The sequence below is a fragment of the Aethalodelphis obliquidens genome, unplaced genomic scaffold, assembly GCF_003676395.1.
Source record: "Aethalodelphis obliquidens isolate GAN/ISIS:26980383/991018 unplaced genomic scaffold, ASM367639v1 scaffold9, whole genome shotgun sequence".
In the NCBI taxonomy this organism is placed as follows: domain Eukaryota; kingdom Metazoa; phylum Chordata; class Mammalia; order Artiodactyla; family Delphinidae; genus Aethalodelphis; species Aethalodelphis obliquidens.
The window spans coordinates 17,802,414-17,874,502 of NW_020837953.1; the positions used below are offsets into that span (position 1 = coordinate 17,802,414).

At 39.1% G+C, this 72,089-nt stretch overlaps 1 protein-coding gene across 2 annotated transcripts; it reads left to right on the plus strand.

The window, feature by feature from the left end:
- The first annotated feature begins 30,036 nt into the window (after positions 1-30,036).
- Positions 30,037-37,724, plus strand: LOC113621713 (L-amino-acid oxidase-like). Of its 2 annotated transcripts, XM_027108869.1 has the most exons (7): positions 30,037-30,115; positions 31,768-31,982; positions 32,439-32,551; positions 33,626-33,827; positions 34,356-34,424; positions 34,654-34,787; positions 35,352-37,724. In XM_027108869.1, exons 1-7 carry the CDS (start codon positions 30,100-30,102, stop codon positions 36,175-36,177), a joined length of 1,575 nt encoding a protein of 524 aa, XP_026964670.1. In that variant the 5' UTR covers positions 30,037-30,099; the 3' UTR covers positions 36,178-37,724. The 2 variants fall into 2 exon arrangements, with proteins under 2 accessions (XP_026964670.1, XP_026964671.1); XM_027108870.1 differs by lacking the exon at positions 34,356-34,424.
- The last annotated feature ends 34,365 nt before the right edge of the window (positions 37,725-72,089 follow it).

The window sequence follows — 72,089 nt, forward strand, 5'->3', positions numbered from 1 at the left end:
AATAGTGTAAATATGATAATTCTCAATTCTCTCTGATCCAATAAATAGATTTAGTGCAATAGCAAGTAAAATACTAGCAAGTTTAGTTTTTAAAAACAAAATTGGTAGGTGGATGAAATTGACATCCTGACTCTAGAATTTATATAGAAGCACAAAGAATGAAGAAAGACCAAGACAATTTTGAAGAATAATACAGTTGGAACACTTTTTAAAGTAGATATGTAGCTTTGTTATAAAGCTACCATAATTAAGAGAGCATGGTGCAGTACTTAAGACAGCAAGGTTAGATAAAAATAGACCAATGAAAAAGAATAGTGTCCAGAAACAGATCTATGCATATATGGACATTTGATTTATGATGGGGATGCCACTCTGCAGAGCAGTGGGGAAATTATATTCTGTTCAATAAATGGTGATCAGGCAATTGGATATACATATGGGAGAAAATGAAATGGGATCCCTACCTCACACCAGACATAAAAACTAATTCCAGGTAAATTGTTGATCCAAATGTGAAAGGGAAAATGAAACAGAAGAAAAATCCAAGAAATAATAGAAAAAAAATATTTTTAAGATGTGGGAATAGGGAAAGATTCTTAAAAGAACCCATATTCATTAAGCATAGAGGAAAAGATTGAAAAATTGGACAATCTTAAAATCAAGAACTTCTGGTTATTAAAAGACATCTGAGTGAATAAAAACAAAATACAGAGTGGAAGAAGATATTTTAGGCATTATAATAGACAAATGGCTCCTATCCATAATATATAAAGAACTACAAATTAGTGAAACAGATAGACAATTCAATGGAAAAATGGTAAAAGACTTGAGGAGGCACTTCACCAAGGAGAAGGTCAAAATGCCCAATAAAAATAAAAATATAAAAAGATGCACAATTTTATTGACATTCAGGGAACTATACATTAAAATAACAATGAATTAACACTACAGACTCATTACAATGGCTAAGACTAAAGATTGTCAATACCAAATGCTAGCGAGGATGTGAAGCAATTGGAACTCTTGTATACTGGTGCCAAATATGTAAATTCATATAACCACTTTGGACAATGTTTAACATTATCTACTGAAGTTGAATATACACATATTTTATGATCCAGCAATTTCAAGTCTATCTATAATTTATAAGAGAAATGGTTGCACATGTATATCAGAAAAGCATGAAAAGAGGTTCATAGCAGCCTTATTTGTAATGCACCCAGACTGAAAACAACTCAATATCCATTAACAGTGTAATAGATAAATAAATGTATATTCATACACTGTAATATTCTACAATAATGAAAAGCACATGAATAATACAGCTACACAGAATAATATTGATAAATCTGTCATATATAATGTACAGTGGATGAAGACAGACACAAGAATGCATGCTGTGATTCCATTTATAAAATGTTCAAAAAGAAGGTGAAACCAATCTATGGTATTTTAGATCAGGATAAGGTTTTCCTTTGGGGATGATGGAGGGATTAGAGATTTGGAGGAGGTATTGGGTAGGGGGGTTTGCTAGTATTGGGTAGGGGGGGTTTGCTAGTAATGTTAAAGATGCCCAAAATATTTTTTGTTTGTTTGTTTTATTGAGGCATAGTTGATTTACAATATCATGTAAGTTTCAGGTGCACAACATAGTGATCCACAATTATTAAAAGTTATAATCTGTTTATAGTTATTGTAAAATATTGAATATATTCCCTGCACTGTACAATATATCCTGTAACTTATTTGTTTATTTATTTAATATTTATGTATTTTATTTATTTATTTGGTTGCACCAGGTCTTAGTTGTGGCAGGGGGCCTCCCTAGCTGCAGCTCCAGGGCTCCTTTAGTTGCAGCTCACTAACTCCTTAGTTGCGGCATGTGGGTTCCTTAGTTGTGGCATGCGAACTCTTAGTTGCAGCATATGTGGGATCTGGTTGCCTGACCAGGGATTGAACCCAGACCCCCTGCATTGGGAGTGCGGAGTCTTATCCACTGCCCCACTGTTGGATTTCCCTCCTTCCCTCTCCCCACTGTTTGATCTCTATACATGTGAATCTGTTTCATTTTGTTGGATTCACTACTTTGTTTTATTTTTTAGATTCCACACATAAGTGATATCATACAGTATTTGTTTTTCTCTGTCTCACTTATTTTGTTAAGCACAATATCCTCCAAGTTCATCCATGTTGTTGCAAATGGCAAAATTTCATTTTTTATGGCTGTGTAGTATTTCATTGTCTATATACACCACATCTTCTTTATCCACTCATCTGTTGATGGACACTTAGGTTGCTTCCATATCTTGGCTATTGTAAATAATGCTGGTATGAACATTAGGGTGCATATATCTTTTCAAATTGGTGTTTTCACTCTCTTTGCATATATACCCAGGAGTGGAATTGCTGGGTCACATGGTAGTTCCATTTTTAGTTTTTCAAGAAACCTTTATACTGGTTTCCACAATGGTTGCACCAATTTATATTCCCATCAACAGTGTGCAAGCATTCCCTTTTCTTTTCTCCATATCCTCACCAACATTTGTTATTTGTGGTCTTTTTGAGGACAGCCATTTTGTCAGGTGTGAGATGATATCTCACTGTGGTTTTGATTTGCATTTCTCTGATGATTAATGATGTTGAGCTTCTATTCTTGTGCCTGTCTGCCACCTATATGTCTTTTTTGAAAAATGTCATTCATGTCTTCTGCACATTTTTTTTCACATCTTTATTGGCGTATAATTGCTTTACAATATTGTGTTAGTTTCTGCTGTACAACAAAGTGAATCAGCTATATGTATACATATATCCCCATATCCCCTCCCTCCCACCCTCCCTATACCACCCCTCTAGGTCGTCACAAAGCATCAAGTTGATCTCCCTGTGCTATGCAGCAGCTTCCCACTAGCCATCCATTTTACATTTGGTAGTGCATATATGTCAATGCTACTCTCTCACTTTGTCCCAGCTTCCCCTTTCCCCCTGTGTCTTCAAGTCTGTTCTCTATGTCAACGTCTTTATTCCTGCCCTGCCACTAGGTTCATCAGTATGATTTTTTTTAGATTCCATATATATGTATTAGCATATGGTATTTGTTTTTCTCTTTCTGACTTACTTCACTCTGTATGACAGACTCTATGTCCATCCACCTCACTACAAATAACTCAATTTTGTTCATTTTTATGGCTGAGTAATATTCCATTGTATATATGTTCTGCACATTTTTTAATTGAGCTGTTTGGTTTTTTTGATGTTGAGTTGTATGAGTTGTTTATATATTTTGGAGATTAACCCATTATTAGTCATATCATTTGCAAATTTTTCCCATTCAGTATGATGCCTTTTCATTTTGTCCATGGTTTCCTTTGCTGTGCAAAAGCTTTTAAGTTTCATTAAGACTCATTTGTTTATTTTTGCTTTTGTTTCCTTTGCCTTAGGAGGCAGATCCAAAAAAAAAAAAATTTATGTCAAAGAGTCTTCTGCCTATGTTTTCTTCTAAGAGTTTAATGGTTTCTGGTCTTACATTTAGGTCTTTAATCCAATTTGAATTTATTTTTGTATATGGTGTAAGAAAATGTTCTAATTTCATTCTTTTACATGTAGCTGTCCATTTTTCCCAGCACCACTTAGTGAAGAGACTGTCTTTTCTCCATTGTATATTGTTGCATCTTTTGTCGTCATGGGTTAATTGACCATAGGTGCATGGGTTTACCTCTGAGCTTTCTGTTCTGTTCCATTAATCTATGTGTCTGTTTCTGTGCCAGTACTACACTGTTTTGATGACTATAGCTTTGTAATGTAGTCTGAAGTCAAAGAGCATGGTATCTCCAGCTCTGCTTTCCTTTTTCAAGATTGTTTTGGCTAGTCAGGGTCTTTTGTGTTTACATACAAAATTTAAATTATTTTTTCTAGTTCTGTGAAGAATGCCATTGGTATTTTCATAGGGATTGCATTAAATTTGTAGATTCATTTGGATAGATATGGTAATTTTAACAATATTAATCCTTCCAATCTATGAATACGATATATCTTTCCATCTGTGTCATCTTCCATTTCTTTCATCTGTGTCTTATAGTTTTTCAAGTACAGGCCTTTTACCTCCTTAGGTAGGTTTATTCCTAGGTATTTTATTCTTTTTGATGCAATTGTAAGTGGGATTTTTGTCTTAATTTCTCATTCTGATAGTTCTTTGTTAGTGTATAGAAATGCAATAGATTTCTGTATATTAATTTTGTATCCTGAGGCCCAAATTATTTTGAAGACAAATTAATCATTCCTGATTAAACACCTAGAAACTTATGAATAAAATTATATTTTCTTAACATAATGATTAATATCTATCTCAAATGGCCCATAGCATTACCATTAAAGTTTTAGCAAAAGAAGTCCAAAGGCATAGCAGATTGTCTATACCAGCAGAGTAGAGGTCAAATTGTTTTTACTTATTAAACTGGTACAGACATTGATTAAACCATTTAGAATGTCTCCATGTTATCTCAAATGAATTAATGTAATTTTAAATTGGTCCAAGCTGTCTGTTTACATAATTAATATCTGATTTTTAAAGTGGAGACTAGTATCCTACATTATATAGATGAAGAGGCAGGCTGATAGAGACCATATAGAAAAGAAAAAAAAAGAGAATAGTGAAGGCTTTGGAGTCGGCCTAGTTCTATTACTTACTGTGAACCTAGGCATAGGTTACTTAACTTCTCTAAACCTCATTTCTAAAGGGAATAAAATAATAATACCTATCCAGCAGAATTATTCTGAGGACTAAGGAAATAGGTCATTATGCCTCCCCACCTGGGGAGGAGTTTGCTCCTGCTCTGTCCCCAAGGTCCTCTTCCTTTTGGGGTTCTTGTTGACAAAATTCAGAGAATTCCATCTTGGCAGCCCCATCAGGGACAGGGAGAGTGCTGGCAGGAGGAAGGGGGCTGCCCCCGCTCCTCTCTCCCAGGAAAGCCTGGTAAGGAGGCAGGACCATCAAGCCTCAGCAGCTTGACCCACTGGGAAGAGCTTGGGTTGGCTGAGGCTCCCTCCATCTGCACCTGAGGACCTGACAGGCAAGGCCTTCAGGAGCCAGGGCTGGGCTGGCCAAGTGCAAAGAGCTGCACAATGGAGAGAAGGCAGGGGGCTCAGCCTTCCACCTCTCAGAAACCTAGCACTTTTCTGGAGACTGGGTGCCCTAGAATCCTGGCTCACTGGACTCAGTTGCCCTGGGCACTTCCTGTTCAGTCTTTTTCCCTTAAGAACAAGTGACAGTCTCTCCGTGACTTGTTTCTGTGGATACCAGAGGGGTGAGATGGTCACTTGGCTTGGGGCTCTGGGCGGCATCCAGGCATCTGTGGGGGCTGGAGGTCAGAGGTAGCCAGGTCACCCAGTCATGGGTCCTCTCTGTGCTTATGTCCCAGCATCCCTCGTTTCCCACTCTTCTTTCCTCACCACCTCACATATCAATCCTCTCCCATTCTTTCATCCTAGACCTCCTTCCTTCTTCCATTTATTCATTTAGTAAATATATATGGATAGTTCCTCTCTGCCAAGCCATGTTCCAGGAGCTAGAAATAGGATATGAATAATATAATTTCCTGAGCTTGAGATCTCCAAGTCCAGCTAAGAGACAACATGAAAGGACAATGATGGTTATGCTGGGAGAAACCTTCATCAATGACATCAGTTACTACAATGATTAGGACTCACCCCCCTGCTCTCTTGCAAATTAAGACAGATTGCTGAGCTAATGGAATCTTAGGAGACGTTTTTTTCCCCCACCAAATCCCATATCCAAGTGATGGGAGAAAATGGAGGAAATTTTATCATGAGAGATAGTCTGTAGCTGCAACTCTAGCCCTTTGTCCTAGGAGGGGTCTGATACTGTCTTATCTGGTGTCTGTACCTCATAGGCCACGATTCTATAGCAATTCGTGCCAAACCTCAAGAAGTTCAACTTGAGGAGCAGATGAGGGAAGTTTGCATTCTTTACCCCTCAGGGTAACTTACAGCCTGTTCACCTGAAGCAGGAGATGATAATGGTTAAGAGTTGTCTGTGAGCCAAAGTGCCTTGGTTCAAGTCCCAGGTCCATCACACAAATCGTATAATTTGGTGTGAATCACTTACTTTCTCTGTGACTTAGTTTTCTTTTCTATCTGTAAAAATGGAGGTAATACTTACTTCAACGAGTTGTTGTGAGGTTGAGATAAAGTTTGTGTAGCAATGCCTGGCACACAGAAATTGTTCATTAAACATTAGCTATTATTAGTATATCTGAAAGGGAGGTTATAAGTGCTCTTGGATTTTGTTTGCTAGTATTTTGTTCAGGATTTTTGCATCTATGATTATCAGTGATATTGGCCTGTAGTTTTCTTTTTTGGTGACATCTTTGTCTGGTTTTGGTATCAGGGTGATGGTGGCCTCATATGATGAGTTTGGGAGTGTTCCTCCCTCTGCTATATTTTGCAAGAGATTGAGAATGATAGGTGTTAGCTCTTCTGTAAATGTTTGATAGAATTCACCTGTGAAGTCATCTGGTCCTGGGCTTATTTGTTGGAAATTTTTTAATCACAGCTTCAATTTCTGTGCTTGTGATTGGTCTGTTATATTTTCGATTTCTTCCTGGTTTAGTCTCAGAAGTTGTGCTTTCTAAGAATTTGTCCATTTCTTCCAGGTTGTCCATTTTATTGGCATAGAGTTGCTTATAGTCATTCCTCATTATCCTTGGTATTTCTGGAGGGTCAGCTGTTACTTCTCATTTTTCATTTCTAATTCTGTTGACTTGAGTCCACTCCTTTTTCTTGATGACTCTGGCTAATGATTTATCAATTTTGTTTATCTTCTCAAAGAACCAGCTTTTAGTTTTATTGACCTTTGCTATTGTTTCCTTCATTTCTTTTTCATTTATTTCTGATCTGATCTTTATGATTTATTTCCTTCTGCTAACTTTGGGGGTTTTTTTTATTGTTCTTCTTTCTCTAATTCCTTTAGGTGTAAGGTTAGGTTGTTTGAGATTTTTCTTGCATTTTAAGGTAGGATTGCATTGCTATAAACTTCCCCGTTAGAACTGCTTTTGTTGCATCCCATAAATTTTGGATCATCGTGTTTTCGTTGTCATTTTTTTCTGGGTATTTTTTGATTTCCTCTTTGATTTCTTGGTTATTTAGCAGTGTATTGTTTAGCTTCCATGTGTTGCATTTTCTACAGTTTTTTTTTGGTAATTGATATCTAGCCTCATAGTGTTCTGGTTGCAAAAGACACTTGATACCATTTCAATATTCTTAAATTTACCAAGGCTTGATTTGTGACTCAAGAAGTTATCTATCCTGGAGAATGTTCCATGAGCACTTGAGAAGAAAGTGCATTCTGTTGTTTTTGGATGGAATGTCCTACAAATATCAATTAAGTCCACCTTGTCTAATGTGTCATTTAAAGCTTGTGTTTGCTATTTATTTTCATTTTGAGTGATCTGTCCATTGGTGAAAGTGGGGTGTTAAAGTCCCCTACTATGATTGTGTTACTGTCAATTTCCCATTTTATGGCTGTTAGCATTTGCCTTAGGTATTGAGGTGTTCCTATATTGGGGGCATAAATTTTTATAATGGTTATGTCTTCTTTTTGGATTCATCCCTTGATCATTATGTGGTGACCTTCTTTGTCTCTTGGAATAGTCTTTATTTTAAAGTCTATTTTGTGTGATATGAGAATTGTCGCTCCAGCTTTCTTTTGATTTCCATTTGCATGGAATATCTTTTTCCATCCCTTCACTTTCAGTCTGTATGTGTCCCTAGGTCTGAAGTGGGTCTCTTGTAGACAGCATATATATGGGTCTTGTTTTGTATCCATTCAGCCAGTCTATGTGATGTGGTTGGAGCATTTAATCCATTTACTTAAGGTACTTATCGATATGTATGTTCCTGTTACCATTTTCTTAATTGTTTTCAGTTTGTTTTTGTAGGTTTTTTCCTTCTCTTGTGTTTCCTGCCTAGAGAATTTCCTTTAGCATTTGTTGTAAAGCTGGTTTGGTGGTGCTGAATTCTCTTAACTTTTGCTTGTCTGTAAAGATTTTAATCTCTCCATCGAATCTGAATGAGATCCTTGCTGGGTAGAGTAATCTTGGTTGTAGGTTTTTCCCTTTTATCACTTTAATAAGTTCTGGCCACTGCCTTGTGGCTTGCAGAGTTTTTGTTGAAAGGTCAGCTGTTAACCTTATGGGGATTCCCTTGTATGTTAGTTGTTGCTTTTCCCTTGCTGTTTTTAATATTTTTTCTTTGTATTTAATTTTTGATAGTTTGATTAATATATACCTTGGCATGTTTCTCCTTGCATTTACCCTGTATGGGACTCTCTGCACTTCCTGAACTTGATTGATTATTTCCTTTCCCATGTTAGGTATGTTTTCAACTATGATCTCTTCAAATATTTTCTCAGACCCTTTCTTTTTCTCTTCTTCCTCTGGGACCCCTATCATTTGAATGTTGGTGCATTTAATGTTGTCTCAGGTCTCTGAGACTGTCCTCAATTCTTTTCATTCTTTTTTCTTTATTCTGGTCTATGGCAGTTACTTCCACTATTTTATCTTCCAGGACACTTATCCGTTCTTCTGCCTCAGTTATTCTGCTATTGATTCCTTCTAGAGAATTTTTAATTTCATTTATTGTGCTGTTCATCATGGTTCTTCTAGGTCCTTGTTAAACGTTTCTTGTATTTTGTCCATTCTATTTCAAAGATTTTGGATCATTTTTAGTATCATTACTCTGAATTCTTTTTCAGGTAGACTGCCTATTTCCTCCTCATTTGTTTGGTCTGGTGGGTTTTTACCTTGTTACTTCATCTGCTATATATTTCTCTGTCTTCTCATTTTGCTTAACTTACTGTTTTTGGGGTGTCCTTTTTTCAGGCTGCATATTCGTAGTTCCTGTTGTTTTTCGTGCCTACCCAAAGTGGGTGAGGGTGGTTCAATGGCTTGTGCAGGCTTCCTCGTGTAGGGGACTGGTGCCTGTGTTCTGGTGGGTGGGGCTGGATCTTGTGTTTCTGTTGCGCAGGGCTGCGTCTTGTGGTGTTTTTTGGGGTGTCCATGAATTTAGTATGATTTTATGCAGCCTCTCTGCTAATGGATGGGTTTGGGTTCCTGTCTTCCTAGTTTTTTGGCATGGGGCATCCAGCACTGGAGATTGCTGGCCGTTGGGTGGAGCTGGCTCTTAGCGTTGAGACAGAGATCTCTGGGAGAGCTCTCACAGATTGATATTATGTGGTGCCGGGAGGTCTCTGGTGGTCCAGTGTCCTGAACTCAGCCTTCCCACCTCAGAAGCTCAGGCCTGACACCCAGCCAGAGCACCAAGACCATGTCAGCCACACGGCTCAGAAACAAAGGGATGAACAAAAGAAAGGGAAAAAAATAATAATGTTTTTAAATTATTAAAATAAAAGTAATAATTTAAAAAAGAAGAGAGCAATGAAACCAGTAAACAAATCCACCAATGATAACAAGCACTAAAAACTAAACTAAGGTAAACATAAAAATCAGAAACTAATCAGTCACAGACAGCAAGTCCCAAGTCTACAGTCGCTCCCAAGGTCCACCGCCTGAATTTTGGGACGATTCATTGTCTATTCAGGTATTCCACAGATGCAGGATACATCAAGTTGATTGTGGGGATTTAATCAGCTGCTCCTGAGGCTGCATGGATAAATTTCCCTTTCTCTCCTTTGTTCGCACAGTTTCTTGGGTTCAGCTTTGGTTTTGACCCCAACTCTGCATGTAGATCGTCCTCAGGCATCTGTTCCACTCCAGACAGGAGGGAGTTAAAGCAGCAGCTGATTAGGGGGCTCTGGCTCACTCAGACCTGGGGGAGGGAGGGGTACAGTAGTCATAATTGGAATGCGGGGCAAGCCTGCAGCGGCAGAGGCCAGCATGACGTTGTTACAGCCTGAGGTGTGCCGTGCGTTCTCCCAGGGAAATTGTCTCTGGATCACGGGACCCTGGCGGTGGTGGGCTGCACAGGCTCCCCAGGGCGGGCGGTGTGGATAGTGACCTGTGCTCGCACACAGGCTTCTTGGTGGCACCGGCAGCAGCCTTAATATTTCATGCCCATCTCTGGGGTCTGAGCTGACAGCCGTGGCTCATGCCCATCTCTGGAGCTCACTTAGGTGGAGCTCTGCCTACTGTGGGCACACGGGGAAGGAATCCCTTCTCCTCCCATACCCTGAGAAAATGGTCTCTTGCCTCATCGGCAGGTCCAGACATTTCCCCAGACACCCTCCCGGTTAGCTGTGCAGCACTAGACCCCTCAGGCTGTCTTCATGCAGCCAACCCCAGTCCTCTCCCTGGAATCTCACCTCCGAAGCCCGAGTCTCAGCTTCCAGGCCCCACCCGCCACAGCAGGTGAGCAGAAAAGCTTCTCAGGCTGGTGACTGCTGGTCGGCACTAATCCTCTGTGTGGGAATCTCTCCACTTTGCCCCCTGTACTCCTGCTACTGCACTCTCCTTCATGGCTTTGATGTTTCCCACCCGCCCACCCACCCCCCATCACTGCCAGTCAAGGGGTTCCCTAGTGCATGGAAACTTTTCCTCCTTCATGGCTCCCTCCTTGAGGTGCAGGACCTATTCCTTTGTCTCTGTTTATCCTTTTTCTTTTGCCCTACCCAGGTACGTGGGGAGTTTCTTGCCTTTTGGGAAGTCTGAGGTCTTCTGCCAGCGTTCAGTAGGTGTTCTGTAGGAGTTGTTCCACGTGTAGATATATTTCTGTTGTATCTGTGGGGAGGAAGGTGACCTCCACGTCTTACTGCTCAGCCATCTTGAAGGTATCCCCACAAAAATTACTTTTAAAACAACCATTTAAAATCTCTGAAATGGTCCTAAAGGCATACAGCAAATGAAGAAGCACCTATTCAAGAAAATCTACAAAACTTCAATAAGAAAAGCAAGTTTGTGGTATTTGAACCAAGACTATTCCCACCCATCCCTCTAACAGTGCAGCAAGACAGAAACTTCACTCTAGTCTGGTGTAGCCAAGAACACAGGCTTCCCCTTCCCCCAGCTCCTAGTCAGAGGGCTTTTGTCCTGAGAGGGGTAGGATGTCAGCACGTCTCATCCTGAGGCAGGATGTTACCAACTATCTGCTGCTGAGGCTATGCTCTGGGTGAATGCAGTCAAGACGTGGGGACTCCCTTTTTCCATCCAACCCTGATTCATGCAAATGAGACTCTACCATGGGTGCAGTACCACTGAGAAAACCAGGACCCAAATCACCCTTGTCCTGGCTCATAACGTGGTGGCTTCATACCAAGGAGGCAAGCTGAGAGAACCTCAAGCTATTGCACCCTCCCTTCACTAAATACGCAGCTCCTAAATTGGAGCTGTCATTCAGAGACACTCCAAGTTCCAGAGCACTGACTGAGAGATTTTGCCTGGGAGCAGAGGGAAGCAGGCAAATAGCTACTAATGTCTTCCGAAAGGAATTGACTTCATTTGCAACAGAGTATGGAGAAGTTAAAGGCTTCTTTCAAAGGAGCCCTGATTTGATTGAATTAGACCATAGAGCCATTTATGCACAGGGTATTGTTTAAAACAATAGATTAGCTGGCAAGAAGTGGAGTTTAGGGCTTCCCTGGTGGCACAGTGGTTAAGAATCCACCTGCCAATGCAGAGGACACAGGTTCAAGCCCTGGTCCAGGAATATCCCACATGCCACAAAGAAATTAAGCCCATGTGCCACCACCACTGAGCCTGCGCTCTAGAGCCCACGAGCCACAACTGCTGAGCCTGCACGCCAAAACTACTGAAGCCCACGTGCCTAGAGCCTGTGCTCTGCAACAAGAGAAGCCACTGCAGTGAGAAGCCCATGCACTGCAACAAAGAGTAGCCCCTGCTTGACACAACTAGAGAAAGTCCACAGGCAGCAACGAAGACCCCATGCAGCCAAAAATAAATAATAAAATTAATTAATTAAAAAAAAAAAGAAGTGAGTTTAACAGCTGAATGTGGTCAGAGAAAGGGATGAAAAGAGCCCTGCCAAAACCACTGTCATTTCAGACTGACTGTGGGCAGACCCAAAGCTGTGCCTCTCTGTGGACTAACATCACAGGTTTGAATTGCTGGGGGGTGGGGTGGGGCAGAGAGACTTCTTTAAAATAATCACTAAAATAATCCAGCTAGTTACTAAACAAAAAAGTAAATGATAATAACAAGCCATGGAGTGTGGAGATGAGAACCCAGAGTTGCAACAATATATTATCTAAAATGTCCAGTTTTCAAGAAAAAATTACGAAACATGCAGAGAAACAGGAAAGTATGAACCATACACTAAAATAATAGACAATAACTGCCTGTGAGGGTGATCAGGTGTCAGATTTAATAGAAAATTTCTTGAATGTGGCCATTATAAACATTTATAGACAATATCAATATCTTTTTGTAGAGATAGAAATTATAATAAAATAACCAAATGGAAATGGAGGTAAAAAATGCAATCACTGAAATGAAAATTTCGCTAAAGGTTTTCAACAGCAGAATTTATCAAGTAGAAGAGAGTTAGCAAACATGAAGATAGACTGATAGAGATTACTTAATCCAAAGAATAGAGAGAAAAACGAATGAAGAATAATGAACAGTCTCACAGAAAACGGGACACCATTAAACACACCAGCAAACACATAATAGAAATGCCATAAGGAGAGGAGAGGGAGAAAGAAGCAGAAAAAAAAAAAGAGTAGCTTTTACATATATACACTACCAAATGTAAAATAGATAGCAAGTGGCAAGCTACTGCAGAGCACAGGGAGATCAGCTCTGTGCTTTGTGACCACCTTGAGGGGTGGGATATGGAGCATGGGAGGGAGATGCTAGAGGGAGGAGGTATGGGGATATATGTATACGTATAGATGGTTCACTTTGTTATACAGCAGAAACTGATACAATGTTGCAAAGCAACTATACTCCAATAAAGATGTTAAAAAAAGAAGAGATCAAAGACATAATGAAAGAAATAAAGGGGAAAATAAAATATATAAATATAAAAGAAAAAATAGGAAAACAACTAGTTTTGACAAGGAAACCTCAATAAGATTAACAGCTGACTTCTCAGCAGAAATAATAGAGACCAGAAGGCAGTGAGATAACATATTCATAGTGCTCAAAGAAAAACAAATCTGTTAACCAATAATCCTATATTCAGCAAAGCTATCTTTCAAAACAATGAGGATGAAATAAAGCCATTCCCAGATAAACAAAAACTAACAGAATATATTGCTAGCAGACTCACCTTGCAAGAAATACTACAGAAAGTTTTTCAAGCTGAAAGCAAGTAACCCTAGACAGTAATTCATATCCACACTGATAAGATCACCATTAATGGTAATTATGTAATTATAAAAGATAGCATAAATACATTTTTTTCTTCTTTTTGCTGATTTAAAAATCTATTATACCTCTTCAACAAGTGATGTTGGGAAAGCTGGACAGCCACATGTAAATCAATGAAATTATTGTAGAACACTCTCTCACACCACATAGAAAAATAAACTCAAAATGGTTTAAAGATTTAAATATAAGAGATGACACCATAAAACTCCTAGAAGGGAACATAGGCAAAACATTCTCTGCAATAAATTGTAGCAACATTTTCTTAGATCAGTCTCCCAAGGCAAAAGACATAAAAACAAAAATAAACAAATGGGACCTAATTAAGCCTTTGCTCAGCAAAGGAAACCATAAACAAAATGAAAAGACATCCCACAGAGTGGGAGAAAATATTTGCAAATGATGCAACCAACAAGAGATTAATCTCCAATATATACAAACAGCTCAAGCAGCTCAGTATCAAAAAAACAAACAACCCAATCAAAAAATGGGCAAAAGGTCTAAATAGACGTTTCTCAAAAAAAGACATGCAGGTGGCAAAAAGCACATGAAAAGATGTTCAACATCACTAATTATTAGAGAAATGCAAATCAAAACTACGATGGGGTGTCACCTCACACCAATCAGATTGGCCATCATTAAAAAATCTACAAACAAATGCTGGAGAGGATATGGAGAAAAGGGAACCCTCCTACACTGCTGGTGGGAATGTAAATTGGTACAACCATTATGGAGAACAATGGAGATTCCTTAAAAAACTAAATATAGAACTACCATATGATCCAGCAATCCCACTCCTGGGCATATATCCAGAGAAAACCCTAATTCAAAAAGACACATGCATCTCAATGTTCATTGCAGCACTATTTCCAATAGCCAAGACATGGAAGCAACCTAGATGTCCATTGACAGAGGAATGGATAAAGAAGTGGTACACATATACAATGGAATATTACTCAGCCATAAAAAAGAACGAAATAATGCCATTTGCACAACATGGATGTATCTAGAGATTATCATAGTAAGTGAAGTCAGACAGAGAAAGACAAATGTCATACAATATCACTTATTTGTGGAATCTAAAAAAATGATACAAATAAACTTATTTACAAAACAGAAACAAACTCACAGACATAGAAAACAAACTTATGGTTACAAAGGGTAAGGAGGGGGTGATAAATTAAGATAATGGAATTAACAGTTACAAACTACTATACTTAAAATAGATAAGCAACAAGTATTTACTGTATAGCACAGGGAACTATATGCAATATCTTGTAATAATGTATAATGGAAAATAATCTGAAAACATATAACTGAATCACTTTGTTGTATACCTCAAACTAATGTAATATTGTAAATCAACTCTACTTCAATTTAAAAAAAAAGAACCATAGGCTTGCCTGAGGATAACAAAGTAATTTATTGCCAGACATCTTAAAACTTCACTCTGAGGAAACATAATCCTTATTTGGGACTATTCCACTGGTTTTCTGTTTTATGGTGTTAACTCACTGGTTCAAGTTATTTATCAGGCTCTTTTTCTAAAATATCGAAATATCTGTAATAGCTCAGTCCTTTGCATGAAGCCAATGCATACATACTGTTAGAGCAGGTAACAAATTGTCCTATTGCTGCAGTAAGCTCATTTTTGTGTTCACTATCACTTCTCTTTCTGTGCCTCTGGTTCTTGTCTTCTTGGATTCTCTCACTCTCTTGGCCCCATCTGTGCTCTAGCTTTTGCCACTCACTTCATTCCATCTCTGCATGAATGATCCATTTGCACCAATCCTCCAGCCTTTGGACCTCAGTCTTCCTGTTCATCTCTCAAATTTGTCCAGATTCTAGGTATTGTCTTTTCAACAAATCTTAATTCACTAGTAAATAATGCACAAATAATTTGTGGGTGACTCAAAGTTAAGCAAGAGGTGACCTTTGCCCTCAGTAGCAAACACTGTAACAAAATAAAAAGACCATCAAAACCTAGAAAACTATGTCTGAAACATATACAACAAATACAGGTCAAAATCATAGAGGAAGAAAGTAGAATGGTGGTTACCAGGGGCTAGAGATGGGACTGGATAGAAAGTTATTGTTTAATGGGTTCAGTTTCAGTTTGAGAAGATGAAAAAGTTTTGGAGATGAATAATGGTGATGGTTGCAAAACAATGTGAATGTACTTAATGCCACTGATCCTGTACATTTAAAAATGGTTAAAATGGTAAATTTTATGTTTGATGTATTTTACCACTATAAAAAATTAAGTATTTACCCAAAAAAAGCAATTCTATAAAATAGTATATATATATAATGTATGGTTGGGCCTATAAAATATAAAAACATATGTGCCAAAATAGCACAAAGGAGGTAAGTGGGAGCAGATTTGTATTGGGCTAAGAAAATGACTAAAGATAGTAAAGTAATAATTATCAAAATGTATTTGGGGTTTAAAAAATTAATATAAGTAATATGTATAACAATAATATCATAAAAGGGGGGGAATGGAATAAAGCTATATAGAAGTAACTCTTCTATATATCAGTGGAATTAAGCTAGTATAAATGTATGGCTGATACTGATGAAATATAAGTGGTAAGCACTAGAGAAATAGTTTTTAACTCAAAAAAAATTTTTTTAATTAAAAAAAATTTTTAATGTATCATCATAAAATAATCACTTAATGCAAAAGAAAGCAGTAAAGGAGAAACAGAGGAACAATAAAGACATAAGAAATATAGTAAACAAAAAGTACAATGGCAGATGTAAAGCTAACTATATTAATAAGATTAAATGTGAATGGATTAAATAATAAAATGTAAAGGTAAATATTGCCAGACTGGATTTTAAAAAGATCTAATTATATGCTATTTATAGGAGATATACTTTAGAGTCAAAGATACAAATATATTAAAAGGATAGAAAAAGATATGTCATGCAAACAGCAACCGCAAGAAAGCTGTAGTCACTATCCTAATATTGGATAAAAATAGACTGTAAAACAAAAAATGTTACTAGAGAGAAAGAAGGATATTTTATAATGATAAAAGAATCAATACATCAGGACAACATGACAATAATAAATATATGTGCATGTAATAACAGAACGTCAAAACACATAAAGCAAAAATTAAATAAATGGAGAAATAGACAACTCAATAATAGGTGAGGCTTCAATAGCTTACTTTCAATGATGGATAGGACAATTATGAAGAAGAACAACAAGGAAACAGAAGACTTGAACAACACTATAAGCCAACTAGACCTAATATGAATCTATAGAAAACTCTACCCAACAACAGCAGAATATACATTCTTCTCAAGTGTACATGGAACATTCTTCAGGATAAGCCATTTACTAGGCCATAAAAAAAGTTCAATAAATTTAAAAGGATAGAAATAAAACAAAGTATGTTCTCTAACCACAATGAGATAAAATTAGAAATGAAAGAAAAATATGGGAAACTCACAAACATGTAGAAATTTAGCAACACACTCTTAAATAATCAGTGAATCAGAGAAGAAATCACAAGGGAAATTAGAAAATACTTTGAGGCCAATGAAAATTAAGACAAAATATATCAAAACTTACAGATGCAGCTGATGCAGTGCTCAGAGGAAAATGTATAACTGCAAAGGCCTCCATTAAAAAAGAAGAAAGAGTTCAAGTCAATAACCTAAGTTTTCATATTAAGGAACTGAGGGTGAGGGTATAAAAAAGAGTAAACTCAACCCAAACCCAGCAAAGCCAAAGCCAGGAAGGAAATAGTAAAGATTAGAACAGAGTTAAATGGAATAGAGAATAGAAAAACAATAGAGAAAATCAACAAAAGCAGAAGTTGGTTCTCTGAGAAGTTCAACAAAATTGGCAAGACTTTAGCTAGATTGACTAAGAGAAAAATAGAGAAGACTTCAATTAATAAAATCAGAGATGAAAGTGGTGACATTACTAGAACCTTACAGAATTAAAAAGTATTGTAAAGAAATACCATGAACAATTACATGCCAATAAATTAGATAAACTAGAAGAAACAGACAATTTCCCAGAAACACACAAACTACCAAACTGACTCAAGAAGAAATAGAAAATCTTAAGAGACTCATAACAAGTAAAACGATTGAATCAGTAATTTAAAAAAACAAACAAACTCCCAACAAATGAAATCCCAGGACCAAATGGCTTCACTGATGAATTCTACCAGTTATTTTTGAAAGAATCAACACCACTCCTTCTTACACTCTTCCAAGAAAATAGAAGAGGAGGGAACAATTCCAAAGTCGTTCTGTGAAGTGAATATTACCCTGATACTACAGACAGACAAAGAGATCTGGAAAAGAAATCACATCCACAGATCAATATTCTTTGTTAATATAAATGCAAAAATCCTAAACAAACTATTAGCAAATAAAATCTAGCCACATATTAAAAAGATTGCAAGTGATATTTATCCCAGAAATTCAAGGACCCCTCATTATACAAAAATCAATCAAGAAAAAAATCAATCACATTAATAGAATGAAGGGAGAAAAACCACATGATCCTCTCACTTGATGCAGAAAAAGCATTTGACAAAATACAACACGCTTTCATGATAAAAAATACTTAAATTAAGAATAGAAGGGAACTTCCCCAAACTGATAAAGAGCATTTATGAAAAACTCACAGGTAACATCATACTCAATGGTAAAAGACTGAAGGCCTTCCCCCTAAGATGAGAAACAAGATAAAGATGTTCATTTTTGCCACTTCTATCCAGCATTGTACAGAAAGTACTAGATAGAGCAATTAGGCAAGAAAAAGAAATAAAAGGCATCCAAATTAAAAGGAAGAATAGGGATAAAACTATCCCCATTTGCAGATGGCATGATCTTATATTTAAAAAACCTAAAGAATCCACCCACCCCCAACAAAAAAACTCTTGGAACTAATAAATGAATTCATCAATGTTGCTGGATACAAAATTTGCACACAAAAGTCAGTTGTATTTCTATATAATAGCAATTTAAAATAAAAAAGAAAATTAAGAAATCAATACTATTTATTATAGTATCTGATAGTATACTATTCTTTACCAAGGAAGTAAAAGACTTGCACACTAAATTTAAAATTCAACCAAGGAGTGGAAAGACGTGTACACTGAAATCTACAAAACATTGCTGAAAGAAATTAAAGAAGACCTGAATAAATAGAAAGACATTCTGTGTTCGTGGATTGGAGTACTCAACATTGTTAAGATGGCAACGCTACCTAAAATGGCCTACAGATTTAGTGCAATTCCTATCAAAATCCCACAGCCTTTTTTACAGAAATGTAAAAGCAGATCCTCAAATTCACATGAAATTTCAAGGGGCCCTGAATATCCTAAACAATCTTGAAAAGAAAGACGAAGTAGGAGGCCCCACACTTCCCACTTTCAAAACTTACTACAAACCTACATAAACAAAATAGGTCGTTTGCAGGTATAAGGATAGATATATAGACCAATGGGATAGAATTGAGAATTCAGAATCAAGCTCCTACCTTTATGGCAAATAGATTTTTGACAAGGGTGCCAAGACTATTCAATGGGGAAGCAACAGACTCTTCAACAAATGGTGCTGGGACAACTGGACATCCAAATTCAAAAGAGTGAGGTTGGATCTATTCCTCACACCATGTACAAAAATTACTTTAAATGGACTAATGGGCAGGACAGGAATAAAGACGCAGACGTAGAGAATGCACTTAAGGACATGGGGAGGGGGAAGGGTAAACTGGGACGAAGTAAGAGAATGGCATGGACATATATACACTACCAAATGTAAAACAGATAGTTAATGGGAAGCAGCTGCATGGCACAGGGAGATCAGCTCGGTGCTTTGTGACCGAGGGGTGGGAGGGAGAGGCAAGAGGGAGGAGATATGGGGATATATGTATATGTATAGCTGATTCACTTTGTTATAAAGCAGAAACTAACACACTATTGTAAAGCAATTATACTCCAATAAAGATGTTAACAAAATAAATAAATAAACAAATAAAATGGACCAACGACTTAAATAAAAGAGTTAAGTCTATAAAACTCTTGGAAGAAAACATAGTGGTAAACCTTCATGACCTTGAATTTGGCAATATGGTCTTACATAAAACACCAAAAGTACAAGGAAAAAAAGAAAAAAAATAATTTAACTTCATCAAAATTTTAAACTTCTATGCATCAAAGGACATTATGAAGAAAGTGAAAAGTCAACCTACAGAATGGGAGAAAATACTTGCTAGTATCCAGAATATATAAATAATTCTTACAATTCAACAGCAAAAAGACAAACAACCCATTTTAAAAATGAACAAAGTCATTTGAACAGATATTTCTCCAAAGAATAAATACAAATGGCCTACAAACACATGAAAATATGGTCAACTCCATTAGTCATCAGGGAAAGGCAAATCAAAACCACAATGAGATACCACTTCATACCCAATAGAATGGCTGTAATTCTTAAAAAGGAAAATAACAGATGTTGACAAGTATATGGAGAAATTAGAACCCTCATACATTGCTTGTAGGAATGTAAAATGGTTCAGCCACTACAGAAAATAATTTGGTGGTCCTCAAAAAATTAAACATATATGACCCACAATTCAACTCCTGAATAGATATCCATAGTAGTTAGAATAGTGGTCCCCAAAGATTATGTCCAAGTCCTTACCCCTAGAACATGTTAATGTGCCCTTATTTGGAAAAAGGGTCTTTACAGATGTAATTAAGAATCTTAAGATGAGATCATCTTGGATTTAAGCTGTGCCCTAAGCCCAGTAACAGTTTTCCTTCTAAGAGAAAGGCAGAGGGAGATTTGAAACACTCAGACACATAGGAAAGAAGACCATGTGAAGACAGAGGCTGAGACTGAGATCAGGTAGCCCAAATCTAGAAATGCCTGTAGCCTCTAGAAGCTAGAAGGGGCAAGGAAGTGTTCTCTTTTAGAGTCTTTGGAGGGAGTGTACCCCAACTGACACCTTGATTTTAGCCTTCTGGCCTCCACAATTGTGAGAGAAATTTTTATGTTATTTTAAGTGACCCAGTTTGTGGCAATTTGTTTTGACGGCCCAAAGAAACTAATAAAGATTTTAGTACAGGAAAATGGTGCTCCTGTAACAAACACCTAAAAAAGTGGAAGTGCCCTTGGATTTGGCGAATGGGTAGATGCTGGAAGAATTTTGAGGTGCTTCATAGAAAATGCTTTGATTCCCTTGAAGAGATGTTTGATAGAAATCCAGGTGTTAAGCTTGTTCTTGAAAGGTCTCAGAAAGAAACGAGGAGCATGTTATTAGAAACTGGAGGAAAGGTAATCCTTGTTACAAATTGGCATTACATTTTTCTTGTGTTCTCCTGTTAGATGGAAAGAATTTGTGAGTGATGAACTTAATATTTAGCTGAGGAGATTGCCAAGCAAAGTGTCAAAAGCACAGCCTGGTATTTCCTGCTGCTTATAGTAAAATGTGAGAGGAAAAAGATAAATTGAGGAAGCAAGTGCTAAGCTAAAAGGAATCAGTCCTTGATGATTTGGGACGTTCTCAGGCAATCCTGATTGCAAAGGATACTCAGATTAGGAAACTCATTTTGGGGAAAGCATGCTCTGGAGAGAAGACCAAGGACATGGCTGGACAACATTTTGCTAAAAAGAGTAGGTATGTAACTCATGGATCCATCAATCATCTCAACAGAAACCAGGAATAGATATGGGATTATCTCGGAAAGCTCTGCAGAGAGACCTTATATATATGGCATGGACTGCACCCCCACCACAATGACATACACCGAAGATCTACAAGGTTTTGGAGAAGGTTATATCAGCAGAAACACTGCCAGCATGGACTGAAAGAAACAGAGACAGAAAAAAATGAGAAAAGACTGTTGGACTTCCAAATTCTAAAATTGGAAATGGGCTGATAATGCAACTTAGTTTCAAACATGTGCTACCCTTCAGGAAAAGAAAAGAATGACTCCAAGGGCAGAGGCAGAGGATGAAGCAGAAGTAGAGGGCAGAGCTGCAGGCCCAGAGGTTAGAGACACAGGTCCAGAGGGCAGAGCCATGGACCCGAAAGGTAGAGCTGTGAGTCAAGAGGGCAGGGCAGCAAGCTATAGGGCTTTATTCTCAAGCTTTGAAACCTAATGAAATTTGCCCTGCTGGATTTCAAACTTGCTTGGAACCCTTTATTTCTTCCAATTTCTCCCTTTTTGAATGAAAATGTCTACCCTATGCCTGTCCCACCTTTATATTTTGGAAGCATATAACTTATTTTCTAGGTTCAAAGGTCCACAGATGGAGAAGAATTTTGCCCTAGGATGGATCATACCCAGAGTCTTCCCCATACCTGATTTAGATGATATTTAGATAGAGATTTGAAACTTTTGAGCTGATAATACTTAGGTGAGATCTTGAATTAAGCTGACATTGTAATGGGTTAAGACCTTGGGGAACTTGGGGGTTAATATGTTTTGCACATGAGACAGACATGAATTTGGGGGAGGCAGAGGGTGGATTGTAGTGGATTGAATAGTGGTCCCCTCAAAAGATATGTTCAGGTCTTAATCTTTGGTACTTGTGAATGTGACCTTATTTGGGAAGATGGGCTGCTCAGATGCAATTAAATTAAATATCTTGAGACGTGATCATCCTGTTTTAGGGTGGGACTTAAATATAATGGTGTCCTGGGGGCTTCCCTGGTGGCGCAGTGGTTGGGAGTCCGTCTGCCGATGCAGGGGACACGGGTTCGTGCCCCGGTCCAGAAAGATCCCACATGCCGCGGAGCGGCTGGGCCCGTGAGCCATGGCCGCTGAGCCTGCGCGTCCGGAGCCTGTGCTCCGCAATGGGAGAGGCCACAACGGTGGGAGGTCCGCGTACCGGAAAAAAAAAAAAATAATAATAATGGTGTCCTTATAAAAGAAGACAGGGAGATTTGAGACACTCAGACAGAAAAGAAGAAGACCGTTTAAAGACAGAGGTAAAGATTGCAATCAGGTAGCCCCAAACATAGGAACACCTGGAGCCACCAAAACCTGGCAGAGGCAAGAAAGAATTCTCCCCTAGAGGCTTTGCAAAGAGCATGGCCCTGGTAACACTGTGATTTAGGCCTTCTAACTTCTATAACTCTGAGAGAATAAGTTTCAATTGTTGTGCTAATTTGTTATGACAGCCCTGGGAAACTAACAGAATACCCAAAATAATTGAAAACAAGTACTCAAATACTTGTAAACAAATGTGCATAGCAGCACTACTCACAATAATCCAATGGTGGAAACAACCTAAATGTCCATCAGTAGATGAATGGATAAACAAAATATGGTATATACATTCAATGGAATATTATTCAGCTATTAAAAAGAATGAAATACGAATACATGTTACAAAGTGGATGCGCCTCCAAAACATTATGCTAAGTGGAAGAAGACAAACACAGAAAATCACAGATTGTATGACTCCGTTTATATGAAATATCCAGATAAATCCATAGACAAAGAGAGAAGATTGATAGTGGCCAGGAAATGCAGGGAGGGAGGGATGGAGAGTGACAGCTTACTGGGTACAAGGTTTTCTTTTGTGGGGATTAAAATGTTTGGAACTTGATAACAGTGGTGGTTGCATAACATTGTGAATGTACTATGAATATATAGTGAATGTGCCACTGAATTGCACACTTTAAAATAGTTAATTTTATGCTATATGAACTTCACCTCATTCAGAAAAATATTCTTTAAAAACAAAAGTACAAAAATCATACTCTGAAAACTACAAAACATTTTTGAAATAACTAAAGAATATCTAAATAAATGGAAAAACAACCCACATTCATTGATCAGAAGATAATATTATTAAAATGACAATACTTCTCAAATGGATTTACAGATTAAATGCAATCCCTACCAGAATCATGGCTGACTTCTTTGTAGAAATTGACAACTTTATTCTAAAATTTATATGGAAATTTAAGGAACTTAGAATAGCCAAAACAATACAAGAATAACAAGGTAGGAATACTCAGGCTTCCCAATTTCAAAACTTACTACAAAACTGTAATCAGGGCTTCCCTGGTGGTGCACTGGTTGAGAGTCCGCCTGCCGATGTAGGGGACACGGGTTTGTGCCCTGGTCCGGGAAGATCCCACATGCCGTGGAGCGGCTGGGCCCGTGAGCTGTGGCCGCTGGGTCTGCGCGTCTGGAGCCTGTGCTCTGCAATGGGAGAGGCCACAACAGTGAGAGGCCTGTGTACTGCAAAAACAAACAAACTGTAATCAAGACAGTATAAGAGTCCAGACATAAAATCATATGTTCGTGGTCAAATCATGTCCATGATTTTTGATGAGTGTCAAAATTATGCAATGGAGAAATAACAGCCTTTCCAACAAATGGTGCTGGGACAACTGGATAGCCACAGGCAAAAGAATGAAGTTGGACCCTTATCTCAAACCATATACAAAAACTAACAAAAAATGAACCAATGACCAAAATATGTGTTAAAAATATAAAACTATTAGGAGAAAACAGAAGGGTAAACCTTCATGACCTCAGATTTGGCAATAGGTTTTTAGATATGATACCAAAAGCACAAGCAATAAAAGAAAAAATAGATAATGTGAAACTCATCAAAATTTTAAAATTCCATGCTTCAAAAAACAGCAAGAAAATGAAAACTTACACAATGGTAGAACATATTTGTAAATATATGTGCATCTATCTGATAAAAGACTTGTACCTACAATACATAATGAATGCTTACAACATAATAGAAAAGAGACAAATAACAGAATGAAAAAAAAATGGGCAAAGTAGCTTAATACACATCTCCAAAGAGGATATACAGATGGTCAATAAGCACGTGAAAAGATGCTCAACATCGTTAATCATTAAGAAAATGCAAATCAAAATCACAATGAGATACCATTTCATACCCACTAGGATGACTAGGATTAAAAAATCACATAATAACAAGTGCTGGCAAGGATGTGGAGAAATGAGAACACTCATACACTACTGGTGGGAATGTAAAATGGTGCAGACACTTTGAAAACAGTGTAACACTTCTTCAAACAGTTAAACATAGAGTTACTCCTATGATCCAGCAATTCTATGCCTAGGTATTTATCCAGGAAAATCAACTTGTACACAAATCAAGACTTGTACACAAATATTAATAGCAATTTTATTTATGACAGCCCAAAATTAGAAATAATCTAGATATCCATTAACAGGAAATGGATAAACAAATTGTGGTATATCTATAAAGTAGAATACTACTCAACAATAAAAATGAATTACTATGTGCAAAAACATGGACAAATCTCAAAAACATGTTGAGATGAAAAACACAACACAAAATAGCTTCATTATATGAAGTTTAAAAACAAGTTAAATCTATGGTAGAAAAAAATCAGAACACTGGTTGCAGGGAGAGGAGGTGTAGAGACAGTCTTGAAGGAGCACAAGGGAACTTTATGGGGTGATGAAACTGCTCTATAAACTAGTTGGAGTGGTGGATTACATGAGTGCATACAATTATTAAAACTCATCCAACTGTACACTTAAAATTGTACTTGAGCATGTCGGGGGGTCGGAGGATGTCAGGACTAGAAGGGCTCCCAAGGGTATTTTGATGAGCAGGTATCAAAGGAACTAACTGATGAGTTTTAATATTTATTTCAATATATTCTGTGTGTGTATGTGTGTGCATGCATGTGTGGTGTTCGTTTTAATGTGTTTAGGTAGGGCATGGACTCAATTCTAGATACAAGCCCTGCCACTCCATGTTGTATTACACCCAAACACCTCATGCATTTACTTTACTCGTCTGATCCCTAAATCGTTTTGAGTTTGTAATTCTTGATGTAATGCCGCGCTCCATCCCTGGATCCATATTATATATAAGGAGGCTGAGACCCAGAGGGGAAAGTACCTAAACAAGATCGCACAGTAAAACAGGTCAGAACTGGCATCCAGGTGTCCTGGTTCTGAGTCAAGGGTTTGTTCCCATTGCACCAGTCTCCCTCAGGACATACAACAGAAAAGAAGGAAACCCACATCTGTTGAGGCTCAGAAAAGTGATGTGACTTGCCCACCAACACAGCTCATGAGTAGCTGACACAAGAATTAAACACTGGTGGCCTGATCGCATTACTGCTGTGTTCCCATCTCACCAGGTTGTATGCCTGCAAAGCTCTGAGGAACTATCAGGAGCATACACAGGAGTGTTTTGAGACTCAAGATGTAGAACTAGGAGGGACAGGGGGACAAGAGCCCTCAGAAGTCGGTTGTGATGGGGTTTGAGAAAGAGTTCTAATGCTCAAACCTGTGCTGCCCAGAAAACCAGGAGGTGGAGTATATTAGTTTCCTGTTGCTGCTGTAACAAATTGTCACAAACGTAGTGGCCTGAAACAACACAAATGTATTCTTTTATACTTTAGAGGTGTCCAAAAAGAGTCTTAAGGAGCTAAAGTCAAGGTGTTGGCAGGCTTGGCTCCTCCTGGAGGCTCCAGGGGAGAATCTGTTTCTTCCATCTTCCATCTTTTAGAGGCTACTTTGGCATCCCTTGGGTTGTAGCCAAATCACTCCAACCTCTTCTTCCATGTTCACATCACCTTCTTCCCCTCTGACCTTCTTGCCTCCGTCTTATAAGGACCCTTATGATTATATTTAGAGCCCATCTGAATAATCCAGGATCATTTCCCCATCTCAAAATGCTTCACTTAATCACATCTGCACACTCCCTTTCACAAGGTTCCAGGACTTAGGACATAGACATCTTTGGGGAGCCATTGTTCAGTCTACCACACAGGGTCTCCAGACAAGCCCCTTCAGTCAGCTCACTCCCCAAGGCCTTTCCTGGTCTGCTGAGACCCCAGGAAACTTGTCAGCGTGAAGCTAATTCAGCAGGTGAACGTGCTCTCTAGAAAGTACCAAAAGTAGGTACATGAGACCCATGGTAACTTCAGGCTCCACCAGGATTTCCTGCCTGGACCCTACCAAACTGTGGGGCCTCCTCTTCTCTTTGTCAGTAACAGTAGCAACTGTAAGAGTTCCCAGCCTCCCAGGAATGCAAGATTAGTTTAACATTTGAAAATCAATTAATGTAGTACACCATATCAGTAGAATAAAGCACAGAAACCACTTAGTTCTTACTCTGTATTTCTATACAGTTGTAATAAACAATTTAAAAATGAAATTAAGTCCATTTACAATAGCATCAAAATAATAAAATACTTAGGAATACCTTTAACAAAAGAAGTATAAAGCTATACTCTGAAAACTACAAAACATTGCTTAAATAAAGATGATCTAAATAAATGGAAAGATATCTCATGTTCATGTATCAGAATACTAAATGCTGCTAACATGTGAATATTCCCTCAATTATCTACAGACTCAACATAATCCCTATCATAATCCCAGCTGGCATTTTGCAGAAATTGGCAAGCTGATCCTAAAATTCATATGGAAGTTCAAACCACCCAGAATAGGCAAAACAGTCTTTAAGGAGAACAAAGTAGGAGGACTCAAACTTACCAATTTAAAACTTAGGGAGGGGCAGGGTAAGCTGGGACGAAGTGAGAGAGTGTCATTGACATATATACACCAACAAATATAAAATAGCTAGCTAGTGAGAAGCAGCCGCATAGCACAGGGAGATCAGCTTGGTGCTTTGTGACCACCTAGACGGTAGGGATAGGGAGGAGGGGAGGGAGACGCAAGAGGGAGGGGATATACGTATAGCTGATTCACTTTGTTATACAGCAGAAACTAACACAACATTGTAAAGCAATTATACTCCAACAAAGACGTAGAAAAAAACAAAAAAACTTACTACAAAACTATAGTAACCAGTAAGCAAGACAGTGTGGTAGAGTCGTAAGGATTTGCATGTAAATCAATGGAATAGAATTGATAGTCCAAAAATAAATGCTCACATTTATGGTCAATTGATTTTTTTTTTTTTTTTTTTGCAGTACGCGGGCCTCTCACTGTTGTGGCCTCTCCCATTGCGGAGCACAGGCTCCAGACACGCAGGCTCAGCGGCCATGGCTCACGGGCCTAGCCGCTCAGCGGCATGTGTCCCCTGCATTGGCAGGCGGACTCTCAACCACTGCCCCACCAGGGAAGCCCTGGTCAATTGATTTTTGACAAGGATCAAATTTTCCAAGACAATTTAATGAGAAAAGAATAGTCTTTTTAATAAAATATGCTGAGACAACTGAATAACCATATGCAAAAGGAGGAAGTTGGATCTCTACTTCACATCATATACAAATATTGCTTCAAAATGGACCAAAGACCTCAATATAAGAGCTAAGAATATAAAACTTTTAGAAGAAAGCAAAGGGTAAGTCTTCATGACCTGGGAGTAGGCAATGACTCCAAACGCATAAGCAACAAAAGAAAAAAATAAGGATTCTTCAAAATTGAAAACATTTCTGCTTCAAAGGACACCAAGAAAGTAAAAAGGCAACCCACAGATTGGGGCTGTCAGAAACATTTGCAAATCACATATGTGATAAGGGACTTTTATCTACACTGTATAAAGGGCCCTAACAATTCAGTAATAAAGAGACAATTAAACAAATGAAAAAATGGTTAAAGGATCTGAAAATACATTTCTCCAAAGATGATATACAAATGTCCATTAAGCACATGAGAAGATGCTTAATGTCATTGGTCACTGGGGAAGTGCAAATGAGAAACACAATGAGTTCGTACTTTACACCCACTAGGATGGCTATAAACAAAAGCACAGATAATAACAAGTGTTGTCAAGGATGAGGAGAAATTGGAACTCTCATTCATTGCTGGTGGGAAAGTAAAATGGTACAGGCATTTTGGAAACGAATCTGGTAGTTCCTCAAAAAGTTAAACAGAGTTAACGTACAACCCAGCGATTCCACTCCAAAGTGTATACCTAAGAAAAATGAAAAACTATGCCCATATATTGATAAAAAGAATGTTTATAGCAACACTGCCTACAATAGCCAAAAAGTGGGGAGAAACCCAAATGGCCAAACCCAAATGATGGATAAACAAAATGTGGTATAAATGGAATACGATTTAGTCATAAATGGAATATTATTCAGCCATAAAAAATGAAGTACTGATACATGCTGAAATATGGATGAATCTTGAAAATATTATGTTAAATGAAAGGAGCCAGTCATAAAAGACCACATATTGTATGATTACATTTACATGAAATGTCCAAAACAGGCAAACCCACACAGACAGAAAGCAGAATAGTGGACGTCTAGGGTTGGGGAGATGCGGAGAAGGGGGAGTGATGGCTAAACTGTATGGGGTATTTCTTTTTGGAATGATGAAAATGTTTTTAAATTGACTGACTGTGGTGATAGTAGGACAATACTGTGAATACACAAAAAACATTGAATTGTTCACTTCAAATGGGTGAGTTGTATGGTATATAAATTATATCTTAATAAAGCTGTTAAAAATAAAAGAAGCAACAATAGAGAGAGCAAGAGAGAGAGAGAGTCCTTGACCTGCGTCTAAAACCCAGCAATTCACACAGTAACTCTCCAAGCATTATTCTATCTGGTGCTCCCAGCAACCCTGTGGTGGAGGAACTATCCCTTTTTAAAGATATTACAACTGTGTGTGACAAACCGTATCTCCAAAATGAAAGAAGGAAACCAGCCTTAGGTACCTACCTATGCCAAGCTCTTCACACATCATCTCATTTAATCCTTGAAATACCCTGTAAAGAAAGTATTGTTGCCCCATTTTACAGATAAGGAAACCCAGGCTCAGAGAAGTATAAACCATATGTCTTAAGACACACAGCTACAACATGACAAAGCAGGATTCGAACTCAGTTCTATTCGATTCCATTGCTATTGCCCTTTCCTCTATGCCACCACTGGTGTCCAGGATCTGAGTCCTGTGTCTCAGCTGCTGCATGTCTGCTCGCACTCCTGCCCCCCTCCCCAGCCCCAGGCTGCTGCTCTGTGCATGTTTCCTGCCCACTTCTCTCTCCACCTGCACTGTGGAGAGAACAAAGGGCTAGTATTGGCACCACAGACAGATGGCCTGATTCCTCGGGAGAAGAAATTTCAGGGCCAGAGAAACCTGCCTGCGCCTAAGGAAGCCCTGAGGGCCCCAGAGGAAAGGAGAAAAAAAGGCCACTCCCCACTGCAAATGGGCAGGACCAGAGACCTCTGCCCTGCCTGCAGAGGGAGCACCTGAGAGGGGTGGGGAGGGCCCAGCCCTCCCATGGGAATTCATGGCTGGAATCCCCACCTCGGAGCAGAAGCTTCCACAGTGAGGCAGCAGTGGAACAGGGACGTTCTCTAGTGGGAGCAGCCAGGAGCTTTGCCCTGCGCTGGGAGTCCAGACACTGGACTTCCAAACCGGTCCAGATGCTCATTCCCAACCCTCACCCCTTCCTGGGAGATGGTCACAGCAGGTTTGGTACAGTCCACTGGGTTCCCACAACCCCTCCTCCCCACTGGCTGGGCTCTGAGCTGGGAGAAGGGGCTTTCTCTAGGAAGGGAGATGGGCCAGGAGGAAGGTGGAGGTGCAGAAGATGAGGCTAGAGATGGAACAGTCATCTCCCCTGACAGCCCAGGCCTGGAGGGCAGGGCTTCTCTGCTTGGCCCAGCCAACAGGGCCCTGAGGCAGCCTAGTGGGAGGAGGCCAGCTACTGCTGGGTGGAGCCGAATCCTCATAAAGGGAGGGAGAGTTGTCCCGGGCTCAGCACGAGCTGCAGGGCCATGGTCAAGATGAGAGGTAAGTGGGGTCCCTCCTCTGGGTCTGAGACGGAAGTACCTGAGGAAGGAGGTGTTGGACAGTGAAACAGGGAGGGGAGCTAGACTGGGGAGTGGGGATGAGCCAGGGGGTCGAGATGGGTCCAAGGGGGAGTCTGGGCATAGGGCCAGGCCAGGGGAAGGGAGGTGGGGACTGAGATGGGACAGGAGCTCGGTCAGGGGCTATGGATACATCCAGGTGTTGAAAGTGAGTTGAGAGGATGGATACAGGTCTGGAGAGTGAGTCTGGGGGTTGGGCCCACTCAAGGGGAAGGTTATGGCACTGAGACAGAATGGTGGTAGCTCAGGGAGATGGGAAAACTTGTCAGGGGTGGAGAATGGGTTAGGGAGGTTGAAGTAGGCCTGGTGGGGGCTGTGGGGAGGCTCGACTGTCTGTTGCCTGAGGCATGGTTACCCCTCTCCTCTTTTCTGAGGAGTCACCCCTGCAGAAGGCTCTTCTGGCATTGGGAAAGGCCTGCCCTGGGAACCAGCTTGGTCCCTGCCCCTCCTCAGTGGGTGGTCCCTGAAGTTCCCTTTTCTTCTTAGAGCTTCGGTTGTCCTGCCTGTACAAAGACTGGACTAAGGGGGTTCTCACCTGCCAATAAACCTAGGGCTAATGCAAGGGGGTCAGTGTGTCCCAGCTTCTGGCTGTTCCCCTTTAGAGCAGGTGACACCAAGGAGACCACACAGCCTCTCTTTCAGAGTTTCAGACTCTTAGGTGAATTTCTCTGTACATAAGCACTGTTCATTGTAGCAGTCACTCCGGGCTTATTGCATGTTATACATTAACTATGGTTTCCAGTCCTGACTGCACGTTAGAAACATGGAGCGTTCTGGAAAAATACTGTAAGGCTGTAGAAGAACAGGATTGCCAAGTTCCCGTGGGGCACTGTTAGTCACTGAGAAACCGGGCACCGCTTCCCTGCTTCCCTTCCCCAAAGAGAACTGTGCTACACACACACACATCCATCCTCTCACAAATGCACACGGCCCCGAAGAATACTGACACCCTCAGGCTCCGCCACCCAACCTCATGCACAAATGCACACACAGAATCAGACACAAGCAACCGAGTTCTCTCTCAAACTCAAGCAAAGGCATAACTATCATCCTCTCTCCTCCAAACGTAGGCCAACACACACCCATTTCTACAATCCCTCCCGCTTTTCTGTACAGATTCATCCACACATTTACTCAGGTACCTACACTCTCCCACAAACACATCCCCTTCACATAAAATCACAGACATCGCACGGTTATGCAGGGCAATAATCACACACTCACAATCACAGCACCTTTGTCATAGACAAGCTCACACACACACACACTCACCAAGAGAAGTAGGCGAATTTACACTCCAATACGAAGCTGCACACACTCTTGAGTTTCTAGTCAAGTGCACACGTGTGAACTTGTAGTCCACGTTCACAATCACACAACTAACACCAGCACATTCACACAAACATTCATACAACATAGACACAGACACAATCACAAACACACATTTACAACCACACATTCAACAGACACTGCCTGATCTTACCACTCCCACTCATCCACACAGCCAAGCTCACTCTGGGTAGGGCGGGGTACAGAGCCCCAGAAAGGCAGCCCCCATTCCTCTCTCTGCCCCAGGAATCCTGATCTTGGGGCTCTTGTTGGCTACTCCCAGCTGCCTTGGCTACAATGAGGACTTGGTCAAGTGCTTCCAGGACCCCGAATACGAGTCTATCCTGGTCACAGCCCAGGAGGGCCTCCACACCTCCCCGCTGCCCAAGCGTGTGGTGGTAGTGGGAGCTGGCATGTCAGGGCTAACGGCAGCCAAGGCCCTGCAGGACTCGGGCCACCAGGTGAGCAGGCCTTGGAGGGGCCTCAATCATTCACCTCCAGTTTGCATCGTTGTGTGGAAAAAGAAAAGGAGTGGGATTACAGCCAACACTTTGACAACTATGCATAACCCACCAGGTCTCTCAGGCCTTAGGTATTGTTCCTCAAAAATCTGGGTTCTCCTGAGACTTAACTGTAACTTGTGTTCTTTTGGAAATAAAAGTAGAGAAAGGCTATGCTAACCAGAAGGGACCAAGAGGCATTCTGACCCCTGTAACCCTGGAGCTCTTCTGCCTCGCTTACGTTCCTCAGGACCCTCTGGGAGGAACCCCCCTCTGCCCAGTTTGGTTATCCTGCACATTCAGGGACCTACTGCCGGGAATTCCAGAGTAGAGCCTGTGGCCAGTGGGGGTGGGAGTAGTGGGTAGGAGAAGTGAGAGCATGACCCTGGGAATGACAGCAGCCTCTCTGAACACAAGGTAACCATCCTGGAAGCCAGCGACCATGTCGGGGGTCGAGTGTTCACATTCAGGAATGAGGAAGAGGGCTGGTACTGTGAACTGGGGCCCATGCGAATCCCAAAGTCCCACAGGTAAGTCTCAGGAAAGGGATGGAGCAAAAGGCAAGGAGGAAGAATTAGGAGGAGGGCAGCCCTGCTGCCATCGTGTCAGAGCCCTTTCAGATTCACTGTCTCATGGGATTCAGTCTTGCAAGTCAGGAATAACACTGGTCCCCCACTTGACAGAGCCCAGGGTCATACAGAAAGTGGTAGATCCCAGACTAATAATGACAATAGTTACCATTAACACATCAAATTGTTCCCTTTAAATATGGGCAGTTACTTACATGTCAATTATGCTACTTTAAGCTATAAAATAATTAATAATAAATAATAATAACAGCTGCCGTTCAGTGAACACTCACTGTGTGCCCCACCCTGTGCTAAGTGCTATGTGTGTATTATTTCATTTGATCCTTGCAACCCTATAATTTAATACTCTTATTTTTCCTATTTACAAATCAAGAAACTGGGTTCAGAGACACTAAGTGACTCACCCAAGGTTCTCCTAGGAGAAAGTGGCAAAGCTCCTCAAAATCAAGGAGGCACTTGGCACCAGAATATATGCCCAATCCCTAAAGCAGAGCTCACTCCTGGAAGAGAACCCAGCCCCTGGTTCTGGGGCTTCCAAGACAAAAAGATACCTCACCTGGTGTCCTACATACCTCCAAAAATATGCCTTCTTTTATGCCTTAAGCGGAAACTGAACCCGAGGTTTCTCTCCAAACACCATCAAAAACAAAACCAAAATTTAACAGTACCAGCCCAAAGTAGGGGTCTTTAGATGTGGCCTCAAACTTACTTAGAACACCATCTGAAACAAAATGTCTCTGTCTCTGTATCAGTTCTATATGTTCAGATTTCCTTAAGGGCCTTCATTCAGGGATGGGTGAACTCCCTATTCCCTGTCTCCCTCAGGGCAAAAACAGGAGGAAAAGAACTAATGCTAGAGTAAGAGGAGGCAAGGTTAGAGATGAGGAAGCAGTTAGTCTGAGCTCCTTGGGCACGTGAAGAAACTGGTTTTCCTGGAAATGGTTTTTATTGTGAGGTCAGCAGGAACGAGGTGCCATTGGGATGGGTGCCATGTTATGCCTGTATCTGTTCCAGGTTGGTCCACACCTATGTCAGGAAGCTGGGCCTGAAGCTAAACAAGTTCTTCCAGTACGATGGCAACACCTGGTACCTCATCAACAGAAAACGCTATCGTACTAAGGAGGTGAAGGCCAACCCAGAGCTCCTAGGCTATTCCATGAACCCGAGAGAAAAGGGCAAGAATGCTATGAATCTCTTCTACCAGTCCATTGCCAAGGTGATGCCTGTCTCCCCCCTCCTCCGCCCCAGGGTTAGGAAAAAAACAGAGTCTGGCGAAAGGTCACCTAGCAAGTTAGCGGGTGGACCCAGGTCACCTGACTCCTACCTGGCACTCTTATGATTGGTCTGCCCTGCTTCTAACACCCCCTAAGAGTTTTGCCACCCCAAGCCTAGTGTCCAGCCCCATCTCTTCTGTCCCTGTATGGTCCAATGGCCCATTGCTTGATTAGGCAGTGGAAGGAAAAGGAATCACCGGGTAATCCAATCCTTGGTAATGAATCAGTCCTCCTAGATTGCAGTGAATGTCTTTACCTTAAATTTTAGTCTCCAAAGGTCTTTAAATGAAGGAGAGATTTGGAAGTTAAGAGACAATTTAGGAGGTCCTGGAAGCTCCCTTCCCCTGGTCCTTCCATCCACTCCCTCTTTGTCCCCACCCTCTTCAAAGGAACATCCAGAGAACCCAGGAGTCCTGCCTCTGGCTCTATGACTTTAATCCAAAGCTGGTCCCCCTTCCTCTCCTCTGCAGCTCAGAATAAGTCTGAAAAAATTCAACTGCAGCCACCTGATGTCCTTTTATGATTCTTACTCCACCAAGGTGAGTGAGGCAACGAAGTCCCAGGATAGGGACGGAAGGGGGTCTGTGCTCAGCCTAGACCCCTGGGGTTGTCTCCTGCATGCCAGGACCCCCTCCTCCCAATGCCCACAGCTTCACCTCCCTAGAGCCCAGTCCCCCCTCCCCCACCCAACCTTGCCTACCCCAGACCCCTGCTGAGGCCCCTTCTTGCATACTGGGCCCTCTCTCTGGTGCTTCCACCTCCCCACAGGCTTACCTGCTGAAGAAAGGGCTGCTGAGCCGAGGCGCAGTAAGGATGATCGGGGATGTGATGAATGAGGACGCTGGATACTATAAGTCCCTCCTGGAGGCCCTTCGGACGGACATGGTCTTCACAAGTAATGAGTAAGGCTGATCTGGACCAGGACTCGAGTCGGCCTCTTCCTCCAATACTCAGAGCAGAGAAAGGGAACCTTGATTGTTGAGTAGTTACTGTGTGCCCGTTGCTGTGCTAAGCACTTTCCAAGGGTTATCACATTTAATGCTATGATCACCTGGAAGGTAGGCACTATAATTCAGAGCCATGTTACCAGGGAGGGTGCTGGGGCTCAGAGAAGTTATGTAACTTACTTAAGTTCACACCACTTGGGCAAGGGCTGGAGCCAGAATCCTGAGGCAGGTCTGTGGGACTCCTCCTGGGATGCAAAATTGCGTGGTGGACTTTGGAGCTAGACTGAGCACGTCATCGTGGCAAAGTCCCTTTTTTTCTGGTGTTCCTCTTCCAAGCTATAAACGTTAACAATAATCCCTCCCTCACAAAGACTAGTTAAGGTGAGGTATATGAAGTAACCAGCGCAGGCTGCAGGAGGCTAGTTTCCTCCTTTTTCACACTGGGATCGCTGCTGGCAACTCAGCAAACCGACCTTGCATCTCCTACACTCACCCTCTCCCCTCTCTTCACCCCTACAGCTTTTCCGAGATCACTGGAGGCTTTGACCAGCTCCCCAAAGCTCTCAACGCCAGCTTGAAGCCTGGCACCATCCTTCTGGGCTCCAAGGTAGAGACGGTAGTGAGGGATGGGCCTGAGGTCCGGATTTCCTACCGGGTGGGTGAATCCAACTCGACGCTGCCCACCCTCACCGCGGACTTTGTCATCATCTCCGCCTCGGCCAAGGCCACGAGACTCATCACCTTTGAGCCCCCGCTCTCCCGGGACAAGATGGATGCGCTCCGCTCCGTGCATTATACCAGTGCCAGCAAGGTAGTTCTGGCCTGCAACGAGTCCTTCTGGGAGCGGGATGGCATCCGGGGTGGAGTTTCCATCACCGACCGGCCCTCGCGTTACATCTACTACCCCAGCCATAGCCTCCCCAGCGGCAAGGGGGTCCTGCTGGCCTCCTACACCGTGGACGACGACTCCCTCTTCTTCATACCCATGAAGAACGACCAGGTGGTGGATATCGTCCTGGAGGACCTGGCGGCTGTGCACCAGATCCCCAAGGAGGAGCTGCGGCGCATGTGCCCCTCTTCTGTGATCAAGCACTGGTCTCTGGACCCCCTCATCATGGGCGCCTTCACTGAGTTCACACCCTACCAATTTGTGGACTATTCGCAGCAGCTTTTCCAGCCGGAGGGCCGCATCCACTTTGCTGGCGAGCACACCTGCCTGCCCCACGCCTGGATAGACACTGCCATCAAGTCTGGCCTCCGAGCAGCCAGGAACATCCAGGCTGCCGTGGACAAAGAGGCCACGGGGAGACAGAAGACCTTCACCAACACTCAGAATCATTTCTAACCCGAAGAGAAATCCCGGAGGGGATCTGGAACGAATCAGGCTGCAAGGTGGGAGTTGGAGGCAGAGACCCTGGAGAGACGTGCCATTAGTCCCCCTGCCCACAAAGAGCCCGAAAATACCAGAGAACCCAGCTGGCAAGTTCACCCCCTTTCTGGCTTCTCACTCCTGCCAGCCCTTGAGAAGGATCAGCAGAGTCAGGGTATTTGGAGGGATAAGGAAAAAAACAAGGATGGACTGTGCTAGAATCAGCCTTTAGCTTGCATAATAGTAACAAGCAGAAAAGAAAGTTTTCAACAACACCCAAATTTCTGTCATCTACAACGAGAAGCCCCTAAAGGAACAGACAAACCCAAATCAGAGCAATGTTAACCCACAGATTGGCCACATGAACCCACAGCACAGCAAACCCCATCATTGCGTGCTTGAGCCAGGGGCCTCACATCTTGGCCCAGCTGAAGTCGAGGCGGATGGGAGAGAGGAGTTCTTTTCTGCCCTTTTTTGAGCCTGCAAGAGCAGGACTTGACTTCCTAGATATCTCCTGGCCCATGGACTTTTCCTCTCTACCCTGATCTCTTCATCACCAACCAGAACTCACCGCCCTGCCCCTGCCTGTCCAGTCCACACATCCCCCTGGGAGGACACCAAGCTCATTCTACATGCTCCCTACCCACTCTGTTCCGCACTAACACCTGCCCTGTCCTTGCACGCCCAACTGAAATTATTGCCTCTCCCCAAATCCTTCCTTAATGGCCACACTCAGACCCCAGGGGTCTCTTTCCTTTGAACCACAACCCTTCTTACCTAGAGTCCCAAACATTTGAACTGTGGGTCTTCTTGTGCTGTTATATGTTATTTATCCAAGTAGACAAAAGGAAGAAGTAAATAAAGCAGTAAACCCTCTCGCTGTAGAACATTCCACCAGGAAGACTCTGGAGACCAGCATGATGAAACATGTAGTGTTATATCCTGAGACTGGCATATTTATAGGAGGAAGGGATAAAAAGAGAAAACATTTTCTTACTGCATTTGGTTTATTGTTAAAAGCCCAGCCTACTTAATTTTGGTTTTCTTTGCACCCCTATGTTAGTCAGGACTTTTTCCATTTCAGGTGCTGGAAATCAAACTCAAACTACCATTAAGGGAAAAGGAAATGCTTTGGCTCACATATCTGAAAAGTCCAGGGTGAAGCGCACTTCACTCAGACTGATTGGGTTCAGGAATTGATAAGGCATCATTAGAGTTCTCTCTCTTTCTACCTCTTGACACTGTTTTCCTAAATTAGCTTCTGTATTGAGTTGAATTATGTCCCCAAAAGTTCATATCCATCCAAAACCTGTGAAGGTGACCTTATTTGGAAATAGAGTCTTTGCAGATGTAATCAAGTTAAGATGAGATCATATTGGATTAGGGTGCGCCAGGAGGAGGCATGGAACAGACTCTCCCTCAGAGCCCCCAGAAGGAGTCAAATCTGCTGACACTTTGATTTTTGAACTTCTAGCCTCTGGTAACTGTGAGAAAATAAATTTCTGCTCTTTTAAGCCATCGAATTTTATAGTAATTTGTTACAGCAGTCCTAGGAAACTGTACACATGGTGAAACCCCTAGAACCCGGCTTCATCAAGGGAGAAGTCACTTTCCAAATTGTCTCCTAGACTGTTATATTTGGTAACCCCATTAGTGTCATGGCAAAGGCCATGCCTTCTTGAGGCTCTCAGAAGAGAGGAGGAATCCTGGCCAAGTGGAGTCCAGGCAGAAAAAGGAGCAGAGGCGGGACTGGGGGAGAGCAAGGTCCCGTAGGAAGAGCTCATCATGAACCCCCTGGGCTAAGAGGAGGACCCTGAAGAAACAAATCAGGGAGGAACACAGGGAAGAACAGGGAAGCAAAGAGCTCTTTGCTGACCTCTGACCGTTGGATATATAAATGAGGCCCCAGGGCCATGGAGTCAGCTGTGCAGAAAGGATGAAGTAGGGTGAGGGGGAATGGAGGGTGGAAGTCAGACTCAACCTGTGGTTTGGAGGTAAATGACTCAAGCATTTGGATGGGAGTATTAGGCAGAAGATGAAACGGTTCAGAGATACCTTTTTGTTGGAGAGCTGCCACACAAGGTTCTTAATTACAAAACCCAGAAACCAAATCTGAGTGATTTAAGTCAAAGAGGAGAGGAGGAATACCAAGAAGCTCCCAAAATTGACAGGAAGGGAAGTGGGCAGATGTCAAAGGAGACCTGTGACCTGAGCCACAGCCAAGCTCCAGCCATAGGAGCAGCCTGACAGATGGCCATTGCGTGCTGGTGTGGCCATTGGGACCACCACCACTGGGCACACTCCTACTCTTCCAGAACTAGCTCTCAACTGCCCACTGCTTTTTCATTTCCCCTATATTCAAAATCCCAGATGGGAGCATCCAACTGGCTGAGCCTAGGTCGGTGCCCACTCCTTGGCTGCAGCATCAGGAAAAGCAAGTCATGAACAATACTCTAGATTTTGAAGTGGGAGGTGAACTGTTGCCTTCCATCAGACTTTACTGTGGTGGATTCCCCAGGCACAGGAAGAAGGTATTGATGCTGGCAACCATAAGGCAAAGTCAATGTAAGTCCCAAAGAGAAGGACAGGACACAGACCACCTCTGCCACATGAGCCACTGAACCTCTCTGAGTCTCAGTTCCTCAGCTGAACAATCAGGATAACACCCCACTCCTCCTTCATGGCTGAAGGGATTAGATATCCTGTACAAAGGGCACCTAAAGATTATACGCGCATAAAGCATGGAGGAAGTCTTTGCCCCCCACTGCTCAGAGAGAGGAATTATTTGCAGGTTAAAGATGAGGACACCAAAGCTCAGTGGGATCAAGTGACTTGCTGAAGCTTTGACAGCCAGGTGTTGGGAGAGAATTCACAGCCAGGGCTGCCTGATTCAGAAGTCTAGCTCTTTCCACAGTATGATGCTGCTAGTCTAGTTGGAGAGAGAAATGACTGGCCTGAAAGAGATGGGACAAAATTCAGACCAAGAAAACACTGAAGCAGGTGAGGTGGCAGGAGCTCTGTAAGGGCTGAGATATGCATGGGTGGTGCTGACCACCTGTCTGGGTAACACATTATCCCTATAATGCTACGCTCCCTCATTTCCTTTCTACATGCTTTCTTGAGGGGGGAAAGAAAAGAGTAGAGTTATGGCTCATAAAACCAGCAGCCTCTCTACAGATAGCTACTACAAATTTCAGTGAGCAGCCTCTTTTATCTTTCTGCATCAAAATCTGGGAGCACTCATAGAAGGGTGAGTGCACAGAACAGCCATATGTAACATATGCCTTAACAAAAGCGACAGTTGAGAATGACTCCAGTAACTCTCAAGAGGTAAAAGCATGCCCCATTCCACCCCAAAATGTACCACACACACAAGCCACTTAGAGGTAGACCTCTGGGAATCCCAAGCTGAAGCTTACTCTAAGAGCATGGAGAATCTTGAGCAAAGTCTCCCTTGGAATCCCTGGGCATGACATCTTCTCTTCCTGCCCCCAGGGATCTTCTTAGAACCCAGTGAGTACATCAAGGGCCAGGTGCCAGAGCTCCAGATTAAGAAGCAAGGCTAGAACTTGGAGTTGGGCCCCATTGGATGCTAAGAACCCACTAACAGGCCCCAGGAAAAAGGGTGAGGAAGGAGGGGTGAAGAAGGAAGAGGAAGGGGACCCTGCCAGGAACAGAAACTCAGTCCCTCTTTTCCAAGCATTTTATATTCATCATTGATTGTTAGTCTTCCTGCTTGACAGACAAGGAATTGAGGCTCTGAGAGTGAGATCAACCCAGCATGCAAGTGTAAGCACCCAGACTAGATGGTAATAATAATAGCCGTCATTATTGAGTCTTACTTCAAGTATTGTGCTAGAACCATACATTCATTTTCTAACTGAATCCCCACCCCACCCCCCAAAAAGCCAACCTCTATGAAATAGACACAATCATCACCTCCATTTTACAAATGACGGAATTGAGAACTAGAAAGCTTCTTTTGCTCTAAGTTACATAAACAGGATTCTCTATCTGATGCCCTGCATATATTCACAAATTTAAATTTTTAGTCTAACATGTAAATTACGTCAAAATATCTCCCAGATTCCCTGTAGTAAGAAGTAAGTTAGTCCAAGTCAGAGCCAGACATAGTATTATTTTTTAAACCACTTAAACCAAAAGAATCAGAATGCTGCTTCTTCCTTGAGTTTCTGGTTATCTGAAGCTTCCATTCAACACCAGGGACATGACCCCTGCCTGTCTCTCCAAGGCTAGAAAAGAAGGAAATAAACTTTCTGTTGATACTCCAAGGAAATACAACTTAAACTTCAGGAAGCACTTTCAACCATGTTCCTGGGAAGACTGGGAAATTGTTTTCTTTCAGAATGGTCTGGTCTTGGAGCCCCATGAGCATGGGGCTAGAGGAGTGAGAGTCAGCCACTGTGCTCTACCCTGTTGTGCACCTGGCAGGTAGCTGGAACTGAAGCTTCCCAGTCTCATCCAGTGCAATGGAAATGCTGATTCCTCAATGTATGGCAGCACTGGAGTAAGACTTTGAGACTAAAGCTGAGTTCCTGAGCTACTCAAAAGAAGAGGACAATTCAACAGGAGAGTTCTGACCTAATAGCCCATCACCACCAGTGTGCCACACTCCACCCAAAGAGGAAGGCAGGGAGCATTTATGGACTGAATGTGTGCTTAAAGATCATGAAGCCAGGCCCCATTTTTAAAACACAGAAACTGAAAAACCCAGAGGAATTAAAAACATAACCAAGGAAAAGAGACTATCAAAAACTTGCCAGTCTGATTTGAAAAATAATTGAATAGAATTTTAGAAGTGAAAAACATAAATAAAATTAGAAGCACAGGGATAGATTTAATAGAAGTTTAGACTTAATTGAAAAGATAATTAGCAAACTGGAAGAAAGAGCTGAAGAAATTAGTCTCTATTTAGAGACAAATTACTTAGAAACAAAGAGATGAAAAATATGAAAAAGAACTTAACAGCCATGTAGGATAAAGGGAGAACATTCAGTATAAATTTAATCTGATATAGCAGGAGAGAATAGATAGAATGAGAGAATGGCAATATTGAAGAAATAGTAACTGAGAATTTTCCAGAACTGATGAAATACATAAAACAAAATGAAGGAAGTCCAACAAATTCCCAAACTAGATAGGTAAAAAGGAATGCATACCTGGACACATCATGGTCAAACTGGCTGAACACAAAAGACAAACATAAGATGCCAAAAACAGCCAAAAAAGCGAGATTGCCTATGAAGGGCTGTTGATTAAATTGATAGCTGGCTTCTCAATAGCAACACAGACCAGAATACGTTGGAATACCACCTCAAAGTGCTTAGAGAAAATAACCAACAGCCTAGAGTTCTAAAACCAGCAAAATTATCTTTCAATAATAAAGATGAAATAAGACATTTCTAGGTAACAAAAACTGATGGGTTTTACCATGAACAGAACCTCATTAAAGGATCTTCCACAGGGTGTACTTCAGGAAGAATGATTCCAGAGGAAAATTCTAAATGGGAAAAAGAATAGTGAGCAAATAATTTTGTAAGCATGTGTAAAACAATAATAACTGTGGCCACTTTTTAGTGTTAAAAGTTTTTAAGATAGAACCAAAATTCTGGACAGGAATAACCTGTAGGTCAGGAGGAAGGTGATTGGAGATAAAATATACTGTATCCGAGTAAAAGAAATAACACAGTACAGCCCATACCAAGATGAAGTCTTAGTAAAGTTACTGACCTTCAAAGATTTAAAAATCTGCAACAAATTACCTACAGATGCTATTATCCCCTTTGTTAGTAACAAGACCCTCTGCTGTTTAAATGGCAACATGCCCAGCTAAAAATCCACATTTCCCAGCCTCTTTTGGAGATAAGTGTGGCCAATGAAATATAAACAAAGCTTTTGAATAAAACTTCTAGAAAAGCTCCTTGAAGGAAGCTGGCTCAGCTGAAGTGGCTCCCTTTCTGTTCCTTACTCTTTCCTTTCTTCTTACCTACACCTCAGATGAGATGGCTAGAGCTCCAGCAACCACTTTGTGACCATAAGCTGGCGTCCAACTCAAAATATCAGAAAAAGAATGTGAGAATAAATATAAGAAAAACAGAAGTAAGGATTTAATAAAGATATTGCTTAGAAAGTAAAACATTAGAATTAATAAATGCAAGAGCTTTTTAAAATAACAAATATAAATAGATAAGTTGTTAGCTAACCTAGTCAAGGAAAAAAATAGAAGAAAACACAAATGTCTAATATAAAAAATGAGAATGAGGAAATAACTAGTACAGAGTAACAACAACAAAAATTGTACTTAGACTGCTTTTCCCAGCTATATGCAAGTAAATTTCATACCTGGATATAATAGATTATTTTCTCAGAAAATGAAAGTTGACAAAACTGATCTTAGAAGAGATAAAAAAGTTTAAACAGACCAATCACAATAAGGAAAATAAAGTTGTCAAAGGCCCAACTCTCCCTCAAAAAGCAACAAACACTGATGATCTCACAGGGTTCTATCAAACGTTTAAGAAACAAATAATTCCAGTGCTGTGTAAACTGTACAACTCTGGAGAGGAAAAATAAACAATAATAGGACTTTAAAAAGGGTAATAACTACAGATACAATTGACATTTTTAAAAAATCATAAGAGATTTTTTGAATAACTTTATAAGAGGTTTATAAGAGGCAGGCTCCCTGCTTCTTGTAACCTGGGTTCTGATGACTGCGATGCTGACACAGACAGATTTTTCGGAGAACAGCCCTGCTCAGCCAAGGACAAGAGAGCCTTTCAGAGATTTATGAATAACTTTATACCAATAAATTTGAAAATGGGCAATTTTCAAATTGATGAAAAAGATAATCTCATATAAAAATATAATTTAGGTGAAACTGGCAATTTCATATAAGAATATAATTTATCAAAACTGAATTAAGAGAATTTTAAATACCTACATTGATCTACAACCTTTAAATACATAGGATTAATAGTTCATAATAGTTTATAATAACTCATGCCTCCCTCAAAAAAAAAAAAAAAACCCTGGATATTTTAAAGCTAAATTCTACCAAATGTTCAAGTGACATACAATCCTAATTTTACACAAAGTGTTCCAAATAATAGGAGAAAAAAGGGGAATGCTCTCAATTTCATTTTAGATGACAAGTCTAATTTGATACCAAACCTAGAAAAAGAAGGTTTAATAAAGAAAAGCTATGAACTGATCTCACTTATGAACAGAGATGTAAATGTTTGATATATTAGCAAACCATACCCCATGTATACAAGATACACACACACATACACACACACACACACACATATGTTAAAGGAAACTTTCTTAACCCAATAAAGGGTATCTCCTAAAAACCTATAGTAAGCATCGAACTTCATGGTGAAATATTTGATATAATCACCCCCAAATCAGGGATAAGATAAAGATGCCCACAATGACCACCTCTCCTCAAACTGTTCTGGTTACCTAGTTATGCAATATGACAAGAAAAATAAATATAAAGTATAAAAATTGGTAAGGATGAAACAAAACTGCTAGCATCCACAAATAATGTCACTGTCTATATTGATATTAAATCATTGCCTACAAACCCTGAGAATAAATAAAAATTATGATGTAAATTTATATGAGAGTTCATCGATTTTGTGAAAGAGCAAAAACACTAAAAAGAATTTTAAAAAACTTTTAAAGCTATTAAGATTCATTAAAAATGTAAGGTTGGGGCTTCCCTGGTGGTGCAGTTGTTGAGAGTCTGCCTGCCAATGCAGGGGATGCAGGTTCATGCCCTGGTCCAGGAGGATCCCACATGCCGTGGAGCAACTGGGCCCGTGAGCCATGGCCACTGAGCCTGCACGTCCGGAGCCTGTGCTCCGCTACGAGAGAGGCCACAACAGTGAGAGGCTCGTGTACCACAAAAAAAAAAAAAAAAAAGCATGAGCAGGGCTTCCCTGGTGGTGCAGTGGTTGAGAAACTGCCTGCCAATGCAGGGGACACGGGTTCGAGCCCTGGTCTGGGAAGATCCCACATGCCACGGAGCAACTAAGCCCATGCACCACAACTACTGAGCCTGTGCTCTAGAGCCTGTGAGCCACAACTACTGAACCCATGTGCCACAACTATGGAAGCTCACATGCCTACAGCCCGTGCTCCACAATGAGAGAAGCCATTGCAATGAGAAGCCCGCGCACTGCAAAGAAGAGTAGGCCCCGCTCTCCGCAACTAGAGAAAGCCCACGTGCTGCAACGAACACCCAACACAGCCAAAAATAAATAAATAAACTAATTTTTAAAAAAATGAATGAGCTACATGATCTATGTATCATCACGAATAAACCTTTGAAAATAATGATGAGTGAAAAGAATTTTTAAATGAAACATACATTACTACATATTAAATTCAAGAACAAATATATATATATATATATATATATATTTTTTTTTGTGTGTGTGTGTGTGGTACGTGGGCCTCTCACTGTTGTGGCCTCTCCTGTTGTGGAGCACAGGCTCCGGATGTGCAGGCTCAGCAGCCATGGCTCACAGGCCCAGCTGCTCCGCAGCACGTGGGATCTTCCCGGACCAGGGCACAAACCCGTGTCCCCTGCATCGGCAGGTGGACTCTCAACAACTGCACCACCAGGGAAGCCCTATATTATTTTTAATACATACATATTTGATTAAAAAGAGATAAACCTGAGCAAAAGAATACACACTAACTTCAGAATAGTGTTTACTTTTGGGGAAGAATGGGTTGAGGCAAATATAGCAAAAAAGTTAAAATTTGTTCAATCTAGTTGATGAGTACAAGGATGATTGTTATGTTTTTGTTATATTCATTTCTGTATTTTTTCTTTATTTTAAAAATATTTCAGATTTTTAAAAAATTAAACACACACACACAGGAAGAACTGAACAACTGAAGTGAATCAACTCTCCTCCAAACTCACTTCCAACTTCTAGCCTTCCAAACTTTAATCCCAAAACTTAGTCTATGTTTTGATCAAAATTCTTGGGGGCTATGATAGATACATAAAAACGAAAAAGAAAGGAACACACGTATATCACTAAAGAAAATTATCAGACCACAGGGAAGAAAGTAAAAGAAGAAGAAAATAACAGAGGAGAACTACAAAAACAACCAGAAAACAAGTAACAAAATGGCAATAAGTATATACCTAAAAGTAATAAATTTAAATATGAATGGACATATATCCCCATATCTCCTCCCTCTTGCATATGTATATGTATGGCTGATTCACTTTGTTATAAAGCAGAAACTAACACACCATTGTAAAGCAATTATACTCCAATAAAGATGTTATTAAATTAAAAAATATATATATATATATATGTATGAATGGACTAAATGCTCCAATCATAAGACACAGGGTGATTGGCTGATTGGATTTAAAAAACAAAACAAGACCCATCTATATGCTGCTAAAAGAAACTCACTTCAGAGCTAAAGACACACACAGACTTAAACATCAACAAGGACTTACTGTATAGCACAGGGAACTCTGCTAAGTATTCTATAATAACCTATATGGGAAAAGAATCTGAAAAAGAATGGATATATGTATATGTATAACTGAATCATTTTGTTGTACCCCTGAAACTAACAGGTTTCATTTACAATGATTAACATTGTAAATCAACTATACTCCAATATAAAATAAAAATTAAATTTAAAAAAGACACACAGAGGGCTTCCCTGGTGGCGCAGTGGTTGAGAGTCCGCCTGCTGATGCAGGGGACACGGGTTCGTGCCCCGGTCTGGGAAGATCCCACATGCTGTGGAGCGGCTGGGCCCGTGAGCCATGGCCACTGAGCCTGCGCATCCAGAGCCTGTGCTCCACAACGGGAGAGGCCACAACAGTGAGAGGCCCGCATACCGCAAAAAAAAAAAAAAAGACACAGAGAGACTGAAAGTATGGGGATGGAAAAAGATATTTCATGCAAATGGAAACTAAAAGAAAGCTGGGGTAGCAATACTCATATTAGACAAAGTAGACTTTAAAACAAAGTCTGTAACAAAAGACAAAGAAGGTCATTATATAATGATAAAGGGATCAATATAGGAAGAGAATATATTAATATATATGCACATAATATAGGAGCACTTAAAGATAAAAAGCAAATATTAGCAGACACAAAGGGAGAAATTGACAATAATTAAATAATAGTAGGGAACTTTAACACCAAATTTACTTCAATGGACAGATCATCAAGACATAAAATCAGTGGTCTTAAATGACACATTAGACCGGGTGGGCTTAATAGATGTCTACAGGACATTCCATCCCCAAACAGCAGAACACACATTCTTTTCAAGTGCACATGGAATGTTCTCCAGGATAGACCACATGCTATGTCACAAAACAAGTCTTAACAAATTTAAGAGGATATAAATTATAACAAGCTTTTTTCCAACCACAACAGTATGAAGCTGGAAATCAAATTGGGAGAGGGGTGCAGAGAATGGGAAAAGAACAAACATGTGGAGACTAAACAACATGCTACTAAAAAACCAATGGGTCAGTGAAGAAGTCAAAGAGGCAATTAGAAAATACCTCAAGACAAATAAAAATAAAAACACGATCTATGGGATGCAGCAAAAGTGGCTCTAAGTGGGAAGTTTATAGCAATACAGACCCTACTTCAAGAAACAAGAAAAATCTCAAATAAACAACCTACGGACTTCCCTGGTGGTCCAGTGATTAAGACTCCATGCTCCCAATACAGGGAGCATGGGTTCAATCCCTGGCTCCCTGGTTAGGGAACTAAGATCCCACATACTGTATGTGCAACCAAAAAAAAAAAAAAAAAAACAGCCTAACCTACCATCTAAGGGAATTAGAAAAAGAAGACCAAATAAAGGACAAAGTGAGCAGAAAGAAGGAAATGATAAAGATCAGAGAGCAAATAAATAAAATAGCGACCAAAGGAACAATGGAAAATATCAATGAAACCAAGAGCAGGTTCTTTGAAAAGATAAATAAAATTGATAAGCCTTTAGCCAGGCTCATTAAGAAAAAAGAGAGAGGAAACTAACAAAGCAAGAAATGAAAGAGGAGAGACTACAATTGATATCACAAAGATACAAAAAATTATAAGGGAATGCTACAGACAGTTATATGCCAGCAAATGGGACAACCTAGAAGAAATGGATAAATTTCAAGAAAAATACAATCTTCCAAGCCTGAATTAGGAAGAAATAAATAATCTGAACAGATTGACCACTAGTAATGAAATTGAATCAGTAATCAAATACTCCCAGCAAGCAAAAGTCCAGGACTGAAGAGCTCCACAGGGGAATTCTATATAAAGAATAGAATAATATAAACATATAAAGAAGAGCTAATACCTATCCTTCTCAAACTATTCCCAAAAACTGAAGAGAAGGGAATGCTACCAAATTCATTCAACAAGGCCACCATTACACTGACACAAAAGCCAAATAAAGACACTACAAAAAAGAAAATTACAAGTCAATATCTCTGATGAATGTAGATGTAAAAATCCTTAACAAAATATTAACAAACCAAATTCAACAATATACAAAAAGAATCACACACCGTGATCAAGTGGGATTTATTCCAGGGATACAAGGGTGGTTCAATATCAATAAATCAATCAATATGATACATCACACTAACAAAACGAAGAGTAAAAATCACACGACCACCTCAATAGATGCAGAAAAAAGCATTTGACAAAATTCAACATCCATTCATGATTTAAAAAAAAAACAACCTCTCAGAGTTGGTATAGAGGGAACATATCTCAACATAATAAAGACCATTTATGACAAACTCACAGCTAACATCTTACGGACTGGTCGAAGCTGAAAGCTTTTCCTCTAAAATGAAGAACAAGACAAGGATTCTCACTTTAACATAGTACTAGAAGTTCTATCCAGAGATATTAGAAAAGAAAAAGAAATAAAAGGTATCCAAATTGGAAGGGAAGAAGTCAAACTGTCACTATTTACAGATGATAGGATACTATATATAGAAAACCTCAAAGTTTCAACCAAAAATCTATTAGAACTAATAAATGAATTCAGCAGAGATGCAAGATATAAGATTAATATACAGAATTCTGCTGTTTTTCTCTACACTAATAATGAACTCTCAGAAAAAGAAAGCAAGAAAACAATCCCATTTAAAATTACATCAAAAAGGATAAAATACCTAGGAATAAATTTAACCAAGGAGGTGAAAGACCTATATTTGGAAAACTATAAAATACTGATGAAAGAAATTGATGATGATACAAAGAAATGGAAAAATATCCCATGTTCATGGATTGGAAGAATTAATATTGTTTAAATGCCCATACTACCCAAAGTTATCTACAGATTTAATGTGATTCCCTACCAAGTTACCCATGACATTTTTCACAAAACTAGGACAAATAATCCTAAAATTCATATGGAACCATAAAAGACCCCAAATTGCCAAAGCAATCTTGAAAAAAAGCACAAAGCTGGAGGTATCCTCCCAGACTTCCGACTATACTACAAAGCTACAGTAATCAAAACAGCATGGTACTGGCACAAAACAGACACGTAGATCGATGGAACAGAATAGAGAGCCCAGAAATAAACCTGCACACTCTGGTCAATTAATTAATATATGAAAAAGGAGGCAAGAATATATAATGGAAAAAAGACAGGCTCTTCAAAAAGTGGTGCTGGGAAAACTTGACAGTTACATGTAAAAAAATGAGATTAGAACAATACTTCACATCATATACAAAAATAAACACAAAATGGATTAAAGACCTAAATGTAAGATCAGAAACCATAAAATTCCTAGAGGAAAACATAGGCAGAACACTCTTTGACATAAATTTTAGCAGTATTTTTTTGGATCTGTCTCCTAAGGCAAGGAAACAAATGCATAAATAAACAAATGGAAAGTAATTAAATTTAAAAGCTTCTGCACAGCAAAGGAAATCACTGACAAAACGAAAAGACAATCTACCTTAATGGGAGAAAATATTTGCAAATGATATGACCAATAAGGGGTTAATATTCAAAATATATAAGCAGCTTATACAACTCAATATCAAAAAAGCAAACAACTTGATTAAAAATGGGCAGAAGACCTGAATAGATATTTTCCCAAAGAGGACATGCAGATGGCCAACAGGCACATGAAAAGATGTTCAACATAACTAGTCATCAGGGAATTATTCAATACAAATCAAAACAACAATGAGATATCACCTCACGCCTGTCAGAATGGCTATCATCAAAAAGACCACAAATAATAAATGTTGGCAAGGATGTGGAGAAAAGGGAATGCTAGTATACTTGTTGGTGGAAATGTAAACTGGTGCAGCCATTGTGAAAGACAGTATGGAGGTTCCTCAAAAAACTAAAAATAGAACTACCATATGATCCAGCAATTCCACTCTTGGGTATATATCTGAAGAAAACAAAAACACTAATTCAAAAAGATACATGTACCCCAATGTTCATAGCAGCATTATTTACAGTTACCAAGATATTAAAGCAACCTAAATGCCCATCAACAGATGAATAGGTAAAGAATATGTGGTGTGTATATATACAATAGAATATTACTCAGCATAAAAAGAAAAAAATTTTGCCATTTGCAGCAACATGGATGGACCTGGAGGGTATTATGCTTAATGAAATAAGTCAGAGAAAAACAAATAGTGTGTGTTATCACTTATGTGTGGAATCTAAAAAATAAAACAAATGAATAAATATGACAAAACAGAAGTCGACTCACATACAGAGAACAAACTAGTGGTTACCATTGGGAAGAGGGATGGAGGAGGGGCAAGATAGGGATAGGGAATTAAGAGGTGCTAACCACTATGTATAAAATAAAGATACAAGAATATATTGTGTAACACAGAGAATAAAACCAATATTTTATAATAACTTTGAATAGACTAAAATCTATAAAAATATTGAATCACTATGTTGTACACCTGAAACTAATATTGTAAATCAATTATACTTTAATTTTAAAAAATCAACATGTTAAACACCTTAAGCTTAATATAGATAGACAAATGATAGATAGATAGATAGATAAAGTTTAAACAGACCTAAAAAAGAAATTCTTGGGGGAACTGAGTGCAGAGGCACATCTAGGTTCTAGGAAATTTTTAATGAGCTTTGCCCCCAGGAAATATATAAACAAGGAAGACTTTCAACGTTTCTATAAATTGAGCTAATGGTTAGATCAATAAAAATACTTACATGGAACACTCTGTATTCAAACTGCCATACTGGTACAAGGAAAGGGAAGAGAAAGGAAGCATATTTATTTAGCACAATAGAATCCATTGTTCACACTTGAGCCTACCTTTTTCAGTACTGCCACACAGCCATGAGGATTTTCAAGGTATGCTAAGTGGTAGAGCTGAGGCTTTCCTGAAACTTAATTAGGTCAGTCCCCTCTGAGCTTCCAAGGAACAAGTGGATTACCAGATCAAAAGGATATAAAAATATTTATGGCAAGTAGCACTTACTGAGAATGTACTAATTTCCAGTCACTTTTCTGAGCACTGTATATATATATATGAATAAGGCCTCTCAATAACTCTATGAAGTAGATATTATTTTGCCCCTCATCTTATTGAAGAAGAAACTGAGGCATGAGAGGTCAAGTAATTTTCCCAAAGCCAAATAGCAAGAATGTGGTGGAGTTATAATACAAAACCAGACAATCATACAAAATCCAATTCAAAATGGATCAGACACCAAATGTGAAATTTTTTATAAAAAATAAAACTTTTAAAGCTATCTGACAGTGATGTTAGCAAGATGGCAGAAGCTCCAGGCCCCCCTTCCTCCATGGAAATGCCAAGTAAACAACAACAGATTAACCAGAAATAGTGTTGTGGGAGCTCAAGAAACCAGCCAAGGATCTGTAGCAACCAAGAAAATGCCTAATTTTAAAAAAGCAACACTAAAATCAGTAGAAAATTTCATGGCATTTTTGGGTAACCTTGCCGACCACCTCCCCAACTCAATAAGGTGGAAGTCACCCAATACCTGGTTCTTCCCTTGGAACTTGTTTGCAATGTTCTGGCACAACTGGGGGCTGCCCAAGAGATGGATTTCTATTTCGTCCGACTTAAGCTCAGACGGCAACAGTGACATAGTTTGAATATCAGGGTGAATGTTGCTGAAAGCAGTGGTAGGTGCAGTGGCACATGAAAACTTCAGGGGAACTGCAGACCCATCGGTGGTTTGGAGGCAAGCGATTACAGGCAGAGGAATACAACAGAACATCCAAAGCCCTGAGAAGAAGCAGAGGTGAGATTCTCAGGGAAATTAAGACATTTAAAGGCAGCTGTGGGGATTTCCCTGGTGGTCCAGTAGCTAAGACTCCACAATCCCAATGCAGGGGGCCCAGGTTCGATCCCTGGTCAGGGAACTAGATCCCACATGCTGCAACTCAGAGTTCACATACCGCAACTAAAGATCCCACATGCCACACCTAAAGATCCCACATGCCACAACGAAGATCCCGCGTGCTGCAATTATGACCTGGTGCAGCCAAATAAATTAATTAATTAAAATAAAATAAAATAAAAGCAGCTGTATATACATGTGAGAAGCACACAGTTAACACCATACTCAATGACAGAAGACTGAAAGCTTTTCCTCTAAGATCAGGAACAAGACAACAATGCCCACTTCACCATGCAATTCAACATAGTACTGAAAGTCCTAGCCAGAGAAATTAGGCAAGAAAAAGACATAAAAGGCATCCAAATTGGAAAGGAAGAAGTTAAATTACCTCTGTTCACAGACAACATGGTCTTATATGTAGACAAACCTAAAGACTACACTCTAAAAATTGTTTGAACTAATAAACGAATTCAGAAAAGTTACAGGATACAAAACCAACACACAAATATCAGTTTTGTTTATATACACTAATAAAGAACAATCCAAAAACGAAATTAAGGGGAGAAATTTCATTTACAATAACATCAAAAATATATATATACTTAGGAATAAACTTAACCATGGAAGCAAAAGACTTGAACACTGAAGACTACAAAACATTGTTGAAAGAAATTCTAAAAGACACCAATAAAAGGAAAGATATCTCATGTTCATGAATTAGAAGATATAACATTGTTAAGTTGTCAATACTACCCAAAGCAATCTACAGATTTGATACAATGCCTATGAAAATCCCAATGCCTTTTTTGTTGTTGTTGCAGAAATAGAAAAATTCATCCTAAATTCAGATCGAATCTCAAGAGGCCCTGAATAGCCAAAACAATTTTGAAAAAAAACAGGAACAAAGTCAAAGGTATTACACTCCTATTTCAAAATTTACTACAAAGCTTTAGTAATCAAACCACTGTGGCATGAGCATAAGGACAGACATATCAACCAATGGAATAGAACGGAGAACAGAGGAGGGAAAAAACCTCTATATATATGTCCAAATGATTTTCAACAAATGCGCCAAGACCACTCAATGAGGAAAGGACAGTCTTTTTAATAAATGATACTGGGAAAATTGAATATCAACATACAAAACTATGAAATTGGACCCTTACCTTATGCCATATACAAAAATTAACCCAAAGTGGATCAAAGACCTAAATGTGAGACCTAAAAATATAAAATCCTTAGCAGAAAAGAGAGTAAAATCTTCATACATTGGATTCGGCAATGATTTCTTAGCTATGACATCAAAAGCACAGGCAATAAAAGGAAAAACAAGTAGATTAGACTACATCAAAATTTAAATTTTATGTGTCTCTGATAAGGGGGCTAATATCCAGAATACATAAAAACTCCATCTAGTTGAGCCATAAAAAGGAATAAGCAGTGATATATGCTACCACATGGATGAACCTTAAAAACATTATGATAAGTGAAAGAAACTAGTCACAAAAGCCCACATATTGTATGATTCTATACATATGAAATGTCCAGAAGAGGAATATCTATGGAGGCAAGGTGATTTTGAGATGACTGCTAAAAGATACAGAGTTTCTCGGGGGTGTGATAAAAATATTCTAAAATTGATGTGGTAATGGTTGCACAACTCTATGAATATACTAATAACCACAGAGTTGTACACTTTAAATGGATGGATTGTATGGTATGTGAATTATATCTTAATAAATCTATTACTAAAAACCTCAACTCGATTTATTGTTTATAAGATATATTTAAAATATAAGAATATAGAAATGTTAATATCAAAGAAGAACTACCATGCAAACCTAATCAAAGAAAGCTGAGATATCTTTAATAATAACACATAGAATATAATTTAAGAAAAAAGCATTAGTAGAGGTAGAGAGGTACATTTCATAATGACAGAAGTTTCACGTTACCAAAAAGTTATAACAATACTATTGTGCATGTATGTATCTATTTATCTATTTATCAATTTACAACTTATCTATTTATCTATTTATTTATCTATTTATCTATTTATCTATCTATTTATCTATTTATTTATCTATTTATCAATTCACAACTACAGTGGAAGATTTCCACACATATCTTTCAGTAGCTGATTCAAAAAGCAGGCCAAAACATTCAGTAAGTATATGAAAGATTCTTAAAAGAACAATAACAAACCTGCCTAATGGAACATACACAGACAGTGTCTTGGTAAAGCTGCAGAATATACATAATTTCCAATCGTTCATGGAACCTTTGTAAAAATTGATCAAAGTCCCAAATTTCAAAGGGTTGAAATCATATGGAGTATTTTCTCTTATCACAATGCAATTAGTCCTCAAATCAGGATTTTAAAAGAAAACTGAACAAAATAAATAGATATTCTGTGTTCATTGTTAGGAATACTCAACATTGTCAAGACGTCAGTTCTTCCCAACTTGATCTATAGATTCAGTGCAATCAAAATCAAAATCACAGCAAGTTATTTTGTGGATATCAAGAAACTGATTCTAGGGCTTCCCTTGTGGCACAGTGGTTGAGAGTCCACCTGCCGATACAGGGGACACGGGTTCGTGCCCTGGTCCGGGAAGATCCCACATGCCACGGAGCAGCTGGGCCTGTGAGCCATGGCCGCTGAGCCTGCGCATCCGGATCCTGTGCTCCACAACGGGAGAGGTCACAACAGTGAGAGACCCGTGTACCGCAAAAAAAAAAAAAAAAGAAACTGATTCTAAAATTTATATGCAGAGACAAAAGATCCAGAATAGTCAACACAATATTGAAGGAGAAGAATAAAATTTGAAGACTGACACTACCTGACTTCAAGACTTACTAAAAAACCATAGTAATCAAGACAGTTTGAGAATGGCAAGAGAACAGATAAATAGACCAATGGAACTGAATAGAGAGCCCAGAAATAGACCCACATAAATACAGTCAACTCACTTTTGACAAAGGAGCAAATGCAATACAATAGAGCAAAGAAAGTCCTTTCAACACACAATGCTGGAACAACTACATAACCACATGCAAAAAAAAAAAAAAAAAAAAATCTAGTCACATAGCTTACGCCCTTCAAAAAATTAACTGAAAAATGAAAGACATTTATGTAAATGTAAAACACAAAACTGTAAAACACCTAGAAGAAAACAGAAGAAAATCTAGATGACCTTGGTTATGGCAATGACTTTTTAGATACAAGACAAAAGGCACAATCCATAAAAGAAAGAATTGCTAAGCTGGAGCCCCACCTCCTCCTGGGACGTGCTCGGCAGCTGCCATCTTGAGAGGTCAGTTTGCTTTCTCCATGTGAGAAAATCTTGGAGCTCGATTCTTTTCAACTCCATCTCCAAAAATATCTGGCTGTCCACAACCGTGTAGCTGACAGGGTCTTAGTGCTACAGCCAGGTGTCAGGCGTGTGCCCTTGAGGTGGGAGAACTGAGTTCAGGACATTGGTCCACCAGAGACCTCCCAGCTCCATGTAATATCAAATAGTGAAAGCTCTCCCAGAGATCTCCATCTCAATGCTAAGACCCAGCTCCACTCAACAACCAGAAAGCTAAACTGCTGGACACCCTATGCCAAAATACTAGCAAGATGGGAACACAACCCCACCCATTAGCAGAGAGGCTGCCTAAAATCATAATAAGGTCACAGACACCCCAAAACACAACACTGTACGTGGTCCTGCCCACCAGAAAGACAAGATCCAGCCCCATCCACCAGAAAACAGGCACCAGTCCCCTCCACCAGGAAGCCTACACAACCCACTGAACCAACTTTAGCCACTGGGGGCAGACACCAAAAACAATGGGAACTACGAACCTGCAGCCTGTGAAAAGGAGACCCCAAACACAGTAAGTTAAGCAAAATGAGAAGACAGAGAAACACACAGCAGATGAAGGAGCAAGGTAAAAACCCACCAGAACAAACAAATGAAGAGGAAATAGGCAGTCTATCTGAAAAAGAATTCAGAGTAATGATAGAAAACATGATCCAAAATCTTGGCAATAGAATGGAGAAAATACAAGAAACGTTTAGCAGGACATAGAAGAATTAAAGAGCAAACAAACAATGATGAACAACACAATAAATGAAATTTAAAATTCTCTAGAAGGAATCAATAGCAGAATAACTGAGGCAGAAGAAAGGATAAGTGACCTGGAAGATAAAATAGTGGAAATAATTACTGTAGAGCAGAATAAAGAAAAAAGAATGAAAAGAATTGAGGACAGTCTCAGAGACCACTGGGACAACATTAAACACACCAACATTCGAATTATAGAGGTCCCAGAAGAAGAAGAGAAAAAGAAAGGGACTGAGAAAATATTTGAAGAGATTAGAGTTGAAAACTTCCCTAATATGGGAAAAGAAAGAGTCAATCAAGTCCAGGAAGCCCAGAAAGTCCCATAGAGGATAAATGCAAGGAGAAACACGCCAAGACACATATTAATCAAACTATCGGGAGTAGAAGGATGTGTGCTCACTCCCTCCTGTGAGAGCACCAGAATCACAACTAACTAACTGCTGAACAATCATCGACAGGAAGACACTGGAACACACTAAAAAAGATACCCCACATCCAAAGACAAAGAAGAAGCCACCATGAGATGGTAGGAGGGGCTCAATCACAATAAAATCAAATCCCATAACTGCTGGGTAGGTGACTTACAAACTGCAGAACACTTATACCACAGAACTCCACCTACTGGAGTGAAGGTTCTGAGCCCCACATCAGGCTTCCCAAAATGGGGGTCTGGCACCAGCAGGAGGAATTCCTAGAGAATCAGACTTTGAAGCCTAGTGGGATTTGATTGCAGGACTTCAACAAGACTGAGGGAAACAGAGACTCCACTCTTGGAGGGCACACACAAAGTAGTATGCACATCAGGACCCAGGGGAAGGAGCAGTGACCCCATAGGAGACAGAAACAGACCTACCTGATAGTGTTGGAGGGTCTTCTGCAGAGGCGGGGGGTGGCAGTGTCTCACTGTGAGGACAAGGACACTGGCAGCAGAAGTTCTCAGAAGCACTCCTTGGTGTGAGCCCTCCCAGAGTACGCCATTAGCCCCAAAAAGGAGCCCCAGTAGGCTCCAGTGTTGAGTTGCCTCAGGCCAAACAACCAATAGGGAGGGAACCCAGCCCCACCCATCAGTAGGCAAGTGGATTAAAGTTTTACTGAGCTCTGCCCACCAGAGCAACAGCCAGCTCTACCCACCACCAGTCCCTCTGATGAGGAAACTTGCACAATCCTCTTAGATAGACTCACACACCAGAGGGCAGACAGCAGAAGCAAGAAGAACTACAATCCTGCAGCATGTGGAACAAAAACCACATTCACAGAAATATAGACAAGATGAAAAGGCAGAGGGCTATGTACCAGATGAAGGAACAAGATAAAACCCCAGAAAAACAACTAAATGAAGTGGAGATAGTCAACTTTCCAGAAAAAGAATTCAGAATAATGGTAGTGAAGATGATCCAGGACCTCGGAAAAAGAATAGAGGCAAAGATCGAGAAGATGCAAGAAATGTTTAACAAAGACCTAGAAGAATTAAAGAACAAACAAACAGAGATGAACAATACAATAACTGAAATGAAAAATACACTAGAAGGAATCAATAGCAGATAACTGAGGCAGAAGAATGGATAAGTGACACAGAATACAGAATGATGGAATTCACTGCTGTGGAACACACTAAAGAAAAAAGAATGAAAAGAAATGAAGACAGCCTAAGAGACCTCTGGGACAATAATAAACACACCAACATTCACATTATAGAGGTCCCAGAAGGAGAAGAGAGAGAGAAAGGACCCAAGAAAATATTTGAAGACATTATAGTCAAAAAATTCCCTAACATGGGAAAGGAAATAGCCACCCAAGCCCAGGAAGTGCAGAGTCCCAGGTAGGATAAACCCAAGGAGAAACACGCCTGGACACATAGTAATCAAATTGGCAAAAAATAAAGACAAAGAAAAATTATTGAAAGCAGCAGGGGAAAAACGACAAATAACATAAAAGGGAACTCCCATAAGGTTAACAGCTGATTTCTCAGCGGAAACTCTACAAGCCAGTAGGGAGTGGCAAGACATATTTAAAGTTATGAAAGGGAAGAACATACAACCAAGATTACTCTACTCTGCAAGGATCTCATTCAGATTTGATGGGGAAATCAAAAGCTTTACAGACAAGCAAAAGCTAAGAGAATTCAGCACCACCAAACCAGCTCTACAACAAATGCTATAGGAACTTCTCTAGGTGGGAAACACAACAGAAGAAAAGGACCTACAAAAACAAAACCAAAACAATTAAGAAAATGATACTGGGAACATACATATTGATAATTACCTTAAACGTGAATGGATTAAATGCTCCAACCAAAAGACACAGGCTCACTGAATGGATACAAAAACAAGACCCATCTATATGCTGTCTACAAGAGACCCACTTCAGACCTAGGGACACACAGAGACTGAAAGTGAGGGGAATGAAAAAGATATTCCGTGCAAATGGAAATCAAAGAAAGCTGGAGTAGCAATACTCTTATCAGATAAAATAGACTTAAAAATAAAGAATGTTACAAGAGACAAGGAAGGACACTACATAATGATCAAGGGATCAATCCAAGAGGAAGATATAACAATTATAAGTATATAAGCACCCAACATAGGAGCACCTCAATACATAAGGCAACTGTTAACAGCTATAAAAGAGGAAATCAACAGTAATACAATCAGAGTGGGGAACTTTAACACCTCACTTACACCAATGGACAGATTATCCAAACAGAAAATTAAAAAAGGAAACACAGTCTTTAAATAACACAATAGACCAGATAGATTTAATTGATATTTATAGGATATTTATTCCATGCAAAAGCAGCAGATTACACTTTCTTCTCAAGTGTGCATGGAACACTCTCCAGGATAGATCACACCTTCAGCCACAAATCAAACTGCAGTAAATTTAATAAAATTGAAATAATATCAAGCATCTTTTCAGACCACAATACTTTGAGATTAGAAGTGAATTACAGGGGAAAAAAAGTAAAAAAAAAAAAAAAAAAAACACATGGAGGCTAAAAAATAAAAAACTAAATAACCAAAAGATCACTGAAGAAATCAAAGAGGAAATCAAAAAATACCTAGAGACAAATGTCAATGAAAACACGATGATCCAACACCTATGGGATGCAGCAAAAGCAGTTCTAAGAGGGAAGTTTATAGCTATACAAGCCTACCTCAAGAAACAAGAAAAATCTCAAATAAACAATCCAACCTTACACCTAAAGGAACAAGAGAAACATGAACAAACAAAACCCAAAGTTAGCAGAAGGAAAGAAATCATAAATGTCAGAGCAGAAATAAATGAAATAGAAACAAAGAAAACAATAGCAAAGCTCAATAAAACTAAAGTTTGTTCTTTGAGAAGAAAAACAAAATTGATAAACCATTAGCCAGACTCATCAAGGAAAAGAGGGAGAGGACTCAAATCAATAAAATTAGAAATGAAAAAGGAGAAGTTACAACAGACACTGCAGAAATACAAAGAATCCCAAGAGACTACTACAAGCAACTATATGTCAATAAAACAGACAACGTGGAAGAAATGGACAAATTCTTAGAAAGGTATAATTTTCCAAGACTGAACCAGGAAGAAATAGAAAATATGAACAGACCAATCAAAAGTAATGAAATTGAGACTGTGATTAAAAATCTTCCAACAAACAAAAGTACAGGACCAGATGGCTTCACAGGTGAATTCGATCAAACATTTAGAGAAGAGCTAACACCCATCTTTCACAAACTCTTCCAAAAAATTGCACAGGGAGGAACACTCCCAAACTCATTCTATGAGGCCACTGTCACCCTGATATGCAAACCAGACAAAGATACTACAAAAAAAAAAATTACAGACCAATATCACTGATGAATATAGATGCAAAAGTCCTCAGTAAGATACTAGCAAAGAGAATCCAACAACATATTAAAAGGATCATACACCATGATCAACTGGGATTTATCCCAAAGATGCAAGGATTCTTCAATATATGCAAATCAACCAATGTGATACACCATATGAACAAATTGAAGAAGAAAAACCATATGATCATCTCAATAGATGCACAAAAAGCTTTAGACAAAATTCAACACCCATTTATGATAAAAACTCTCCAGAAAGTGGGCATAGGGGGAACCTACTTCAACATAATAAAGGCCATATACGAAAAACCCACAGCAAACATCATTCTCAATGATGAAAAACTGAAAGCATTTCCTCTAAGATCTGGAACAAGACAAGAATGTCCACTCTCACCACTATTATTCAACATAGTTTTGGAAGTCCTAGCCATGACAATCAGACAAGAAAAATAAATAAAAGGAATACAAATTGGAAAAGAAGAAGTAAAACTGTCACTGTTTGCAGAAGACATGATACTAAACATAGAGAATCCTAAACATGCCACCAGGAAACTATTAGAGCTAATCAATGAATTTGGTAAAGTTGCAGGATACAAAATTAATGCACAGAAGTCTGTTGCATTCCTATACACTAATGATGAAAAATCTGAAAGAGAAATTAAGGAAACACTCTCATTTACCACTGCAAAAAAAAAGAATAAAATACCTAGGAATAAACCTAGGGAGACAAAAGAGCTGTATGAAGAAAACTATAAAACACTGATGAAAGAAATTAAAGATGACACAAACAGATGGAGAGATACACCATGTACTTGGATAGGAAGAATCAATATTGTGAAAATGACTATACTACCCAAAGCAATCTACAGATTCAATGTAATGCCTATGAAATTACCGATGGCATTTTTCACAGAACTAGAACAAAAAATCTTAAAATTTTTATGGAGACAAAAACGACCCCAAATAGCCAAAGTAGTCTTGAGGGAAAAAAATGGAGCTGGAGGCATGCAGCTCAATATTAAAGAAACAAACAACCCAATCCAAAAATGGGCAGAAGACCTAAATAGATATTTCTCCAAAAAAGACATACAGATGGCCAAGACACACATGAAAACCTGCTCAACATGACAAATTATTTGAGAAATGCAAATCAAAACTACAATGAGGTATCACCTCACACCAGTTAGAATGGGCATCATCAGAAAATCTACCAACAACAAATGCTGGAAGCGGTGTGGTAAAAGGGAACACTCTTGCACTGTTGGTGGGAATGTAAATTGATAGAGCCACCATGGAGAACAGTATGGAGGTTCCTTAAGAAACTAAAAATAGAATTACCATATGACCCAGCATTCCCACTACTGGGCATATACCCTGAGAAAACCATAATTCAAAAAGACACATGCACCCCAATGTTCATTGCAGCACTATTTACAATAGCTAGGTCATGAAAGCAACCTAAATGCCCATCGACAGATGAATGGATAAAGAAGATGTGGTACATATATACAATGGAATATTACTCAGCCATAAAAAGGAACGAAATTGGGTCATTTGTACAGACGTGGATGAATCCAGAGACTGTCACTCAGATTCAAGTAGTCAGAAAGAGAAAAACAAATATTGTATATTAACGCATATATGTGGAACCTAGAAAAATGGTACAGATGAACCAGTTTGCAGGGCAGAAATTGAGACACAGATGTAGAGAACAAACGCACCGTCACCAAGAGAGGAAAGCGGCAGGGAGTGGGTGTGGTGGTGGTGTGATGAATTGGGAGATTGGGATTGACATATATACACTAATATGTATAAAATGGATAACTAATAAGAAGCTGCTGTATAAAAATAATAAATAAATATTTAAAAAATAAAATTATCAACAATTAAATACAAAGAAAAGTATTAAAAACAGCAAGGGAAAAACAACAAATAACGTACAAGGGAATCCCCATAAGGTTAATGGCTGATCTTTCACCAGAAACTCTGCAAGCAAGAAGGGAGTGGCAAGACATATTTAAAGTGATGAAAGGGAAAAACCAACAACCAAGATTACTCTACCCAGCAAGGACCACATTCAGATTTGACAGAGAAATTAAAACGTTTACAGAAAATCAAAAGTTAAGAAAATTCAGCACCACCAAATCAGCTTTACAACAAATGCTAAAGGAACTTCTCTAGGGAGGAAACACAAGAGAAGGAAAAGGCCTACAATAAAAAACCCAAAACAATTAAGAAAATGGTAATAGGAACATACATATTGATAATTACCTTAAATATAAATGGGTTAAATGTTCCCACCAAAAGACATAGACTGGCTGAATGGATACAAAAACAAGACCCATATATCTGCTGTCTACAAGAGACCCACTTCAGACCTAGGGACAAATACAGACTGAAAGTGAGGGGATGGAAAAAGATATTCCATGCAAATGGAAATCAAAAGAAAGCTGGAGTAGCAATTCTCATATCACACAAAATAGACTTTAAAATAAAGATTATTACAAGAGACAAAGAAGGACACTACATAATGATCAAGGGATCAATACAAGAAGAAGATATAACTATAACAATTGTAAACATTTATGCACCCAACATGGGAGCACATCAATACATAAGACAAATGCTAACAGCCATAAAAGCAGAAATCAACAGTAACACAACAATAGTAGGGGAGGTTAACACCTCACTTTCACCAATGGACAGATCATCCAAAATGAAAATAAATAAGGAAACACAAGCTTTAAATGATACATTAAACAAGATGGATTTAATCGATATTTATAGGACATTCCATCCCAAAACAACAGAATACAATTTCTTCTCAAGTGCTCATGGAACATTCTCCATGATAGACAATATCTTGGGTCACAAATCAAGCCTTGGCAAATTTAAGAAAATTGAAATCATATCAAGTATCTTTACTGATCACAATGCTCTGAGATTAGATATCAATTACACGAAAAAAATCAGTAAAATTACAAACACATGGAGGCTAAACAATATACTAGTCAATAGCCAAGAGATCACTGAAGAAATCAAAGAGCAAATCAAAAAATACCTAGAAACAAATGACAGTGAAAACACGAGGACCCAAAACCTATGGGATGCAGCAAAAGCAGTTCTAAGATGAAGTTTATAGCAATACAATCCTACCTCAAGAAACAAGAAACATCTCAAATAAACAACCTAACCTTATACCTAAAGCAATTAGAGAAAGAAGAACAACAAAACCCCAAAGTTAGCAGAAGGAAGAAATCATAAAGATCAGATCAGAAATAAATGAAAAAGAAATGAAGGAAACAATAGCAAAGATCAATAAAACTAAAAGCTGGTTCTTTGAGAAGATAAATAAAATTTATAAACCATTAGCCAGACTCATCAAGAAAAAATGGGAGAAGACCCAAATCAATAGACTTAGAAATGAAAAAGGAGATGTAACAACAGACACTGCATAAGTACAGAGGATCATGAGAGACTACTACAAGCAAATATATGCCAATAAAATGGACAACCTGGAAGAAATGGACAAATTCTTAGAAAAGCACAACCTTCTGTGACTGAACCAGGAAGAAATAGAAAATATAAACAGACCAATCACAAGCACTGAAATTGAGACTGTGATTAAAAATCTTCCAACAAACAAAAGCCCAGGACCAGATGGCTTCACAGGCGAATTCTATCAAACCTTTAGAGAAGAGCTAACACCTCTCATTCTCAAACTCTTCCAAAATGTAGCAGAGGGAGGAGCACTCCCAAACTCATTCTATGAGGCCACCATCACCTTCATACCAAAACCAGACAAAGATGTCACACAAAAAAAGAAAAGTACAGGCCAATATCACTGATAAACATAGATGCAAAAATCCTCAACAGAATACTAGCAAACAGAATCCAAGAACACATTAAAAGGATCATACACCATGATTGAGTGGGGTTTATCACAGGAATGCAAGGATTTTTCAATATACAGAAATAAATCAATGTGATAAACCATATTAACAAACTGAAGGATAAAAACCATATGATCATCTCAATAGATGCAGAAAAAGCTTTTGACAAAATTCAACACCTATTTATGATAAAAACCCTCCAGAAAGTAGGCATAGAGGGAACTTACCTCAACATAATAAAGGCCATATATGACAAACCCACAGCCAACATTGTTCTGAATGGTGAAAACCGGAAACCATTACCTCCAAGATAAGGAACAAGACAAGGTTTTTCACTCTCATCAATATTATTCAACATAGTTTTGGAAGTTTTAGCCAGAGCAATCAGAGAAGAAAAAGAAAGAAAAAGAATCCAAATCAGAAAAGAAGAAGTAAATCTGTCACTGTTTGCAGATGACATGATACTATACATAGAGAACCCTAAAGATGCTACCAGAAAACTACTAGAGCTAGTCAATGAATTTGGTAAAGTAGCAGGATACAAAATTAATGCACAAAAATCTCTTGCATTCCTATACACTAATGAAGAAAAATCTGAAAGAGTAATTAAGGAAACACTCCCATTTACCACTGCAACAAAAAGAATAAAATACCTAAGGAGACAAAACACCTGTATGCAGAAAACTATAAAACACTGATGAAAGAAATTAAAGATGATACAAACAGATGGAGAGATATACCATGTTGTTGGATTGGAAGAATCAACATTGTGAAAATGACTATACTACCCAAAGCAATCTACAGATTCAGTGCAATCCCTATCAAACTACAAATGGCATTTTTCACAGAACTAGAACAAAAAATCTCACAATATGTATGGAAACATAAAAGACCCCGAATAACCAAAACAATCTTAAGAAATAAAAACGGAGCCGGAGGAATCAGGCTCCCTGACTTCAAACTATACTACAAAGCTACAGTGATCAAGACAGTATGGTACTGGCACAAAAACAGAAATATAGATCAATGGACCAGGATAGAAAGCCCAGAGATAAACCCATGCACATAGGGTCACCTTATTTTTGATAAAGGAGGCAAGAATATACAACAGAGAAAAGACAGTCTCTTCAATAAGTGCTGCTGGGAAAACTGGACAGCTACATGTAAAAGAATGAAATTAGAACACTCCCTAACACCATACACAAAAATAAACTCAAAATGGATTAAAGACCTAATGTAAGATCAGACACTATAAAAATCTTAGAGGAAAACATAGGTAGAACACTCTCTGACATAAATCACAGCAAGATCCTTTTTGACCCCCCTCCAGAGAAATGGAAATAAAAACAAAAATAAAGAAATGGGACCTAATGAAACTTAAAAGCTTTTGTACAGCAAAGGAAACCATAAACAAGATGAAAAGACAACCCTCAGAATGGGAGAAAATATTTGCAAATGAAGCAACTGACAAAGGAATAAGCTCCAAAATTTACAGGCAGCTCATACAGCTCAATATCAAAAAAACCAAACAACCCAAGCTAAAAATGGGCAGAAGACCTAAGCAGACATTTCTCCAAAGAAGATATACAGATTGCCAACAAACACATGAAAAGATGCTCAACATCACTAATCATTAGAGAAATGCAAATCAAAACTACAATGAGGTATCACCTCACACCAGTCAGAAGGGCCATCTTCAAAAAATCTAGAAACAATAAATGCTGGAGAGGGTGTGGAGAAAAGGGAACCCTGTTGCACTGTTGGCGAGAATGTAAATTGATACAGCCATTATGGAGAACAGTTATGGAGGTTCCTTAAAAACTAAAAATAGAACTACCATACAACTCAGCAATCTTACTACTGGGCATATACCTTGAGAAAACCATAATTCAAAAGCAGTCAAGTACCACAATGTTCATTGCAGCTTTATTTACAGTAACCAGGACAGGGAAGCAACCTAAGTGTCCACTGACAGATGAATGGATAAAGAAGATGTGGCACATATATACAATGGAATATTACTCAGCCATAAAATGAAACAAAATTGAGTTATTTGTAGTGAGGTGGATGGACATAGAGACTGTCATACAGAGTGAAGTAATTCAGAACGGGAAAAATAAATACCATATGCTAACACATATATATGGAGTCTAAAAAAAAATGGTTCTGAAGAACCTAGGGACAGGACAGGAATAAAGATACAGACATACAGAATGGACCTGAGGACCTGGGGAGGGGGAAGGGTAAGCTGGGACGAAGTGAGAAAGTTGCATGGACTTATATATATTACCAAGTGTAAAATAGATAGCTAGTGGGAAGCAGCCTCATAGCACAGGGAGATCAGCTCGGTGCTTTGTGACCACCTGGAGTGCTGAGATAGGGAGTATGGGAGGGAGATGCATGAGTGACAAGATATGGGGATATATTTATATGTATAGCTGATTCATTTTGTTATAAAGCAGAAACTAACACACCATTTTAAAGCAATTATACTCAATAAACATGTTAAAAAAAAGAATTGCTAAGCTGGATTTCATTAAAATTAAAAACTTCTCTGCAAAATACAATGTCAAGAGAATGGGAAGACAAGTCACAGACTGGGAGAAAATATTTGCAAAAGACACATCTGAAAAAGAACTGTTATCCAAAATATACAAAGAACTCTTAAAACTCAACATTAGGAAAACAAACAACTTGATCAAAAAATGGGCCAGGGCTTCCCTGATGGCGCAGTGGTTGAGAGTCTGCCTGCCGATGCAGGGGACACGGGTTCATGTCCCAGTCTGGGAAGATCCCACATGCCGCGGAGTGGCTGGGCCCGTGAGCAATGGCCGCTGAGCCTGCATGTCTGGAGCCTGTGCTCCACAACTGGAGAGGCCACAACAGTGAGAGGCCCGTACAGCAAAAAAAAAAAAAAAAAAAAAATAGGCCAAAGACCTTAATAGATGTATGGCTGTTAGTATAATTAACACCATCTTGGGCCCTTACAGTTTCTCCTGTCCTTCCGCTGACCCTAACCAGGACTGTACTGTGTAGTAAATCACTTCTCTGTCATCATGGGATTTGTAGTTAATAGATATTGTTTAATAATCATTAGGACCAGGGGGCCTTTATGCTCTGTTAGTCTCCAAGCAATGATGAAAACCTTCACTGATGTATTCCCAGCACCCACAAGACTAGTTACCCACTCATAAATCTTGACTTAGGAATGCACATCTTGTTTCCAAGCACCTACCCCCATACCTTAGGTTAACTATAAATTTGTCCCAAAGGCCCCTCGGGGGATACAGAGTGCAGCTGCAAATGCTCCTGGATCGTTGTTCACCCAATGCCAATCCCACCCTGTGAGTAAGTTACCTTATAATAAACTGATCCACTGCTTATATGGAGATGTCTGCCTCATTTTTCAGTCTCAAATGCCTTCTCAGTTCAGTGGGCACTTTTCCTTCCCTCTGTCCTCCAACAACAGACACCTCACCAAAGAAGATACACAGATGGCAAATAAACATATGAAAAGACGCTCTGTGTCATATGTCTTCAGGGAAATAAAAAGTAAAACAACCATAAGATACCACTGCACACCTATTAGAATGGCCAGAATCCAGAACACTGACAACAGCAAATGCTGGCAAGGATGTGAAGCAACAGGGACTCTCATTCACTGCTGGTGGGGATGCAAAATGGTACAGCCACCTTGGAAGACAGTTTGGTTGTTTCTTACAAAACTTAATATACTCTTACTATACAATCCAGTAATCACACTCCTTGGTATTTACCCAAAGGAGTTGAAAACTTATGTTCACACAAAAACCTGCACATGGATGTGTATAGCAGCTTTATTCATAACTGCCAGTACTTGGAAGAAACCAAGATGTCCTTCACAGGTGACTGGATAAACTGTGGTATATCTACACCATGGAATGTTATTCAGCACTGTAAAGCAGTGAGCTATAAAGCCATGAAAAGACATGGAGGGGTCTTAAATGTATATTACTAAGTGAAAGAAGCCAATCTGAAAAGACTACATACAGTATAATTCCAACTATATGATACTCGAGAAAAGGCAAAACTTACGGAGACAGTAAAAAGATCAGTCACTGCCAGGGGAAATTTTAAAATGTGGATTGTCTATAGCTGTAAAATAAATCTGTAATTTAAAAACCTTTGCACAGAGAAAACTCCAGGTGCAAATGCCTTCAATAGTAAATTCTACCAAATTTTTAAGGAAGGTATATCAATCTTACAACAACTCTTCCAGAAAAGAATAAAAGATGGAAACAATTACCAACTCATTTTATATGATTAGCATACTACTGATACTAAAATTTAAGGATATAATGAGAGAGGTAAATTACAGCCCATTCTCACTCATTAACATAGATGCAACAAACCCTAAACAGGATATTAATAAACCAAAACCAACTCTTGATATAGTTATACATATATAGATCATGACCAATTTGGCTTTATTCAAGAAATGTAAAGAGTGTAACACTAGAAAATCAATGTCTTGCTATATTAATAGGATACAGAGAAAAAATCAAATCATCTTTAAAATATAGAAAAAGTACCTATAACGCAAGATCATTTATAATTTTTTAATCTTAGGAAAATAGGAATAGATCAGATAACAAATATCTCTGAAATATCTACAGTAAACATCACATCTAATGATGAAGAAATGAGATTGTTCCCTTTGAGATTAAAAACAGACAAGAATACCCACTACTATCACTGCTTCTACATACACTGTACTAGAAAGCCTAGCTAGTGCAGTAAGGCAATAAATAGAAATAAAAACATAAATATTGGCAAAGGAGAAATTATGAATATTCTTAGATATGACTGCTCACATAAAATTCTGAAAAAATAATTAGAATTAGCAAAGTTGCTAGAAATAGGCCAATATAGAAATACTAATCATATTTCTAAGCCAGCAAAAAGTTATAAGATAAAATTTTTTAAAGATATGCTTTACAGTTGAATAAAATATTTCAAATACCTAGGAACAAATCTGACAACGACTGTGCAAGGCCCATATATAGGAAAGAATAAAACATTATTGAGTGAAATTTTTAAACACTTAAAAAATGAAGGGGTATGTAAATGTCCATAGATCAAAAGACCTAGTTTCACAAAGATATCATTTCTCCCATATTAATTTTCAGTCAACGGACTCCAAATCCAAATCCCAGAAGTATGTGCATATGTATGTAAGTAATTTCACAGGTTGAATCTAAGTTTATACATGGAATTGCAAGTGGGCCAGGTATAGCCAACACACTGCTGAAGAAACATGAACAAGGTGAGCAGACTTGCTCTACTAGATGTTATGATTTAATGTAAAGATACAGTGATTAAGACAGTGTGGGACTGGCACCAGAATAGACAAATAGACTAGTGAAATAAAATAGAAAACCCAGAAAGAAGCTTGATTTTTCACTATAGAGAAGTGGAGAAAGGATGGTCTTTGCAATAAATGCTGTTGAAGCAAGAAGGCATGCGTAGAGGGAGTAACTTGACTCCTATCACACAACAGACACAAAAACTCAGTCTTAGACAAAACTATAATGCTTTTAGAAGGTTAACATAAGAGAATATCTGCATTTCACTGAGGTAAGAAAGATATTAAAAGCAGAAAACAGAAGCATTAACCATTGATAAGTTAAACAGCATTAAATGTAAGAACTTCTGTTTATCAAAAGATATCCTCAAAAAAGTAAAAGGCAAGTCAGAGGGGAGACAATACTTGAAATACATATAACAAAGAACTCATACTTAGAATATATAAAGAACTCATACAAATGATAAAAGAAAACCCAATAAAAACATAGGCAAGAGACTTGAACAAACACATGATAAAATAAGAAATACAATTTTCCAATAAACATGAAAAAATCCTTGACCTCATTAGTCATCAGGGAAATGCAAGTTAAAACCACACACCCCCAGACTAGCTATAATTTAAAAGTCAGAAAATACCAGCTGCTGAAGAAGATGTGGAAAAACAAAGGTTTACTGGACTTTGTAAAAGTTATAGAGTGTAACCAAAAAATAATGAGCGTAAGTAAGTCATTCAGGCAAACAACATTTATTGAAACCTACCTGTATCAAGTTCTGTGCCAGGAGTGAGACATACAAAGATGTACAAGACAGTTCCTGCCATCAAAAATCTAACAAGACGCAGACCTACTAGAGAATGGACTTGAGGACACGGGGAAGGGGAAGGGTAAGCTGGGACAAAGTGAGAGAGTAGCATGGACATATATACACTACGAAATGTAAAATAGATAGCTACTGGGAAGCAGCCGCATAGCACAGGGAGATCAGCTCGGTGCTTTGTGACCACCTAGAGGGGTGGGATAGGGAGGGTGGGAGGGAGGGAGACACAAGAGGGAAGAGATATGGGGATATATGTATATGTATAGCTGACGCACTTTGTTATACAGCAGAAACTAACACACCATTGTAAAGCAATTATACTCCAATAAAGATGTTTTAAAAAAAAAGAATATAATAAAGAGTGACCTATTTTGTAAAATTTCCACATCCATTAAAAAGTGGATATAATGAATAAATTTATCAAAGAACATATTGTTAGGATTCAATCACAAAAATAATTCATGAAAAAAATAAAATTGAGTAGAAGATTAAAAAATCTAAACATCAGGAACCTCCCACCACCCAGTGCAAGTTGATATGCGCTTTGGTTAAATGTTAAAATATTCTCACGGATTTATCCACCCAAATAGGTTTATAAACTCCCTGAGAGTAGATATCAATGTGTTCTGTTTCCTTGGTAGTCTCCAATGATCCTAGGCAGATAGCTGATCTCACTATGATGCATATCTTTTGAGGGTTCCAGAAGAAACTAGAGGAAGTAAACACAAAAATGTAAAAGTACTAAAGGTTTTCAGCGTAATGCTGGGGTTGGAGAGTGGGGAAGAGGCAATGAGCCACTTAACAACATGAGGTATTATGCTGTGACTTTTACAAATATGGATTCAAACCTTATAACTCTAGAAGCACCTTAAAAGCTTTAATAGAGTGCCCTGGCTTGGACATCAGAAATAAGAATGATGGTAACTAAAAAATTTTTTTCAAGCTTTATTTTGAGTTCAGGTTCAGAGAGGAACATATGGTGACAACACATTCACCAGTCCTATCCAAACACCTGATTTCCAAATCAGAAACAACCTTGGATCAACCTCAACCTCTGCCTGTTTAAACATTCTTGAAAACAATGTAATTGGTCACAAGGATGAAGTCACAGGAGTCACAGGCAAAAGTCACAGATCAATTTGCTAAACTCAGAGAATCATAAACGTTCAAATGACATTATACATTAACTGACTCATTACTCACAAGTCATCCATTACTTGCAAGAGTATTAGCTCTGAGTTTTACAACACTGAGAATTTATAAATGTTAGAATATATGCACATAGGCTTAAACCAAATTCATGATTTAAAACACCTTATTACCTACTTGCTTACACCTCTACTGTACTGAGCATGTTTATGTTGATTTTATCTAAAAGAACATGATAGTGTGAACAGAGATAGCAAAACAGTTTTTGTTTCAGAATTATATGTAACTCAAATATTTCTAAGCCTCTGAGAACCAACTATTTGGATATAGTATATGAAGAAATGGGATACCTGGAACTCTCAAGGACTCTTTGGACAGTTTTAACTCTAAATATTCATCCCTGTGTCAGATTATATATCTCAACATTTGGTTTGTAAAGACACTGCAGACTGAAGGAACAAATTTTCTTCTAGTAAAGGAAGGATAGAGTAGCTCTGAAGAGATAGCATTCTTCCCAAGAAGGTATAAAACCTTGCCTCTGGACAGCTCTGTCTCCTGCCAGCTCATCTAGTCTAAGATAACTAAATTCCACCAAACAACTATGTTGCACTATCTAGTACCATTCCACACACAGGATAGCCCCTTGAGATTCAACAGCATCAGAACAAAACCACAAAATCTGTTTCAATGTAGAAAATATGAATGAGAAGGCCATTTACCTCTAGCCCAGCTAGAAAACTGGACAAAGCAAACTTTTGTTTAGACAACTGATGTCTAAACTGTTGGTGAGATTTGTGCTGCCCTGATGGAGGCACTTTTAATAAAAATAAATAAAATTTAAAAGTACGAAATTACTTTTTACTCAAGGCTGATATCCTGGTTTCCTTTTTCCCATCAGCTTATCTTCGAAGATCTGTTCCCTACCTTACTACAATACATTAAGAAAAATGAGGTAAAGACCTCATGGACAACATGGTGTACATAAAAATCTTTAAATATTCAAGAAGGCTAACCAAAAAATTAGCACAGAGAGAGTGAGAAATTTAAGATGGCAGTTTAAATCAAACCAAGAATAAAATCCAAGTCTCCTGACTTCTCTGGATCTAAGGTAACAACTAAGGTAACAACTTCAGATTTAAGATATCTGCTTTAGAAAGAGTTGGCTGTTATAATTCAGGGCAGACCTTTTGCATAAGTAAGACATATCAGAGACACATCATCCACAGAGCAATTAGGATTCCTAGCCTAATAACTGGTCCATGAAGGCACTAGTGGTTACAAGGACGTTTTCCCTATGGCCACAT

Excerpts from the sequence above, each read along its gene's own strand:
- LOC113621713 (XM_027108869.1), top strand. Across the intron at positions 33,828-34,355 it reads TCTACCAGTCCATTGCCAAG|CTCAGAATAAGTCTGAAAAA; the intron begins GTGATGCCTGTC and ends TCTCCTCTGCAG. Across the intron at positions 34,788-35,351 it reads ATGGTCTTCACAAGTAATGA|CTTTTCCGAGATCACTGGAG; the intron begins GTAAGGCTGATC and ends TCACCCCTACAG.